Below are 72,089 nucleotides of genomic sequence, written 5' to 3'. Positions count from 1 at the left end.
GGTTTTCACGCCGAGCCGATATACGTCGTCCTCATCTGCAGAGGGGGGGGGGGGGAGAATGGTAGAGCCAAGAGCAGGAACTGAGCTCGCGCTCCCTCTCTGCCTCCTCTCCGCCCCTCTGCACTATTTGCAATGGGGAGAGGCGGGACAGGGGCGGGGCTCATTCTCAGAACTTAGCCCCACCCCCATCCTGCCTCTCCCCATTGTAAATAGTGCAGAGGGCGGAGAGGAGGCAGAGAGGGGGCGGGAGCTCTGTTCCTGTTCCTGCTCCTGGCTCTTCCATCCTCCCCCCCCCTGCAGATGAGGGTGACGTATATCGGCTCGGCGTGAAAACCGAGCCGATATACGTTCATGTGAATGCAGCCTTAGAGAGTGGAACCAAGTTGTCTTCAGCGATGAATGAGTCCCAGGCATTAGACAGATGTTAGTATTGACGTTTCAGTCAAAGGACATTTTTTAACACAATGGCTGCAATATTTAACCCCTTAAGGACCAGGTTGTTTTGTACCTTAAGGACCAGACACTTTCTAGGGATTTTACCCATGTGGCGGTTTTCCTGCTCCATTTTTTTTTTCCTTTAGCTACCAAAATTATTTTTGCTGCGTTTTTTTTCCCGTGACAGAGGACAATTTTTTAAATATCTGTTTCACTGACTTTTTTCCCGTTTTTTAGTTTTATGGGGGGTAAAATGCTAAAAAAAATGATTTTTTTTAACATTTATACTTTTTTTTAAAATTATTTTTATATTTACACTAAAATAAAGTATGGGAATGGGTTCCTCTATTTGTTTCGGACATTTTGATATATAGTATGTATGGTTTTTGTTGGCGTCTGCTTTGTGTTATTCTCTTTCTTATGTATGTATTGTTGTTTTATTCTGGTATTTTGTTTTAATTATGTATGCAATTATGTTTTTTTACTATCTGTGTCCCCCATGATGTCATATAAGACCTCTGGGGGACATTCACTGTTTTTCTTTTTTTAAACTTTATTTGACACTTTCCCATTATAGCTGGGGCGTCCTTAGGAGCCCTAGTTATAAGGGAAAGCAACCCCTGTGGTGACATTAGTCACTTGCAGATCTGCCAGGGTCTAAGTCTGACCCTCCAGCTCTGCATAGCAGGGAATCCCGGGAGGTCACATGACCCCCCTTCCCCCGAGGCTCCTGTAGTGAAAGTACATGTTACTTTCACTTTCCCCATACAGTGGTCAATGAGCACTGTATATCAGGGAAGCAGAAGGCAGGAAGGGTTAAAAACCCCTCCAGCCTTCTGCTCCAGGTTATCAGCTGTCCCTAACAGCTGATAACCCGTTCCTGCCTCTGATTGATTGCAGAGCAGGAGACTTAGAGCACTGCCGTATTTTTACTATCGGCGGTCCTCTAAGACAAGGACCAGCCGCCGTATATATACAGTGGCTGGTCCTAAATGGGTTTGAAAAAAAGTATATATATTCACACATAGCGTTTTACTGGCATGTGGAGCTGTGTATCATCATGTTTGTGACTGTGTATGCCTGTGCATTACAGCGTAACTCTTGCGTATCTGTTTTCTTTTTTAATCTGTCCTTCTATTACCACTTTGCAACATTGCATATGTGTACCATTTTTATGCAATGTAATTGTGTATGTACAGCATTTTCATATGCCCCCCAACCCAGACAACAATAGGGCTCCATGACGCATAATACGTAGTTAAACAGAACATGCTACATTCTTTTTTTTTTTTACGCACGTATTATGCACAATAACTATACCCAAGTGTGAATGGATCAATCAGTGTACATTCATTGACTCCATTCAGCACAGAGTGTTAAGGCAGCAGAAATGCAGTCCTAAGCTCTCACTCCCGACCTGAAGCTTCGTTCAGGTAGCCGACTCAAGGTTGGCTCAGCCTTCCATCCTTCAGAGGTCAGTAAAATAAGTACCAGCTTGCTGGGGGGAGGAAGGGTGGGTAATAAATTACCTGAAAGCGCTATACAAATAGCAAGACATATTATGTGCACAAACATTGCACATGTAATACGCAACTAAATTCCGCTCATGTGAGCCCTGCCTTAGCCTGATGTGGCGCAGTTTGTTATCAAAACAACGGTGCCCATGTGTTTATGGATTATATACCCCTACACTCTATTTCTCGCACTCACTCATTATCACCATATCATCTACAACAAACTTCATGCCTCCCATCATCTACATTCACACAAACATTGTGAAGCCAGCCCTCTCATTCCATGACAATGTTTTCACGATGAGGCAAAACCGTGATTTAAAGAATTTCAAACTTAAAGGGGTTGTCCCGCGGCAGCAAGTGGGTCTATACACTTCTGTATGGCCATATTAATGCACTTTGTAATGTACATTGTGCATTAATTATGAGCCATACAGAAGTTATCAAAAGTTTTATACTTACCTGCTCCGTTGCTGGCGTCCTCGTCTCCATGGTGCCGACTAATTTTCGGCCTCCGATGGCCAAATTAGCCGCGCTTGCGCAGTCCGGGTCTTCTCCTGTCTTCAATGGGGCCGCTCGTGCAGAATGCCGGCTCCGTGTAGCTCCGCCCCGTCACGTGCCGATTCCAGCCAATCAGGAGGCTGGAATCGGCAATGGACCGCACAGAAGAGCTGCGGTCCACGGAGGAAGAGGATCCCGGCGGCCATCTTCACCGGTAAGTATAGAAGTCACCGGAGCGCAGGGGTAAGGTAAGCGCTGAGCTGTTTTTTTTTTAGGTCCCTGCATCGGGGTTGTCTCGCGCCGAACGGGGGGGGGGGGGCTGAAAAAAAAAAAAACGTTTCGGCGCGGGACAACCCCTTTAAGTCCTGCAAAATCCAGCTTGTAGTCAAAAAGACAGATCCAGCACCATATCTCAATACTGGTGTCCTATAGTGAAATAACAATAGTGTACTTGAATAGGAAGGCATGGATGCACTACACAATGGTATGGCACACAGGCCCTGAAATATGGATTTCAATTTTGTGTGGTGGACCCTTTAAGAAATAAAGAGTAAAGGCCCATTTACATGAGCCGATCGCTAAAAAAAAATAAGTGCTAATTGGTGATCGTTTTAACGCCCATCGTGCGCTTTTCGGACACTGCTAGCTGATCGTTAAATTCAGTCTTACCTAAAAATCGTTGTTCACGCTTATCAGCAGTTCTGCATGGGAGGGTATTGTTTCCCCCATAGAGAACAAAGTATCTGAGCACAGATAATAGCCCTAGGGCTAATAACTGCATTCAGTAAAGGCTTCATTTGCATATTTAATTGCTAGTTAAGTAGCTAAGTAGCTACTTAATAGTTTATGCAAAATTATCGCTCAACGCTGTCACTCAGGCTTCTTTCACACGAGCGCATATGGGCCAGACATTTTCACAGCCGGCCGATATACGCTACGTTGTTAGTGAAAGATTTGGTGAACAAGCGCACAAATCAAACGTTTGTGCGCCCGTTCATAGGGCCTGGTGAGGCCGGCGCAAATACGCAGGGTTCACCAGGCCATCGCCCACTTTCTCTCCCTCCTCATTGCAGGTTCACTTCTCTTCCTCGTTCCACGCAATGGGAAAGGGCGGAGCTAAGCACCAGTCTGCCCTGCCTCCTCCTATTGATGGCTATGTACAAGGGACGGGAACATATATCGGCTCGGTTTTGACGCCGAGCCGATATAGGTCGTCCTCATCTGCGGGGGGGGGTTGAAAGAGCCAGGAGCAAGAACTGAGCTCCCGCCCCCTCTCTGCCTCCTCTCCGCCCCTCTGCACTATTTGCAATGGGGAGAGGCAATATGGGGGCGGGGCTAAGTTCAGAGTATTAGCCCCACCCTCGTCCCGCCTCTCCCCATTGCAAATAGTGCAGAAGGGCGGAGAGGGGGCGGGAGCTCAGTTCCTGCTCCTGGCTCTTCCATCCCCCCCCCCCCCCCCCATCCTGCAGATAAGGACGACGTATATCGGCTCGGCGTCAAAACAGAGCCGATAGGCTGCATTCACACGAACGTATAAGTCCCATGGGGCCGCTGCTATGACTGAAGTAAGGAAAGTGTGCTCAGAGTGGCCTCCTTCTGCTATAATAGATCATCCAGTCATCAACCATCATCTGCAGGAGATTCAGGCCCTGATCTGCATTGAGTCTCTGAAATGAACAGAGGAAAAGGCAATATACAGAAAACTACCATATACTTATCAATGTATTATTACAAGAGGGCAGGTAGAAACACCACAAGGTACTGATGAACAACCACTCACTCACATACCTTATACTGAGTGGGGTGGCTGCTTAGTACTATTCTTGCACACACACAAATAATACAGACAGTGTCAGGCCACATAGTACATGTAGAGCACCATGCAGGCTTACAACCTACTCATGACCCCATGCCAAAAATATTGTAGGCACCATGCCGAAAATATATTTCAGTGTGAATAAGGCCTAAGTGTTGTATTGAAGGCGGTATGATAAGAGGGTATAAATGATCATTAATGAAATGGAATTATTTTCCAGTTACTGTTTGTTTTTCTCACAATGTACATAATATTTTAAATATAACCCACTCATAACCGATCCATTATGTGCACAAATGGCGTTTATTCTTCTTCTTCTTGCTAAATCTCCGTAGCTTTAATAAGACAAAGAGGAGAAATGGTAATATTTTGTTATACTGAACACAATAAGGGCTGTGTTGTGGCTTTGGGAAAAATATAGCAAATTAAATATCAGTAGCGGAACTCTCCAGGATCTTTTGATGTGTTTTATCTCAGCATGATGGCAAATCTCTGGTGCCTCCGACAGCTGTGCACAGAACTGGTCCTAGTCCAAAAAGCTGGGATAGGAATTATTACAGGATTAATTACATAGAGCTTCCACACAAGCTGTATTACTACAAAGATATGGTAGAGCATGATAAAAAATTATATACAGAGAGTGATACTTGAAGGAAAATCCTGTGCTGATGTGCTCATGGTTAGATTTTTCCAGAAAATTGAATATTGTTAGACCGGGTATTACAAGTAAAGCCCCATTCACCTCTGTGTTTGGGATTTGTTTCTCTTACTTCAATTTCTCTGTTCCAAAAACAGAACAAATGGAAATAAAAAAAGATCTGTTTTTCTTATTGATTGCAAGGCTTGCTTTTTTTTTTAAACCAAAACCTTTGTTTGCTCCACTTGGTTCGTTAAAAACGGAACAAATAATGCCGTCTTCTGCACTATTTGTTCAGTTTAAAAAAAACAAATGAAGCAAACTGAAAGCTTTCCGTAGCAGCAGACGCATAGAGGACTACTTTAAGTGGTCCTAGATATTCAGGATCTGCAGGCAAACTACACCCACCCTCCAGCCAATTGACAGCTATCCACCTATTACTGTGCATGGTAAGAGAGCTGCTAATCATTAGCTGGAGGACAGGGTGAGTGTGGCTAGGCTGCAGCTCATGAATATGCAGGACTAGTCCTGGGTCTGACTACTACTAATAAAATGCAAGTTTCTCCAAAACTACTGCCCAGATCTTTACAGCAGACATCTCACTGTAACAGGCACTACTTTTGGTGCACTCCGCTATTTTGAATACACATAATCCTCAGATCAAACCAACGTGGAGGTCCTTTTGCTGCATCATTCACTCTGATTGCACAGTTCCTATTATACAAAGTGTAGTCAAAAGCCTTATCCAGCACTAAATCTCAATACGGATGTCCCTTATTAGAATAACAATAGTGTACTTTAATAGGAAGGCATGGATGCGCTACACAGCGCCATAGTGCAAAGGTGCCCTTGAACATTGATTTCAACTTTGTATTGTGGCTCCTGCAAGAGAATGAAACGCAATTGCAAAGTAGAAGAGTAGTAGGTGAGTAGCAGAATTTTTTTTTTCTTTCACGGATGTATACTATGCAAGTGTGAGTTGATCAGTGAAAATCAATGACCAAATATGGGATTGACAAGGCAACTGTTAGGTGGATTCACAGCTGTCTGAGTGATCACACTCAAAGAGTGGTCATAAATGGCTGCACATCCAAGTAGAAGAATGCACCAAGTGGGGTACCACAAGGCTCTGTCCTGGGCCCAGTGTTGTTCAACATTTTTATAAATGATCTGGAGGAGGGAATTGATAGGAAACTGATCAAATTTGCAGACAAAACAAAGATAGGAGAAAGAGTATTCAAAAAGATCTGAAAAAGCTTGAACAGTGGGCAGCAACTAACAAAATGGTATTTAACAAGGAGAAATACAAAGTCCTATATCTGGGAAAGAAAAATAAAAAAGCACATACAGAATAGGAGGAATTGGGCTAAGCAGCACATGTGAAAAAGACTTGGGTATACTAATAGATCATAGACTGAACATGAGTCAGCAATGTGATGCAGCAGTCAAAAAGGGAAAACACAATTCGGGGATGCATTAAGAGAAGCACAGAGTCTACAGCACGTGAGGTAATTATCCCCCTCTACTTTTCCTTAGTCATACCTCATCTGGAATACTGTGTCCAGTCCTGGGCACCCCACTTTAAAAAAATACAAACTGGAGCGAGTTCAGAGAAGAGTTACCAAGATGGTGAGCAGTCTGCAAATCATGTCCTATGAGGAACGGTTAAAGGATCTGGGAATGTTTAGCTTGCAAAGGCGGCGGCTAAGGGGAGACTTCATAGCGGTCTATAAACATCTGAAGGGCTGTCACAGTGCAGAGGGATCAGCCCTATTCTCATTTGTACAAGAAAAGACTAGAAGCAATGGGATGAAACTGAAAGGGAGGAGACACAAATTATTTCTGACAGTGAGGGTGATCAATAAGTGAACAGGTTGCCACGGAAGATGGTGAGTTCTCCTTGAATGTAAGTCTTCAAACAAAAGACAAATATCTGTCTGGGATGATTTAGTGAATCCTACATTGGGCAAGGGGTCAGACCAGATGACCCTGGAGGTCCCTTCCAACTCTACTATTTAGAGATGAGCGAACGTACTCGTCCGAGCTTGATGCTCGGGCGAATATTAGGGTGTTCGGGATGCTCGTTACTCTTAACGAGCACCACGCAGTGTTCAGGTTACTTTCACTTTCCTCTCTGAGACGTTAGCGCGCTTTTCTGGCCAATTGAAAGACAGGGAAGGCATTACAACTTCCCCCTGTGACGTTCAAGCCCTATACCACCCCCCTGCTGTGAGTGGCTGGGGAGATCAGATGTCACCCGAGTATAAAAGTCGGCCCCTCCCGTGGCTCGCCTCAGATGCCTTGTGAGTTAGCTGAGGGAAAGTGCTGTTGTGTTGGAGCTGCTGTAGGGAGAGTGTTAGGAGTGAGTGTAGGCTTCAAGAACCCCAACGGTCCTTCTTAGGGCCACATCTATCCGTGTGCAGTACTGTGGAGGCTGCTGTTAGCAGTGTTGCACAATTTTTTTTTTTTCAAAATCGGCTGTGCAGAGCATTGCGCCCTGCAGTAATACTACAGGGACAGAAGTGGTGGTTAGGCAGGGAGAGTGTTAGGAGTGAGTGTAGGCTTCAAGAACCCCAACGGTCCTTCTTAGGGCCACATTTAACCGTGTGCAGTACTGTGCAGGCTGCTGTTAGCAGTGTTGCATTTTTTATTTTATTTTTTCAAAATCGGCTGTGCAGAGCAATGCGCCCTGCAGTAATACTACAGGGACAGAATTGTGTAGGCAGGGCCAGAAGACATATATTATTGATTGAATATAGTCAGTCATATAAAAAAAAAGGGAAACATTCTATTTGGCCTACCTCTGTCAGTCCTCAGCGTTCTGTGTACGTGTGTGGTGGGTGGAGAACGTAAAGAAATCATACGCAGCCAGCTACGTTTAACAGCAGGCTTGCGCCAATTTATTTCCTGCCTGGGAAAAATCACCGCTCTGCTGCACTTCATATAACACTGCAGTTCTGTGGAACACATTTATTAGCTGATTGAATATAGTCAGTGGGCCTTCCCTTTAAAAAAAAAAGGGAAAAATTCTATTTGGCCTGCAGGCTTGCGCCAATTTATTTCCTGCCTGGGAAATCACTGGTAATACAGCATGCTGAGGGGTAGGGGCAGGCCTAGAGGACGTGGACGTGGCCGAGGACGTGTAGGCCCAAGTGAGGGTGTGGGCACAGGCCGAGCTCCTGATCAAGGTGTATCGCAGCCGACTGCTGCGCGATTAGGAGAGAGGCACGTTTCTGGCGTCCCCACATTCATCGCCCAATTAATGGGTCCACGCGGGAGACCTTTATTAGAAAATGAGCAGTGTTAGCAGGTCCTGTCGTGGATGGCAGAAAGTGCTTCGAGCAAGCTATCATCCACCCACAGTTCTGCGCCGTCCAGTGCTGCAAATCCGAATCCTCTGGCTGCTGCTCCTCCTTCCTCCCAGCCTCCTCACTCCACTACAATGACACATGCTCAGGAGCGGGAAGACTCCCGGGAACTGTTCTCGGGCCCCTGCTCAGATTGGGCAGCAGTGGTTCCTCTCCCACCAGAGGAGTTTATCGTCACTGATGCCCAACCATTGAAAAGTTCCCGGGGTCCGGGGGATGAGGCTGGGGACTTCCGGCAACTGTCTTAAGACCTTTCAGTGGGTGAGAAGGACGATGACGATGAGACACAGTTGTCTTGCAGTGAGGTAGTAGTAAGGGCAGTAAGTGCGAGGGAGGAGCGCACAGAGGATTCGGAGGAAGAGCAGCAGGACGATGAGGTGACTGACTCCACCTGGTGTGCAACGCCTACTCAGGACAGGTCTTCAGAGGGGGAGGCAAGGGCAGCAGCAGGGCAGGTTGCAAGAGGCAGTGCGGTGTCCAGGGGTAGAGGCAGGGCCAGACCGAATAATCCACCAACTGTTTCCCAAAGCGCATCCTCGCGCCATGCCACCCTGCAGAGGCCGAGGTGCTCTAAGGTCTGGCAGTTTTTCACAGAGACGCCTAACGACCGACGAAAAGTGGTGTGCAACCTTTGTCGCGCCAAGATCAGCCGGGGAGCCACCACCAACAGCCTCACCACCACCAGCATGCGCAGACATATGGTGGCCAAGCACCCCACAAGGTGGGACGAAGGCCGTTCACCACCTCCGGTTTGCACCGCTGCCTCTCCCCCTGTGCCCCAACCTGCCACTGAGATCCAACCCCCTTTTGAGGACACAGGCACTACCGTCTCCTGGCCTGCACCCACACCCTCACCTCCGGTGTCCTCGGCCCCATCCAGCAATGTCTCGCACCGCACCGTCCAGCCGTCGCTAGCGCAAGTGTTGGAGCGCAAGCGCAAGTACGCCGCCACGCACCCGCACGCTCAAGCGTTAACCGTCCACATAGCGAAATTTATCAGCCTTGAGATGCTGCCATATAGGGTTGTGGAAACGGAGTCCTTCAAAAGTATGATGGCGGCGGCGGCCCCGCGCTACTCAGTTCCCAGTCGCCACTACTTTTCCCGATGTGCCATCCCAGCCCTGCACGACCACGTCTCCCGCAACATTGTACGCGCCCTCACCAATGCGGTTAGTGGCAAGGTCCACTTAACAACGGACACGTGGACAAGCACAGGCGGGCAGGGCCACTACATCTCCCTGACGGCACATTGGGTGAATTTAGTGGAGGCTGGGACAGAGTCAGAGCCTTGGTCCGCTCACGTCCTACCCACCCCCAGAATTGCGGGCCCCAGCTCGGTGGTGGTATGTTCGGCGGTGTATGCTTCCTCCACTAAAGCACCCTCCTCCTCCTCCTCAACCTCTGTCTCGCAATCTAGATGTGTCAGCAGCAGCAGGACGTCGCCAGCAGTCGGTGTCGCGCGGCGTGGTAGCACAGCGGTGGGCAAGCGTCAGCAGGCCGTGCTGAAACTACTCAGCTTAGGAGAGAAGAGGCACACGGCCCACGAACTGCTGCGGGGTCTAACAGAGCAGACCGACCGTTGGCTTGCGCCGCTGAGCCTCCGACCGGGCATGGTCGTGTGTGACAACGGCCGTAACCTGGTGGCGGCTCTGCAGCTCGGCAGCCTTACGCACGTGCCATGCCTGGCCCACGTCTTTAATTTGGTGGTTCAGCGCTTTCTGAAAAGCTACCCACGCTTGTCAGACCTGCTCGTAAAGGTGCGCCGGCTCTGCGCACATTTCCGCAAGTCCCACACGGACGCTGCCACCCTGCGGACACTGCAACATCGGTTTAATCTGCCAGTGCACCGACTGCTGTGCGACGTGCCCAAACAGTGGAACTCTACGCTCCACATGTTGGCCAGGCTCTATGAGCAGCGTAGAGCTATAGTGGAATACCAACTCCAACATGGGCGGCGCAGTGGGAGTCAGCCTCCTCAATTATTTTCAGAAGAGTGGGCCTGGTTGGCAGACATCTGCCAGGTCCTTGGAAAGTTTTAGGAGTCTACCCAGGTGGTGAGCGGCGATGCTGCAATCATTAGCGTCACCACTCCTCTGCTATGCATCTTGAGAAGTTCCCTGCAAAGCATAAAGGCAAATGCTTTGCGCTCGGAAACGGAGGCGGGGGAAGACAGTATGTCGCTGGATAGTCAGAGCACCCTCCTGTCTATATCTCAGCGCGTTGAGGAGGAGGAGCAGCATGAGGAGGATGAGGAGGAGGGGGAAGAGACAGCTTGGCCTACTGCTGAGGGTACCCATGCTGCTTGCCTGTCATCCTTTCAGCGTGTATGGCCTGAGGAGGAGGAGGAGGAGGAGGATCCTGAAAGTGATCTTCCTAGTGAAGACAGCCATGTGTTGCGTACAGGTACCCTGGCACACATGGCTGACTTCATGTTAGGATGCCTTTCTCGTGACCCTCGTGTTGCACGCATTCTGGCCACTACGGATTACTGGGTGTACACACTGCTCGACCCACGGTATAAGGAGAACCTTTCCACTCTCATTCCCGAAGAGGAAAGGGGTTCGAGAGTGTTGCTATACCACAGGACCCTGGCGGACAAGCTGATGGTAAAATTCCCCTCCGACAGCGCTAGTGGCAGAAGGCGCAGTTCCGAGGGCCAGGTAGCAGGGGAGGTGCGGAGATCGAGCAGCATGTTCAGCACAGGCAGTGCAACACTCTTTAAGGCCCTGGACAGCTTTATGGCTCCCCACCAAGACTGTGTCACCGCTCCTCAGTCAAGGCTGAGTCGGCGGGAGCACTGTAAAAGGATGGTGAGGGAGTACATAGCCGATCGCACGACCGTCCTCCGTGACGCCTCTGCCCCCTACAACTACTGGGTGTCGAAGCTGGACACGTGGCCTGAACTCGCGCTGTATGCCCTGGAGGTGCTTGCTTGTCCTGCGGCTAGCGTCTTGTCAGAGAGGGTGTTTAGTGCGGCTGGGGGAATCACAGATAAGCGTACACGCCTGTCAACCGACAGTGCCGACAGGCTTACACTCATCAAGATGAACAAAGCCTGGATTTCCCCAGACTTCTCTTCTCCACCAGCGGACAGCAGCGATACTTAAGCAATACGTAGGCTGCACCCGCGGATGGAAGCATCGTTCTGTATCACCATCCAAAACGGTGACATTTCTGCTTCAGCAATCTGTGTATAATATTCCTCCTCCTCCTCCTGCTCCTCCTCCTGAAACCTCACGTAATCATGCCGAACGGGCAATTTTTCTTTGGGCCACAAGGCTCACTCATATAATTTTTCCAAACAATTTTTATACGTTTCAATGCTCTTACAAGCGATGAAACTTTAACTTGAACCAATTTTTCGTTAAACTGGGCTGCCTCCAGGCCTAGTTACCACTTAAGCCACATTAACCAAAGCGATTAATGGGTTTCACCTGCCATCTTGGTTGGGCATGGCCAATTTTTTCTGAGGTACATTAGTACTGTTGCTACACCAATTTTTTTGGGCCCTCACCTACAGTGTAATCATTGTAATTTCTATGTTCTTCGCCTGCACTCATGGTACAGAAAGGTGTGTGGGGTTGGCCTACACTTTTGCTACATAAATGTAACTGGGGCCTTGTCTATACTGCAGCTACTGAAATGTGAAAGAGACTGTTATCTCCCTAAACTGCTGCAATGGGAATTGTTACTGGGGCTTGTCTTGAGTGCTACTATTACTGAAATGGAACTAAGACTGCGCTCCTCCTATACTGCTGCTTCGGAATTGTTACTGGGGCCTGTCTTGAGTGCTACTATTACTGAAATGGAACTAAGACTGCGCTCCCCCTATACTGCTGCTAGTGATATGTTAGTGGGGCCTGTCCCTAATACTACCGCTGAAATGTGAATAATTCTGGGCTGTGCCTATACCGCAGCTAATGGTATGTCACTGGGGTGTGGAAACAGAGGCTTCACAAAGACATGATGGCGGCGAGGCCATTTCCCACCAACGCTGTTACTGTTAAGGTGCATATAACCACGGACATGTGGAGAGGACACATAGTGCCTCCAAAACATCCCCCTCCTCCTCCAACAATGAAAACATTCTTGGCAAATACCTTGGCATTGGTCCGTCTGGTGGCAGTCCAAGAATTTCACCTTTAACGACACTACAAGAGAGCACCGCCACCATTCCCCCCGCCACGGCCCACTTAATCATGGCCACATTCCGAAAACCAACTACATAAAACCGCGCTACTAGGTCCGCAGTCACCACCACATCACCACCAACGAGGTTACTGTTAAGGTACATATTACCAGTCTGACTGGGGCATGCAGTGTGGGCCAAAGCCCACCTGTATTGTATCTGACGTTAGCTCTGCTGAGTAGGGCACTGCAATGGGATATATTTATGTACCACCGGTGGGTTCCAGGGAGCCACCCATGCTGTAGGTGCACACGGAGTTTAACCTACATCTGTCCACTTCTAAAGAACCCCAGTCTGACTGGGGCATGCAGTGTGGGCCGAAGCCCACCTGTATGCTATCTGACGTTAGCTCTGCTGAGTAGGGCACTGCAATGGGATATATTTATGTACCACCGGTGGGTTCCAGGGAGCCACCCATGCTGTAGGTGCACACGGAGTTTAACCTACATCTGTCCACTTCTAAAGAACCCCAGTCTGACTGGGGCATGCAGTGTGGGCCGAAGCCCACCTGCATTAAGCACGACATTACTACCTCAGCTGTGTTGGGCAATGCAATGGGATATATTTATGTACCGCCGGTGGCTTCCTGGCACCCACCCATGCTGTGGGTCCACAGGGAGTTGTAAATGCATCTGTTTCCACTTCTAAAGAACCCCAGTCTGACTGGGGCATGCAGTGTGGGCCGAAGCCCACCTGCATTAAGCACGACATTACTACCTCAGCTGTGTTGGGCAATGCAATGGGATATTTTTATGTACCGCCGGTGGGTTCCAGGGAGCCACCCATGCTGTGGGTGCACACGGAATTCCCATTGCGGAGTTGTACCTGCCTGTGACTATTTATAAAAAAACCGCAGTCTGACTGGGGCATGCAGACACCTTGACAGAATGAATAGTGTGTGGCACATAGGTTCCCCATTGCTATGCCCACGTGTGCAGCTCCTGATGGCGGTGGCATAGGATTATATTTCTCATTGCTTCTGTATAGCATTGCGGGCTATCGCCCCGCCCCTTTTAAAGAGGGTCGCTGCCTAGCCGTGCCAACCCTCTGCAGTGTGTGCCTGCTTTTCCTCTGGCAGACGCACTTATAAATAGACATGAGGGTGGCGTGGCATGAGGGCAGCTGAAGGCTGGGCAGGGACAGTTTGGTGTGCGCTGTGGACACTGGGTCGTGTGTGGGGGGGGGGATTTGGCAGCATGTAACCCAGGAGAAGTGGCAGCGGAGTGTCATGCAGGCAGTGATTGTGCTTTGTTGGAGGTAGTGTGGTGCTTAGCTAAGGTATGCCATGCTAATGAGGGCTTTTCAGAAGTAAAAGTTGTTGGGAGGGGGGGGCCCACTCTTGCCGCTATTGTGGCTTAATAGTGGGACCTGTGAGCTTGAGATGCAGCCCAACATGTAGCCCCTCGCCTGCCCTATCAGTTGCTGTGTCGTTCCCATCACTTTCTTGAATTGCCCAGATTTTCACACATGAAAACCTTAGCGAGCATCGGCGAAATACAAAAATGTTCTGGTCGCCCATTGACTTCAATGGGGTTCGTTATTCGAAACGAACCCTCGCTCATCTCTACTACTATTCTATATGATCTGATTCTAGGAATGTATTTGAATTGTGGTGATTTACCACATATTATACATGCCTAATACGCAATTCAAATACACTTGTATGAGCTTGCCCTTACACTATGCAGGAAAGAGGTCATTCATTGGTGTTCTCCTCTACATATGTATATTACATGCAGAGGAGAACTCTGATATCGGACCCCCTTCCTGCATACTGTAATATACATATGCAGTAGAGAGATCAGATGACTGACCTCTCTTCCACAGTGTTAGAAACATGTCAGACCTCGCCCGACATGGGAGATATGCAGGGAAATATCGGTGTCGGACAAGGTCTGACATTGGATTGGAAAGGGTTAAGGCTGAAGTCACACACATGCACTTGAGTCAAAAGTAAGTGAATAAAAATAAATAAATAAAAAAACCTGAACATATCTGTCCTTTGTATATTTGAGCCAAAAAGCCAGAAGGAAAAAATATAAAGACTGATATCTAATTTCATTTGCATCTACTCCTGCATTTCTGAGTCAACAATTGCACATGCAATTTACATAGTGTTGTAACATATTTTGGGTGGCAAAAAACTGTAGTCAGATGTTCCTTTAAAGTCAATAGTCAAATATAAGAAAGCTTACATACATACATACAGGTAATGTCTTAGTTCTTTGGCAGGGCAGTGACATTTTTAGTAAATACACTGCATTCTCTAGGTATTACATTCTGGACTGCGTATTCATAGTATCTGTAAATAGGGACAATACACCGAAAGCTCAGCAATAAGGGTCCCAGTAATGTATTTGTGATAACCATGTAACTCATAATTAATGTACTTGTAAGAAACATACAGAAAACCCATTATCAGTTGGAGTTCACTCGCAGAAGTAATTTTAGAAAAAGTTCCTAGAACTGCTTCCATTGAAAACTGCTGCACAGCCGTAGCAAAATCACAATGGATAAGGCATGCTCTGGGCAAAGAGTCTGCGTGGGAGAATACCTCCATAATAGAGAACACCACTTTTTTTTTTTTTTTTTACAGTCAGGTCATATGATTTCATTTGGGAGGTACAGTATGCACCTCTATGGGTGCCTTATTGCCACTCCCCAAAACAAAATGACAACTCTAGGAAGGAGTTAGGAAAAGCTTGCTTCATTTAACTGTAAAGTAATGCCCTCAGCTAACTAGGTGCAGTGGTTCAGCTAGGTGTAAGTAAGGCCAATACTTACTTTTCCTCCTACACAATAGGTTATTGCTATATATGTGTTGGATGTAATTCTATACTGATAAGCCTGGTTTCTTAATCTCTCCCACGCACTCATAATTGATGGATATTGCCTATTGGCTGTTTAATTAGGTTTGCCATTTTAACTTCGGTTTGATGATTATGCTAGGATTAAGAGACAATATACTGTAGCTCCAAACATGAGCAGATGATCTATATGCAATCTTAAAAATTAATAAACCCATTTCGATGGGCTGATGTAGTGCTGAATGTATAATGTATACACATCCCCGTCTTTATCACCTTGGAATGGTTGCTTTTGATGCTCGCTCGTCTTGTAGAATCTGGAGTAACAATGTGGCTCTAGTGACATTCACCGGCCACAATTACAGTAACAAAGCCAGCACTTCATGTCATTACATACTGAGCAGTGATCTACTAGATTACTTAGTATTACTGTACATTCACCCATGCGCCTCATTAAGAACAGCGCAGTCCGTATCAGAACACACATGGACACATTTTGCTCTGTAATACAGATCAAATATTTTATGGTGTAACGAACACACAGCCAGCGTTGGTCCGCTTCCAAGGCTTCTGAGAAACAGACGATTTTTGTTGGGAGCAGTCTCACCGACCCGGATGGTTATTCTGGTAAATTATTGTTGTCTTGGGACAGCTTAACTCTACAAGAGCTCCACTTATATCCATTTGTCATAACAGGGCAGAAGGATGAGCAGGAGTTATCCTGATAGAACCCCTTTAAACTGCCACCACATTACTGGCTTAACTAAACTTACTGTCAGATGATTAAAGGGGTTTTCCAGGGAAATACAATTGATAACCTATCATCAGGGTAGGTCATCAATAGTTGATCAGCTGGAGTCCGCCGCTCGGGACACTGATCGATCAACTGAATGGGCGCAAGCGGTCAGGGTCGCAATAACACATAGGTCGGAACGAAAGCCTCCACGCCGACCTCAGTGTAGTGGCTGGTGCTTGTAACTGCAGGCACGGCTCTCATTGAAAAATCAATGGGAGCCGTGCCTACAGCTAAAAGCGCCTGCTACAATAAGGAGGTCGGCGCGGAGACTTCCGTGCCGACCTCCCATGTAGTGGCAGACGCTTGTAATTGCAGGCACAGCTCCCATTGAAATTAATACAATGGGAGCAGCCACGACACACAGGTGGGTGTGGAGGCTTCCGCTCTGATCTCTGTGGTATTGCGGCATTGACAGCATGCGCCCGCTCAGCTGATCGGTCGAGGTCCCCAGCAACGGACCTCAGCTGATCAACTATTGATGACCTATCCTGATGAGGTCATCAGTAGGATTTCCCTGGAAAACCCCTTTAAGTGCCTAACATCTATTGCTCCTGTGCTTTCACACAGGAGTGACAGTCATTCAGTGAATGAGGTGGAGCGCAACGGAGAACTCTTCCAGCCACCCACCTCCATTCACAGCAAGCAGGTATTCGTTCAGAGATGAATGACTGCCTGTTTACTCTGAGCAAGAAGTCACTTATTAGCAGCTGTTTCAATGAGCTGAAATGAAGCAACTAGTAACTAATGAGACATTTCTCGCTCAGTACCACGTTGGGACCCGCTTTTACACAGTACGACAATTGGTCAAAAAAAAACAAAAGAAAACCGCTCAATAAGCAATTTTTTGGCTGATAGCCTGTGTAAAAGTACATTATTGTAAAAAAGTTTAGAAAGGGAAAGTGAAGGGTTCATGGTGAGAGTTCCTGACATGTAAAAGATGTTGTCAGTAGGTGTGGGGCAGACAGTGGAACCCCCAGTGGTTGCTCTGAACAACATGCCCCTTCAGATCTCCTACTTATTGGGTTTGATGGGACTAGGGCTAATTTCACATTGGTGAGAAAAATCGCATAATTTTTGCGCAATGTGAGAGTGAGTGAAAATCATTGGTTTCAGAACTCTGCGTTTTAAATGGTTTCATTCTCATTTGCGATGTTTTCCCTCACGCGATGTTGTGTGGAAATAAATAATCGCAGCATGTTCTATCTTTTTGCGATATCGCTCATTGTTCTCAATGGGACCGGCAGCAGCAACACCGCCGGCCCCATTGAAAGCAGTCGGAGAAGTTTGCGATCTTCTGCTGTGGCTGTTACAGCCACGGCAAGGGGAAACCCTCCATCCCCAAGGGGATGCAGGGCAATACCCTTAGTGATGCAAGGCTGTTTGCACATGAAACTGCCTCACACCCACAGGGCTTTCACTTGGTGGAAAGTGAATCAAGGCCCGATAATCGCCCTCGCCTATGTGAAACTAGCCCAACACGCAGGCATCAATACATGAACAGGTGCTTACATAATGCATAAATTACACACTGAATGACCATGATTAGAGACACTTGAGTAGCACGTTAGAACTTCCTTGGCTTTCAGCAATTTGATGGATGGATGCCATGGCAGAGGACCTAGGGTGTGCCAAGAAAACATTCCCCACACCAATATTCCACCTCCCCCAGCCTCAACTGTTGACATTGAACAGAACGGTTTCATTAATTCATTCGGCTTGCACCAAATCCTAACCCCAACAGCATGGTGAAACAAAAATCTCCATTCATCTGACAAGAGGTTTCTCCATACTTCTGTGATTACATTGTGTGTTATTTTGCCCACTGGAGTCTTGCCTGTTTATCTTCGTGATGGAAAATGAACTAGTAATCTGCTGTCATAGCCCATCTGTGCATTTTGATATGTTAGCTGGAGCACCAGCCTTGTATTCAGCTGCAGTTTGCTTGACTATGCAGCACCTGTATCACAGCATCTCTTAACATCCTCCTTGACCCCTTTAGTGGTCTACATCAGCAAGATTGACACTTGCTAAAAATGTTGTTCTTTATTGATCTAGATATTTAAAGATCTAGAATCTTAACCACTGGGAGACATAATTGCCGTCCATGTCTGAGTCTTTTGTGCGTGTATGTGTTGGGTCATTGTTCCCCTCTCTAATACAGTGAGGGTTACAAGACTTTTTGGTGCTCTGTGACTTTAATTATCTATATCAATAAAGAAAATTTTTAGCACGTGTCTACACTGTAAAAAGGGCTTAGACAATACGTAGATTTTCTCTGCTTCAGTGAAATACATTAGCAAGATTGCATTTGTCTGGATGGTTTTTCTCAAATCCCACCATTCTCGGTAAACACTCACAAGAAAAACCCACAAGGTTAGCAGTTTTTGAAACCTTCTCCTCTGCTAGTCTAGCAATGAGGACTATGCCTCATTGCTCAGATCGCTCAATTCATCCCCATCTAATGTGGAGTCACACAAACTGATCCAAAATGTACGCACTCCGAGGTCACATCTCTAATTTCCATACAGGGAAGCCCAAGTTGTGAAAGCGCAGATATCTCTAAAGTGACCAATGTTAGTGTGTATATATATATATTATACATACACACACACACACACACACACACACACACACACACACATAGTGTGTCTATCATGTAAATTGATGACAATTTAGTTAGGCTGAGAGATTTTTTAAGTTTAGAATAAAACTTCTCACCGCCAAATCATAACTGCAACTACAGTCAATTTTACAGAAATCTACGCATACAAACCCCATAACCTTACTAAAGGCTTCTGCTGCAAAGTAAATCTGCTATTGGTGGAGTATGGCACCGTAGGAACTTTAAAATGTGGCTTCTCTCTACTTCATGTCAAATCAGCTTTTACATGAATGATTAAAGCCAATTAAAAAGACCAGTTTTACTACAGATGCAGTAGGTTGACCAAAAAAAGGAGAGCCATGTCAAAAATCAAAAACTATATGCAAGTTTCACCACCATATTCAGCAACCACAAAGAAATCTTATATCTAAAAAAGGTCAAGAAATAAAGCAGCAAAGCCCTGAAATTACCAGAGATCTAAAATGTCTGGTATTAGAAGGCCCTGCTTACTTACAAGTTATTACTAGCTCGGAGCTGCAAATCCCTGTTATATAGATATATGTCAGATATATTGGGAGAAAGATGAACAGTAAACATACAAATAAAACAAATGTGAAGAAAAAGGTTTTAATTTGACATTCAAAAGATACAAAACACAATACAATATCAAAACCGCGGTAAACAGTTATTGCATTATACATTGTATACAAACAGGGTAAATAATGTAAACTAAAGATGTACTCAAACCTAGACAGCTCTGGTCTGAGTCCCTTATCATTGCAGCATATCCGAGGGCAGGTTTAGCACACTGCAGAAAGAATCTGCTTAATTAGGATTGAAAATATAGGACACTATGGGATTTCAGAAATGACCAAGTGTTGATGGTCCACTGGTGATTATTAAAGTAAACTGTACAGCTCATATAGTGACCTTGGCAGTCAAGCAAGAACAGGCAAAATGCACCTTTTACATTTAACAATTATCCTTCATTTTCGCTATTTTGAACAATTTTGTGAATAATAATCATTCCATGTAAAAGGGCCTATAAAAGCAATTTCCTATTTCCCAGCATTGCCTGAATACAAACATGTTCTAGTAACAGTAAACAGAGTGACATTTTATTGCTTGTTTGGCACTTCTGTACAGAATTATGAGGTAGATCATTGATTATTCTTACAAAATACAATACTTGTGCGCAGTAAACAAATTTCTTCATATTTCTAAAAATACAGTAAAATGTAACATGGCACTGATAAAAGTGTGTACAGACTGTGGTCTTATGTGACTCATGATTTTAATGCAATGTATGAAAACCTAAAAACCTAAAAAGTAAAAATTTCATTAAAAATAGACATTTTAAATCCAGGTTTTCCTTTCTTCCAGGTTCCAAACCCCTGAAGTTTGCAAAAATGTAATTACGTAAATGCAGGGGGGTGCTGATCTATCATTAGTTACAAATGACTTCAGCTTCCTAACTGAACAGAACAGTGTATATCATGAAGAGCGACTCCGTGCTTCTCACACTCCGAAGACTTGAAAATAGTCGGACTTGTTTTCCTCTTTAGAATCCAATACCTCTGATCACTCACCTTCCTCAACTTAAAGCAAGCTAGAACCTATCAAAAAGCTCCTCAAGGCTCCTACAACTCTTTAAATTCCCATTTAAAGTACATAATAGTGCAATGACATTAGCAATTGCCAAAGGCGGCACGAAACACCCAGAGCAGCACGAACGGTATTGCTTAAAATGGAATCAAATGCTGATCATTCAAAATAAGAGACTTCTTAACATGCTTTTACATGGAACGACTATTGTTCGGATTCCTGCGATCCAGGGAGAATCTAAACAATTATCGTTCAGTGTACATGCATGCGCCGACTGGACGACGAAGGAGAAGTCGGTCGCTTTTTGTTCATCGTTCAGTTTGTGCATGCAGAAAACTGAGCGATGTATCGTTCCATGTAAACAGGCAGTCCGTCACTTATGAACGACTGCCCGATTACTATAAATGGAAGCAGGCGGGTCGAAACAATCCCCAGCCGCTCCGCCTCCATCCAGTCAGCAATGCGCGTTCCTGTGTAAAAGCACAGGAGCGATCATCGCTGAGATGACCTGTTAAGGCATCTGTGCGCGACAGATCGTCCTGTGTAAAGGCACACTTCGTGAAATGAACAACACGGTTAGGGCAGGACTCGGATAAAGCGAGCAAGTTCATATTAAATCAAGTCATCTCTGATGCAACACTCCCTAATCAGATGGTCTTGTGAATACCTCTCCTGTGTAATGTAGCCATTCACATACCTGGGGAGGTTTAAGGGCCTTCCACACAGGGCGATCATTGCCTGAACATTAGTTCCTGATCATTTCTCCATGTAAACACTTCCTACAATCTAATGAAAAATCATAATTCCTTTGTCTGTCATTCAGTACGTCTTATGTGGACATAAAAATAGTCTGTTGGCAGCACATTCCCTTCAAGTAAACAAGGATGTGCCGCCCACATCATCATAACTGGGGGACCGAACAAGCGTAAAAAAAACAAAAAACATCCCGAAGACCGAATATAAAGGCTAGTCAACCAGTGCTGATCGGTTCGCTTTATCGTCGATCAGAACTGGTTAAGGGCAATTTATCTGCCTACGTAAAAGGATCCTCTACAAACGCGGTCTACATTGGGCCAGCAGGATAGTTGTGCAGGGACCATCATCATTGAAAAATATCCATCTTATATATGTTCCATCCAGTAAGATTCACAGTAAGGTATCAGAAAGCCGGGTGTTCAGGCATTCTCGATTAGGATGGTCCCTACGAAGTAAACATGATCCCTATATTTCTCCCTCTTTACCGCTATAAAAGCAACTATTAACTATATGACTTTCAAAGAAATTTGAGCATAACACTTGACTAGCAATATATCTAGTCATTTTTGTAATGACTCCTATCACCATGTAGAAGGTAAGTTCATGTCAACAATCCCCAATTTGCATAGATTGAAATCTGTGACACACATAAATGGTTATGTATATCCGTACAACCAAACTAAAAGCAGCTTCATAACTCATTTGGCACATTTCATCACACTGTATGATAACCAGCTCTTGGAGGAATCACTATGTGATGCTATTTCAAGACACTTCTGTGGGCCAGAGAAGATAAGTGGCTGGAGTAATGCTCCGGCAGCTGCAAGGAAAGAAAAGAAGGTACAGAATACATGAATATTTAGTCACCGATCATTCACAAACTGTGCAGTCATTTGTTTATTAGCAACCACACAAAATCCTGCAGTTTTGATAAAACTGCTAGACATTTTGTAGATAATTTGTGGACACAATATGATCTTTACAAGGTGCAATACCTACTCAGCTTTTAGGCTTTGGTCACGGATTTTTAGTTTTTGAAGAGTTACTTAGCTTATATTTGGATTTTGTTATTTTTTAAAGTGAGAGAGATCTCTCTTCCCCCCCCCCCCCCTCCCCCGCCGCCCCCTGAGCACACCCGGACCAGTAAGCAGTTACTCGAGAAGAGCGATGCTCGCTCGAGTAACTGCTGTATCCGAGCCTGCTCGCTCATCTCTACACCTCACAACTTATACATGTGTGCGTCTTCAAGCAGTCACCTGAGGCAACACCACTTCATGATCAATTTACATACTGCCATCCCATGACTTTTGACATGTCAGTGAACATCGTTATACTCGCATATTAAATTAGAAGACACTTCATATCTGTTATTTCTACTCAAACTTCTGCTCCTGGTCAGGTAAAGTTTCCTCTTACTGGAAACAAGTGATTGACAAGTTCAGAATGCTCAAATGTGATGTGAACAGAGTCCAACATGTACATAAATGCAATTTTTTTAAAAATGATCATAGCCATTACGTTACTGGAGAAAACAAGCTACGGGAAACATCTACCCCCCATGGCGATAAACATACCGGTGCTCCCAATCTGGTGAGATATCTAATTCTTAAGGCCATTGCACTTAATGGACGAAACCTAAGTTCTGAAGCTTCCCTTTGTAATAGTGCCCGTCGAGCCCTGTAAATTACATAAAGACATGGTGAATACATAAAGTAATAGTATTCCTGCAGTGACATGACAAGTAGGCTAGTCATACAGCATAATTCTGCTTTCAACATAGATGCATAATTTAGATGCACAAAAAGTGGTGAAGAACATTTGAAAATACTTTACAGCTTTGGCCCAGAGTAATTTTTATATTTTCTCAATTTTTATACACTGCTGCGTTTCTCATTGCCCTACCAAACAAGACCGCACTTTCTCTTGCCAGATATGTGACCTGAGCACCTAAAATGTACTCTTCTAAAATAAGAGCAGAATTCTGAATTTAGGCTTATAATTGACACCTCACAAAAAAATTCTCTAACATGGTTACACATTGCATTATACTGTATGAAGTAGGAGAGCTTAAAACTTGCATTATTACTTTGATGTACACAGTGACAAGGGTAAGATCAGGGTCAAAGAAAAAAGTACTGCTGAGAAGTTGGGCGCTGTTCAAACTAGTGTCACACTTATGGATCAAAGCAACAAACATACCAGATGGTAACAGATGTTCTACTGGGAACTATTTCTCTATTGACTTCAAATGGTCAAAATAACAGGGCGTCAGTATTTCCGTTTGACAAAATGTTCAATGGCATAATGGAAGATAAATGAAAGACATCCTACTATTATCAATGGGGTTAATAATGAGATTATTATTTTATTTTTTTTTGGGGGGGGGGGGATAAAAATGAAAACAGAGAAAGTCACTAGTGTGAATAGCGCCTTAGACTACACCCTCCAACTTGTCAGATTGCGTAAAACCTCACAGAATAAGCTCCTCCATCTGCCACGTCCAATTTATTTTGATTTAACAGTGCATTAATTTATTCTTCCTCATCTTATCATGTACCGTCTAGGGTCACAGAGAGGCCCTTTAAAAAGAACACCCAATATCCAGGTATAGCTATTGTTTTTTATGAAAAAAACACAATACAGACAACGGACTTTCAAAAGACTTTTATTTTAACAGTTTAGTCATTTTTTACTAAAAGTGCATTTTCATTATGGAAAATAGTTGCTTATTATTGAAAACTTAACACAAGAAATTAAAAAAAACCCCCAAAAAACATAACTCATCTAAATCTAGCAATCAAGTATAAGTAGGCCTCTGTAATTTAGAACAGTTATATATTCCCTGAGTAACACAAGTGATGACCACCTAGTTTATGTACATCCAACAAACGTAGAGGATACAATCTATAGGATGCAGAACCTTATTGTTTTAGTACCGGCTAAAGAAGTGGTAGTTGGAAAAAAACGCTTCCGCAAAAAAAAAAGAAAAAAAAAAAAAAGGGTAGGACTAAAAATGGCTAAAAACACTAATCCCTACAGTAAAGCATTAAGTAGGAATTCCACAATAATTTCTCAATACCAACAAGTATTTTTTGACCACCCTGGCTGTTAATATAAAACTAATCTATTGGTGACACCATATGAAAAGAGGTTTTCCGGGACCAAGATAGATACTGATGACCTGTCCCAAGGATAGGTCATTAATACTTTAATCCCGGAAAACCCCTTTAATAAATTATTGTATTTTCTACCAAGTACCTCAAAAAGTGGAGGCAATCTTTAAGCCAAGTGCAATCTTAGGCAAATGGGGTGCAATTCCCTTTAAAAAAAAATTCTAGGTAAAAAAAACAAAAAACTACTTAAAACCATTCAGCAAAAAAAAAAATGATTACTTGAGAAGATAAACATTAACTTGTATGGTCAAATGTAATGAGATCTCTCCATGCTTCACTGCATTAGGTTTCATTGGTTGAAAGGTGACAACACACTAAGTTTATCAGGGGTGACTGTTCCAACATCTCAGGATAGCAGTCCTCATTTCCTAGGTTACTGGTACAGTTTGAAGGTTGTCTTTTGAACCTCCACATGTGAAGCAGCTATTTCTATCTAGGACTTAAGTTTAATAGTAACAAGTAACAAAAGGCCAAAAGTTACCAAAGAAGCACTTCCATTCTGGTGATACAAAAGATACGACAAGAGCAGTTTGTTTATATACATATAAATTCTACTGTGCATTTTACAAGTGGCTGTTCCCTACATAAATAATTGTTACCAGAATCACTCTTCATATAGAAGGCTTTACCCTCCGTGTATTACAAGAACCGCTCAAGTCCAAGAGCCACTCATACTAAGTGCCTCTCTGTTCTGGTTCACATAAGAGCCCGCTTATGACGTCTACATGCCCCAAGAGGGCAATGGACAGGGATCATCTTTATAAGGCAACCCCGTTAAAGTGCCAGAAGTGTCAAGGTACCTCGACTACATGACTCACAACCAAAATGTGACACATGAAACATAACAAAAAGTTGACATGTAAACCAAATTATATGAATCTGTAGTATTTATCCAGTGTTAATTCAGAAAAAAACACCATTGTGAAATGAATGCCTAAATAACTGACCCCAAGACTGTATCTGTTTAATTAGCCAAAAATCAGCCACACAAAAGCCAAACCTACTTGACCACAGATAATTGGATGGCCCCCAACACAGCCAGATGTATAACACTGCGCATACTAAACGTCAGATACACGAGATCCATTTCATTGTGTCTTAATGAAGGACAGAGAGTAAAAGTCCGAGAGCTCGCATTAACACAATGTATTTTTGTTAGCCATTAAAAGACATATCTACAAGGTTACTTGGTTTCTCTTGCTGGGAACAATCACATTTTGCCCATGTACACGTAACGATTATCACTCAAAATTTGTTTAAGCAACTGAATTTGAGCGATAATCCTTCAGTGTGGGGGTGGGGGGAAATAAATAAATAAATCGCTCACTTGTCGTTCATGGTCGTTTAAGCTGACTTTTCAGTCTGCTTAAAAAACCCGGTTGGCTTGCTGGCTTCTCTACCTGTGTAAACGCTCCCCGCTCAGCGCTTCCGAGAGGAGGTGAAGTGCTGAGCGAGAAGCCTATAAGTGTGTTCTACTACATGCCACCAAATTGTAAGACATATCAAGTAATCTCATCCATAGGCAATGGAAATCTTTGCAGTATAAATTGACCTACAATGTGGATTTTAAATCCGCAGCGTGAAATAACATACTGCAGATTTACAATTTTCATCACGGATTTCCATCCTGTAAATGAGCAGGATGAATCCGCACAAAAATCCTCATGTATAACACATCCCGATTTTGATGTAGATTTATTGCAGATTTTCCACAGTGGAAATACATCCAGTCTATAGGTTTCTGAAAGTCTCTTTAAAAGGGAGAGAGAGGTCATCAGTACCTGATCAGCAGCGGTCTGCTGCTTGGGACACCCACTATTTGATGTGACCGGCACAGCACCTTACATTGTATAGTGGCTGTGCCTGGTATACCAGCTGAATCCCTTTCACTTGAATAGGAATGAACTGCTCTCAGGCCATGTGACCAATAAAAGTGAGCCTCATTGAACAGCTGATAGGCAAGGGTCCCAATTGGTGGATGCCCACCGATCGGCTATTGGCGACCAGTCCTGAGACTATGACTTAAGTGTAAAAACAATTTACTCTTAAGGTGCAGGAACACACAGGGAGTTGCAACTTAAAAAAAAGACAAGTTCCCAATACAGTGTTACCAGGAGTTCAAATTGTGCAAGCCTGTCCGCAACTTTTTAGAATTCGCTATGGCAGACCCAATAGCCTGGGAATCAGCATTATAAAGCCTTCAGTACCGGAAGTAGTTCCATGTACCTTAGCCATGTACCAGTAGCAAACAGAACTATGCATCCAGACACGAAGTGCTAGAAAGGAGAGAGATAAGAGACTGTATGAAATACAGTGACCCATGTTAAGCGTATTAAACCTAATTAAAACAAAAGAAGAACGATGAGTGAACAAATCAATGTACCAAGTGCCTTTGTTAATGCCACGTAACCGATGAGTGTGTAAACAGTCCACGATGACCATTATGGTCTATAACAAGAATTCCTTCATTAGTACTGACATACTAGGAGGTGGTTAGTTTAGAGAAAGGAATTCTACTCAAGTAATGTTGATCTGACTATCTGTAGCAAGCTCAGAAGACACTAAGGCTCTTCGAGTGGACAGCTTGCTGACCGCTTCCAGCATACAGGAAGATGATACTGTGCTATTCAGATTCATCTCTGCAAAAGATTATTATAAAAGGTTACAAGAAAAGGAGTACAAATGGCAACACTACATTGCAGAACTAATGGCATAGTGTACGGAAATATACCAAACTCTACAGCTAGAGACAATGCTGACAGCATTAAAATGTAGTCCAGACACATACTGTATGTGTCATCCATAGCTACTAAGATTTGACTGGCTGTTATGGGCAACTTTAGGTTGGGGTCAAATCACATTTTTGCCATAACACTGAGGCATGTCTTTTATTGTACCTCCACCCCCCCCCCCCCCCCCCCACAAAAAAAAAGTATTCTGCTAGAACAGAATGCAGCAGGAAGCCTATCCAGTTGGATCTTGTTGCCATTGACTTTTGTTTTCGCATAATGGAAATCAATGGCAACCGGATGCAATTCTATAAACATTCAGTTGGTTCCTGTTTTACCTTTTTTCCTGCTTTTTACATTATACAGTAGCATGCATATGCATGAACTGTATTTCAAGAACAGGATGTGACCCTAGCCTAATGTCGTCCTTACATGAACCCAGCAGTACATTATAGAAGCACAAGTAGTCAGTAAGGCTAGGTGCACCCTACGTTATTGGGGACCATGTGCTGTCCATGTTAAATTCATGAAGAGCACACAGTCCCATTATAGGTTTATAAGACTATGCGCATTGATGTTTTTTTTCCCCCACAGAGATTGATGGGTCACATGAGGGGGAAAAAAAAAAAAAAAAAAGACTCATGACATGTCCTATTCCCATCCATTTCACTGATGAGAAATAGGACACACCAATGCATGTTAATCTGCTGTGTTTGTGTAAATCAATGCGAGTTATGTCCGAGTCTCTCAGACGCAACTCGTACTCATGGCAAGTGTGCTGGAGGCCTAAGTGTCCCTGCTGATATTAGGAAGGGTCCATTTATACAGGCATATATTTTCTGCCCGAAACATATCGAACAATGTTTATTTAGACAGTGCTCATTTAGCTCCATTTACATGTAGTAATCATCATCAATGTATGTAATGACATATGAAGCCATGCAGCTACTAAGGGGACTATAAGTGTATGTTCACACATAGTGGAATTGCAGATTTTGGTGCAGAGCCGCACCAGAATCCGCTATGTATGAACATACCCTAAGATGTAAACAAATGAGGAGTCTGACCAATGGACAACTTTAGAACTGTGTATTCGTAGAAGCTTTTAACCATTTGATAATTAACCAACATAAAAGTCTTAACTGGAGCAATATGTGAAATCATGGGAGGAATTACATTACCAATGTGCAATTAAGGGGGTTTTCCAGTGAAATACTATTGATGACCCATCATCAGGATAGGTCATCAATAGTTGATCGGCCAGGGTACGCTGCATGTTGTCAGTGTCGCAACAATATAGAGGTGGGAGCGGAAGCCTCCGTGCCGACCTCTGTTTAGTGGCCAGTGCATGTAACTGCAGGCAAGGCTCCCATTAATTTCAATGGGAGCCGTGCCTGCAGTTACAAGTGCCAGCCACTATACGGAGGTCAGCGCGGAGGCTTCCACTCCCACTTCTGAGTATTTGGAGCTGAAGTCTCTGTGCCGACCTCCCATCTAGTGGCTGGCGCTTGTAACTGCAGGCACGGCTCTCCTTATAATCAATGAGAGCCGTGCCTGCAGTTACAAGCACCGGCCACTACACGGAGGTCAGCACGCACGCTTCTGTTTCGACCTCTGAGTATTTGGAGCTGAAGTCTCTGCGCCAACCTCCCATCTAGTGGCTGGCACTTGTAACTGCAGGCACGTCCCTCCTTGAAATCAATAAGTCGTGCCTACAGTTACAAGCGGCGGTCACTACAGAGGTCTCCGCTCGGACCTCTGTGTTATTGTGGCGTTGACAACATGCGCCCGCTCAGCTGATCAGTCAGGGTTCCCAAGCAGCAGAAACCGGTCGATCAACTATTGATGACCTATCCTGATGATAAGTCATCAACAGTATTTCAACGGGAAACCCCTTTAAGGGACAATCCCATCTCGGATTAAATGTTTATGACATTACAAGATATGCCATAAAAGTGACAGGTATGAATTCCAGAGATCTCCATCTATCTCAAGGTGTAACCTCCCAAGCCCTACTGAATATGGTAGCATGGGGTGGTTGGGAATACAGAAACAGTTTCAGTAACTATGCATTATTGAAACTTCCATTGTTTCAATAACCCATAGAGAAAAGAATGGGAGTTTTGGAAACACTACAACATAGCCAGCTTGCCATAGCCATACTCCGTATTAGATATTCCCATCTCGTCCACTCGACTGTCCATCCATTTGGAGGGCAGCTGGTTAAGAATAAGGAGGTAGAGAACAGCACTTTGATAAAGCTTTATAAGAATGTATTGTGTGGTCATATTCTCCCTATTTTGTACATCGGTCAGGGGATCTTCTTAACCTCTCCTAACTTGCAACACATGTTAACAAGTAATATGGCTCTTAAACCACTACTGTACTTTCTGATCATGGGGCTTCCACAACTTGCAAAATACTTGTTCAAATCAGACAACCCTTTAAAATGGTTTTGAAGAACAAAAGCAGAGAAACCAAGAAAATACCCGCCGTCACCAAAACAGAAACCGGCAAACATACAAGAGTATTACTGCTATTGCAAAACATACAGATGAGAACTTTAGTAGAAATCACAAGTATGAAAAACACATGAGAGGAAGAAGCAACAAGCAAAGCACAAAAATGCGCAGAATAAGCATTAGTTTCCAAGAGACTGGCAAGGCGTTCTAAGGTTAAGCGATTCATGTCTAGCTCATATGTACAGCAACCCTCCATGACTGCAAAGTGAGGAATACGAATTTATAAAGACCTTCCCTTAAAATCATTAGATTCATACAGAACGTTAAAATATCAATATTGAAAGGGACACGGAAAGTGACACGAAGGGAGAAACTACAAAAAGTTGGACAGAGAAGTGTCTTTGCATACAACTAGGAGGCAACAGTGCCCTCATGTGGCTACAATTTGAACAATTCAGAGATGGAACATTACTACATATCACCTCCCACGAGGTTTTATAAATCACATTTTTCTACCATTGTTACATATAAAATGTATCGATTTTTAGCCAATTCATTATGTATAATTTACCACGATTCTCTTACAATTTCTGTGATAACTTAATATTTCGAGAAAGCTTCATATTATACCCACTATGGTTTACCTCGTAAAACTGTTTTTAAACGCAAATTACTCGGCATAGAAAGGCCAACAAATGACTTGATAAGTACATTGCCTCAAAGGGCTTCTCCAGGAAAATACTGATGGCCCATCGTTACGCACAACAGTCTTGGAGACAACTCATATATAGTCATCTGAATGAGGCCTTGGTCTGACTAAAGTGAATGGAAATGAGCTATACTACCAGGCTCCGCCACTGCAAAACATACAGAGCTGTTCCTGAGGCCCGAAGCCCCTTCAAACAACAAATTCTGTTCCTGGAACGGAACTCGTTTGTAAATAGGGGGCATTCTGTATAATTGTTAACTTTTGGATACTGGTGCAACCTGACAATTCCTAGGGCTTCAGAAAGCTCTGTTTCTATTCAGCTTCATGGCCCTCTATCAGACAAGATACGTAATGACAGCCAGATAAAGATTCTGACTATGGTCTACTGCAAATGTCATTCTATTTTCTGCTAGAAATCTGAGCTCATCCATACGCCCTGCATGGAATTATTAGGTCAGAGACTTCATAAAGACCATTATAACATTATATTGTTGGATTACCATTTTGCCTTTTCAGGAAAAACAAACTGAAAAAAGTTTTACCGGTTTGTAGAATTGTAGTTTTTTTTTCAAACACAAACAATTTTAATAAAAAACAAAAATTTCTGTAATTGAACCGTGGTCCACTATCATGAAATGTTCTAATATAATCATCTCAACTGGTCAGTACTTCCGACCAACTCAGCCTACGATCACATAGCCATGCGACATTACTTGGTCTCCGAGATAATAATCTGACTAATAGTAAGAATATTTAATTCATTTTTAGTTTAATTTTTAATAGCCATCATGTTTTTTGGATATCTTCCCCTTGGTGGGTCTTGACAAAACAACGCCCCTCTCATTTTTATGCATTGTAGAACTTTGCAGTCAATAAAAGATTACGTATTAAATAGATAGAACGTTAATATATCTATATCTACAGGTCTAGATCTACATATATTTTTTTCCTTACAGACTTTTTTTTTCTGAATTCAGTATGTGTCCAATGTGTTTTGCACCATACATATTCATGGTAGGTGTGTGGTCCTTTTTTGTAAGAAGTTTGTAAAATGCTGCATTTCTACGCTGATTTTTTTTTGCATGTAGATGGCAATTTAAAAACCCCACATATGTTGTACTACCTTTTGGTGCAGAAATTGCACTGAAAATATGCAACAAATTTGTGTTGTCTGAACATACCCCAAATGTATTCAACTGCCTGCCATTCAAATCACGGTGTAAGGATTGTTAGTGCAAATTTGGCACTGAAAATCCAAGCTACTTTACAGTTCAAAGCATGGGGAAAAGTGTTTAGACTTACCCTAATAGTAGCAAAGCAGTGGCAGCTACATTAAGAAGCACATAAGCAACAAGGAGCATTAGCAGGCAGTGGACCAATCTTCTAAAGACTACAGCAGCAGTAAGCAGCAATGGCACAATCATGCAACATTAAAGGGTTGTCAAATTACATTATTAAAAAACAGACCTAAAAAGCAACAAAGGCCAAAACCCCAAGAAACAGGTACTGGTCTTCAAGCAATGCTGTGGAGTGGGTCTCACAAAGAATTAAAGGGGTTGTCCCATGAAATTAAATTAACTCCCAACCACAGGATGGGGCAATGTTTCCTAACTCCAGTCCTCAGGGACCCCCTACAGGTCATGTTTTCAGGATATCCTATAGCAGTGGTGGCGAACCTATGTGCGGGGTCACTATTAGCACTGGCGCTGCTCTGGGGTTGTCACCCTTACTGCTGAGGCCGCTCTGGGGGGTCAATATCACTGCTGGGATATGTTTACACGAGGTGGAAATGCTGCAGAATGTCCTCAGCATAAATTTCCGTTGCAAAAATTTCACAGCATTTCCGCATCCAAAAGAAGTCAAAATCTGCACCCAGACTTTTTTGAAACAGCCTTGTCCTTTTAAGAACGATGGAGGTAAAAATCATACGTCGTGATAAGCCCCGCCCCCTGACATGTTGGCACTTTACAATAAATAAGTGGGTTTTGAGTTGCAGTTTGGGCACTCCGTCTCTAAAATGTTCGCCATCACTGTCCTATAGTAAGACCACATGTGGCAATGTCTGAGGCACCGACAATAATTACATCACCTGTGCAATACTGAGGAAATCCAGAAAACCTAACTTCTTGGGATGCCCTGTGGACTGGAGTTGGGAAACGTTGGAATAAAGAATAACTACCTGATTGGTGGGCATCCGACCTCTGCAGTTAGTCGAACACAAGAATGAGGATTCACCGTCTCAACTAGAGATGAGCGAACGTACTCGGTAAAGCACTACTCGTCCGAGTAATGTGCTTTATCCGAGTACCTCCCCGATCGTCCTGAAAGATTCGGGGAGCGCCGCAGAGCGGGGAGCTGCAGGGGAGAGCGGGGAGGAACGGAGGGGAGATCGCTCTCTCCTTCTCTCCCGCCCGCTCTCCCCTGCTCCCCGCCGCAACTCACCTGTCATCAGCGGCGCTCCCCGAATCTTTCAGGACGAGCGGGGAGGTACTCGGATAAAGCACATTACTCGGACGAGTAGTGCCTATCCGAGTACGCTCGCTCATCTCTAGTCTCAACAAATGATTAGAGCGGCAGTCAAGAATGTACGCTGCCATTCCATTCATCTCCACGTTGCTGATGAGGATAACCAAGAGCAGTATTTAGCCATCTCTGGCAATCTGTAATCGGAGTCCCACTGATCATAAAGTTATTCTCCATCTTGTTTATAAGAGAAAATGTAAATTTCATAGAACATCCCCTTTAAAGTTTAAAGATGGGGTATCTAGTTTCAGAAAACAAAGTTTATCCATTGTAAAGTGAAAAGTTATTGCTGTGTATACTAGAAGCCATGAAGCTCCACCTGATTGGTCATTACAAGGAACACCAATAATGTTCAATGGACTCCACTGACTTAGAATGCGGTTCAGATGTTTTGACAGAGGCTCCTGATAAGTCACATATCACTTCCTCACTTTTTTTTTTTGCTCTCGTCTTGCAGTCAGTCATTCAGTATAAACCACTATGGTTTACTTTTAGAGAATGAAAATCAGCCGTGGCGCTGTGATGATCACAGGAATACAGCTGGTTATGGCTACAGTTATTTGGGCTCTGTCCTGTAAGCATCACGTCACCAGGCCAATTCTTAAGCTTCAATGAATGTAGAAGAGGCAATGAAATTCAAGGAATTGATACATAAGTTATGAAATGTTCTGATATGCGTTATTATTAAACAATGGAGGGGGGGGGATTTATTCAGGGTGGCTGTCCAACATTGGGGTCTCCTTAAAATTCTACTGGATAAAACACTTTTGTGAGTACTTACTCCACTTCTGCTTCTTTCTGTTGTTTTTCCCTTTCCCATGAAGTCAAATTAAGGTCTCCCTCTAGGATGAAGATCAGGTTTGAAAAATTAAAATCAGATGGTAATGCAGAAAACACTTGGAGGGGGGACTTTATCATGTGTGTTTTTTCAGTTAGTTTTGTTGGAGGCCACATTGCTGTTATTTCTGACAAACCTATCAAATGTTACATGCTGATAAATTTGTCACTAGATGTCAAGTCACTTTGTACACCACCCAGCTATTGGAGCGAGATAGCAACAAATTGTGCGACATTTTTTTAAAAGTTGCATTTCTTAAATCTCTTAAATTTAGATCTGTCTAAAAATCTCACCCACACCTTTTTTTCCTCTCTTTGACACTTTGAACACCTTTCATTTGTGTTTTGCTCAAAAATTTAGCACATTCTTTCTATTGGAAAAGCCACTACCTGCGCAAACATTTTGGACGACAGAAAACTACCTCACAAGCTTAATAAATTCCCCTTTTGGTAGATATAAAATCATTTTCTCAGATGTACATTGGGGGACACAGCAAAGACCTTGGTAACAGCTCCTGCCACTAGGGGGCAAACACTAAGCAAAGGAAGAGTTGACTCCTCTGACCAGCTATAACCCTCCTCTAGCCACTCTGCTAACTCAGTTTGTACACAAGCACTAGAAGAACGAAAATCTATTGTGTATCCCAAAAAGACGATCTCATACACCAGGAATCTTAGATGTGGGAGAACCACAAGTCTCTGAAAAGAAGGCGAGCAGCAGACGCCATTCCCCTTCTGGATGGCCGGGGTGGGAACTGCCCTTTATGCACAGGACTTTTCTGAGAAGGACTTGTTTGCTTGAGAATAAGGGCGCCAGGAAGGGTGTGGTTTGAAGGATGGGTGCTTTCTGCGGTCCTGTGGGGCTGGAATAATGAAATTCAGGCTTTTTCTTCTGGTCAGTGGACTGACGAGAGGACCTGCATTGTGGAACATGAGAACTTTTTCTGCCTGTCATCTCGGAAATTATTTCATCTAGGCGGCTGCCAAGATGGGTTACTGTAAAGGGGAGTCCTGTAAGAGACTTTGCGGCTAAAGTGTGGTCCGCAGACCTTCCTTCCAAAGTGTGGTGGCTTGCCATGCCAAGTGCAGAGAATCTGGATAGTAGCCAGGCGGCATCGCAGAGGAATTCTCCTGCCTGTGAGAGGTGAAAAGACAGCTCAACTAACTCCTCCTGTGCGACATCTGAGAGCAGTCCTCGGCATAGCTGTTTGCCCATTCGGATGTGACCCTACTGACCCATGATGAGGCGAAGAGCGGATGGAGGGCCAACCTGGTCGCCCCAAAGATGACTAGGCAAAAGATTTCAGCCATCTCTCATGCTGGTCCTTAACCCCTTAAGGGTTTAAGGATCCAACGATTTTTAGCGGATTTTCATCTCCATTTTTCAAAAGCCATAACTTTATTTTTCTGTCGATACCGCCGTGTGAGGGCTTGTTTTTTGCGTCACGAACTGTAGTTTTTATTGGTGCCATTTTTGGGTACATAGACTATATTGTAAAACTTTTATTATTTTTTTTACGATAGCAGGGAGAGAAAATGCATCAATTCTGCCATAGATTTTTGTTTCTTTTTTTTACAGCGTTAATCATGCAGCATAAATGCCAATATATTTCTTCTGCGCCTCGGTACAATTACAACGATACCACAATTCTTATATTTTTCTTAATCTTTTTTTCTAAATTGCTGTATTCAAAGTCCTATAACTTTTATTTTTCCATGGACGGAGCTCTGTGTGGGCTTATTTTTGCGAGACAAGCTGTAGTTTTTATTGGTTCCATTTTGAGGTACATACGGCTTTTTTTGTTTAATTTTATTGCGGTTTTTTTTTGGAGGCAAAATGCTAAAAATTTGCATTTTGTCTCAGTTTTTTTTTAGTGCTTTTTTTCTTTTTTTTTTTTTTACACTTCTTGCCGTGCAGGATAAAAAGACTATTCAACTTATTTTACGCGTCATTACGGACATGACGATACCAAATATGTGAGTTGTTTTTAATGCTAATATGAGAAAAAGCACAAAAAAGGTTTTGTTTTTTTAGGGGGGCAGGGATGTACACCATTTGTATCCCTGTGGGGGACTTACATCATAGCACCAATGATCGCTATGATAAGGCATTGCAGGACTTCTCTTGTGCAAAGCCTTATCGCTTGTTACAACGATCACAAGCAATACATTATCTGGCCCTCTGTTGTCATGGCAACCAGTTGGGCTCTCCGCGATTATATCGCAAAGTCAGATAACGCCACAGAGAAAGCACGCTCCCTCTGTGAACCCTTCCAATGCCACAATATACATAGATCGTGGCAGGGAAGGGGTTAACAGTGGTGGTCGCTGCTCCGATGCACCCCCATTGTTGCTGCGGGATGCCGGCCATTAGGGACAGCCGGCTCCTGCTGCCGGATAGCGCAAGATCTCTTATGATCTCGCGCTATCTACAGGACGCAATGGTACGCCTTGTTGCTGGAAGTACCCTGCTGCCAGGATGTAAACTTATACCCTGAAGTGGGATGGGGTTAAAGGACAAAAGTCTACAAGGGGCAGGGTAGTTAGTTTGGATAGGCGAGACACCAAGGGATCCACCTATGTTGAAGAGATCCACTTTTTAATTGATTCTTCAAGGAATGGATACATAAGGAAATTGCGCCCAGGATGAGAAGCACAGGAAATTATAGGCAGGATCAATCCCTAGCAGCAGAAGTCTTGCCTCCAGAAGAGTGTTGTGACCAATTGTAGGAAGGCCAAATTTGAGAGCCTATGAATCCAAATGCAAAGGGAATGCATCTTTCTCATGACTGAACAAGGACAGGCCGGAAGAGGAGGCACTGGAAGTGGTGAGGCAACCAAAGAGGTGTGGGCAGGCCGTAAGGCAAGGACGACCGACAGAACGTGAGCAAGCTGGATGCCGTGCCACATAAGTTTGACAATTGGTCGTGGTGACTGGAAGCGATCGCTGGGCCAAAGTGATCAGAAGTCCCCCAAACACGGCATAACCCAAGAAAACCACCCTAAAAGAGAATGACCACTCACACCCACGTACGGACCACCCCCTCCCTTGGGACCACAAGGGATCCAGTCACATGGAATAGGAGCACAGGAATAAGGAAGACAGGAATGGGGAACCCCATACTCAACTTCCCTATAGTCTGTAGAGCAAGGTTTGTACCTGCCATGTGCCAGATTCAGTACTTCAGTTATTTTTGTTGTTTGGCTCCTATTACTCAGCCAAACAAAGGTAATGAGACGTTCTGTGTGAATGCAGTCGGTTATTTATCTACAACAGAATATTTTTGTTCAATATGGACTACTTACCTCTAATGTGATTCACAAAATACAACATGACGACAGCTATAATGGACACTGCAAAAAAAAGAAGAAAAAAAAAATTACAAAACCATGAGAAGAGAAACTGTTAGATCAAATCATCAAATCTGCCAAAACATATCAAAGGCAAGTGAGGAAAACTTACCAAAGACTCAACTTTATATAATTGAGAATGGCTAACAAAAGAGAACTTAAAGGAGTTCTGAAAAAAATATATTTTATACTTAACGACTCCTCCCCCGTCAGTCTTCTTGCCACATCTTCTCCTGGCTCCTGCAGTCCCCGGGTCACCTCACCGCAAGCCAACCAATTCTTCTATTTCCTGTAGCATACATTCGCTACATTCTGCTTCCTACAGGTCAGTGTACACTACGTCACCAACGATGTAGCATTCACTGCCCAGCAGGGAATGCGGAATCCTCAGCAGCCTGCTTTAGCACACAAGTGCGGGCTATTGCCATGGCTGTGCGGTGTCTTGCCACAAGTGTTCATATAGCATATGAACACTCAGGGCAAGATACCACGCCTGAGTGCCAAAGCAAGCTGCCGGGGATTAGACATTCCCTGCTAAGAAGTGAACGCTATGACACTATGTACACTGACCAGCAAGAAGTTAACTGTAGCGAATGGACGCTACATCATAGGAAGAGAATCCGAATGGCTAGAGGTAACGTGACCCGAGGACTGAAGGAGCCAGGAGAAGATAGGAGAGTAGAAGATGCAGTAAGAAGACTGCCTGGGGAGGAATTGGCAAGTATGGAATTGTTTGATTTTTTAAATGACAAAACCCCTTTAAAAACTATTTCCAGGAGGCCAAAAAATTGTGTTGTCCAGCATCAAAGCTGAATATTAGTACTTTATTAAAAACGTTAAAAAGCCACCAGAAAGAGAAAAATGTGCACCTTTAGTTTTAGGCTAAAATGATGGACGCACATTGCATCTGAAACACGCAAGCGCAGTTTTCTCATGCAAATTCTGTTTACGGTGGTTTAATGCTATGATTAAAAAAAAAAAAAAAGTATTGATATTATTCAGTTTTCTGCTGCACAACGCATTTTTTTTGTCTCCTGCTTGCACGTGCTCAGCTGAGCCGAATTTGTGCAATTGTTCTGGACTAAATCTGACAACCAGCCAGTTTCTCCTCCTCTTTTAGGGCATGTTCACACAGGGCAGATCTTATGTGGATTTTCCGTGAGGACACTCCGCACCGAAGATCTGCAGCATGTACAGTAGCAGCAAAGTAGATGAGATTTTGAAAAGGTTGTGCACATGCTGTGGAAAACAAAAAATCTGTACAAAACCTGAGCAGAAATTGACATGTGGTGTGAAATTTAAGTGTGAAGCATGTCAATTTTATTGCCATTTACGCTGCAGAATCCATCTCTTCCTAATATGGGGGTGAATTCCTCACCAAATGGTGCAGGTTTTAATGTAGACTTTCAGCTGCAGACATCCCGCAGCAAAAAGCACTCTGTTTGAATATGCCCTTACAATGTATACTATTTCTACCCCATGTTCCTAATGAGTGGCAAAACAGGTGGTCACAGTGCATCTATTTTACAAAGGCAATGGAAGAAATGTATGCAAGGACTTACTCCAATTTTCTAGTATAAAAGTCTCCATTTTTTGTGCAAGTTGTACTTGCACATAAAATTGTGACATTTTGATCTTTTTGCATTGTGTATTACAGACAATCTTCTAGAAATTGGTAAGTCTTTAAAAAAAATCCCATAGGCTGAGATATTCACTAAAATTTACTCCAGACATTGGTGTAAACTGTAGTGGAAATTTATGGCAACTCCTAGCCAGAAGAAATTTCTTATTCTGACACATAAATTGGCCACAGACATTCAAAATTATCAAGTGATGTTCCCCTCTAAATAAATTTGGCGCATGCCATTCTAGGGAACTTTGGACTTACACTTGGGCTTATTGAAACATTGGTGCAAGTACATTTTTTCCAATGTGTTATTCGTAATAGGCAGAACATCAATTTGATCTAATTGCGCAAGTTTGCTGAATGCAGTCTACAGTCAGCATCCTTAAAGCTACAAGGGGTATTCTGAAGACTGGGTAAAACTTTCAAAATTTCAGCAATGTTTCCAATTTCCATCATCATTTCAAACATCCATTTAAGTCATCAAACTGAACTTCAGTACTTTTTTCTTTTGCTGGCCTGCGCCACCGCTCCTTTCCAGCTTCAAATTTCCACATTGTTATTTTCAATGGCAGCTGAGGAGTGCAAAACCTACATCTCCTACAATGTCCCATTGCCCGTCACTGACAAGTGCGCATTCACAACTGTGCAAACTGTCGTCATTACAGAAGTTGAAGACACTGAGCATGCCTGATCAGTAAAACAGTGAAGCAAACAGGTTATAACCATTGGATACCAATGAAGAATACACTTTTAATGTTAATGCCACTCATTACCTTAAGCTTCAGGGCAATTAATCACAACACTGTCCTATTAAATCATACACAAAATGGACCCAAAAGTGAAGAAATTGATCTTTTTTTTCTTGCACTGAAGTGCTACTTCAGCTGTCGCTCTCTGCATGTGATATAGAGAGAAGAATCAGCTGTCAGCCATTGATGGGAGATCCATCATTAAGGACCCCTGACAAACAGCTGATAAGAAGCTGCTGTCAACCAGCTAGCCATAAAGCTCATAACACTGTCTGTTCAGCAGTGGCCATATTTGTTACTGCAGCTTTTTCCCACTGCAGCTTTCAATGTGAGAGCACTTAAATAACAAACCGGCCACTTCTGGACAGCATTATAAGCTTTCTGGCTGGCTGACAGCAGCTCATCAGCTACCCAGCAGGGGTTCCGAGTCCCGGGACCACCACTAATCTGCCGTTGATGACCCATCCTAAGGATAGGTTTTGGATGTGAAAAAGCTGCAAAGTTTTCTGCATCATTTCCCACCAGTGTGAACATACCCCTAAAATTTACATATTTTGAGGGGACTTAGGTATTCGTGTTATTTAACAGATATAACAAAATCCTTACTGCAGATGCATGCACTGAAGAAGACTTCTAAGAAGAGATATCCCCGCGAATCCAATATGACACCAGCAAGAATGGAAATAATGGCAAGACCCAGGTTCTGGATAGACTGCATACTGCAAAGCACATAAATGCATATATATGTAACTTTAGAACATATAAGACATGTTATCGCTTATAAAATTGGACATGATTTTGGGAATAACATTTGAATGTATTACAAGTATCTAGAGGCAGAAGTGGAAGAGTTTCTACTTACAATCCATATGCGGTACCCAGCTGATTCTCAGGAACTACGAAGGCAACCATAGGCCACAAAGCACATGCCAGAAGAGAATAGGAGATGCCTAATAGACTCTGTTGAATGAAGATAAGACCATTACTAAAAGACATACATTAATATCCAGTCAGTAGCCATTTAGAATCAGTTGCCTGTATTCCTGTGTGACAAACTGGGTTATGGCAGCAGGCAAAGTATTAATAATGTGAAAACTTGAAGTGAAAATAAATGCCTTGTGATCTCTCCTCCAAAATTTTGCCTTGAGCTTTTGTATTGCAGACATTACTAAATATATAAAATTGGTCTAAAAGAAAACTGACCTTGTTACTCACCGCAACTAATTAAAGTGCATCTTGTACTTTTTGCAAAGTAGTTTAAGAAATGAATTCTGAGCTCTGACTGGCTGCTATAAGAATGTGCCCAGTTTTCCTGTTAGACAGTTTTGTGAAATAATCCCCAGTGTTTTCTCATTCATGCAGTTTATCATAAAAACAAACAATACATACAGGACTAATGTCACTTAAGAAGTTAGGGAATATTCCAGCATTTAGGGTCAAATGCTATACAAGATGAAGGCAATTCAGACCTGGGCACCATCAGCACACTCGCCCTACACACGAGAACATGCCCAATTAGTGTCCATGCTCTTTTGTCATAAAAGTGCAGAAGGTTCCCAGTTCACTGTTATTTCTGTGTGTATCCTTGTGTTGCAGCCTGCTTTACAAGGATTTGTCTGGATTTCTGCACCAGTATTACAGATGGATGGCCAGGCCCGAATGTTACAATCCCTACAAGCCGAAATGTGCTTGTAATACACACCGGCCTAAACAAAACACACAGCATATTGAAGATTTCCCTAATGACATACAACTAAAACCTGGACATGGTGTTTATTGGAAAGGAGCAATGCAAATGGGAAGATGGAACAATGGACTTTTTAAGCAACCATGTAGTAATAATGACTGGGATTTGCGAGCAGCCTTTGGCTCACAATCCCAGTTATCATTACAACGATGCTTGTTAAAAAGTCTGACATTGACTTGCAGGTTTGTTGCCTTCCAATTGGTGGTGCTATAAAGGTATTGTTCCATCTGCCAATTTGTATATTTCCCAGAGGAGCATGGATGGCCGTATAAGTCGTCTCACACCTTCTAGGTGCTCTCCCTAAGGAGAAACAATTCCAATAGGATCAGTAAGGGTAAGGAAAATGCAGGAAGGAAAAAACAAAAAACACGGCTTCTTTTATTCATGAAAAATGCCTACTGGGAGTTTTACCCACACTTACCATAGCAATCCAGGGATTCCACAAAGTAAAGGCTAACATGAGATGAGCAGCAAGAGTAGTCACCACAGCACACATAACCCAGATAATGTTCTTTCCCAACCGGTCAACCATGAAACCGAATACAGGTGAGAGGGGTGCAGAGATTATATAAACCACGCTAAAAGACAAGAACAAAGAAAGAATGTCAAATATAAAAACTAGTGAAAATCAAACCAGTGCTTGGAGGTTATCATCATCATAATAAATAAAATCTAAAAAAAAAAAAATTAGATTTTCATAATTCGTGTAAAGCCGATTTCTCATTTTGTTCATTGGGGGATGCAGCTTGGACCGTGGGTATACCATGTTTCCCCGAAAATAAGACCCTGTCTTATATTAATTCTTGCTCCAGAAGAGGCACTAGGTCTTATTATACCTACCTAACAGGCTCAGTCACGGCTCCACTAAACTTCTTGCACTACTTGGCCACCCCCACAGAAGATCACTTCCTTTTACAGGATTCATAAATCCCGCCTCCAAGAAGCGATGGCTCTGATTGGTTCTTCAACCGCTGCTCGAGAAGCAATTACAGCCATCAAATTGTGGAGGCGGCATTTATGAATTGGCTGAGCCTTGGCATTGATTGGCGAGTTCATAAATCCGACCTCCACAATTAAATGTCTGTGATTGGTTCTTAGACCACTGCTCAGCCAATCAGTGCAGCACTTGATGAAGCAGTCACAGCCATCACATTGGCTGAGCAGCGCTCAGGAATCAATCAGCCATCACTTCCTGGAGGTGGGATTTATAAATCCCGTAACCAGGAAGTGATCTTCTGTGGGCAGCCTATGACTGCAAGAAGCTCATCGGAGCTCCGTAGAGCAGCGAAAGGGACCTGGACCGAGCATGCAAGGTAATGTATTGCTTTCTTTTTTTAATGTAATGCAGCTAGAGCTTATATTTTAAAGCCTCCATGAAAATCCCGAAAAATCAGGGTAAAGCTTATTTTCAGGGTAGGCCTTATTTTCTGCTAAACAGGGTAGCTACTGCCACTAGGAGGCGGACACCAAGAAGAAAACGTTAGCTCCTCCTTCCAGCTTACGCAGCTAATTAGTTTGTATGCAAGCAATAGGAGCAGCAGAGTAGGACATGAAAAAGGTACATTTAGTGTAACTACTAAAACACTAAGAATTAAAGTGTAACACAGTGGAGAACCATGCCTAGCTCTGGGGAAAACACTCCAACAAGGAGAGGAGAGAGAAATCAAACAGGTCACAAAATAGGAAAAAAAAAAATGGACAGGGGTCGTGTCCCCAATGAATGAGACCAGAAAAATGATGGAGAGGATGCCCATTTCTTTATCGTCTCACCCAGAAAAAGGTAAATAATGTCTGAAAGCTTCAATTCAGTGAAATGTTTTGTCAGGGAGATTTCATTCTCTGGTCAGGATGTTTTGCAATTCCTTGTGTGAAGGAAAGACCTTATGGGGACATCTTGGATGTCTGAAAGAGACTTCCCCTGTGGATGATTCTGGCTCTGGATCCTCCAGCAGCAGGGTATCCTTCACCACAGTTATCATACTATAACCTTAGGATGATAGTTTGGATGATTGTTCACTCGTCTGAATTAGAAGGAGACTCACACACCTCGCCTTCTAAGCAAGGGTCGTCCCTGGGGAAAAGCTCAGGGTGCATCCCAGTTGGGTAGTTGGAGAGGGATTGGGGAGGAATATATTGAGGCTGGCGACTCAGAGGATTGCTGTGGTTCTTCTACAGATGGGGCCACGGGATAAGAAGCCTTCTCTATCAGATGCAGTTCGAAACGAGCAACGTGAAGACTATCCAGCATGTCAATGATAGTTTAGGACATTTTAGTCAGGTCCAGGACAGCACAAGACAGAGTGTCCCCATTCTAAATCAGCAGCCGATGGCACTGTAGCTGGGGAAAATAGGCAGATTGCTGTGAACCTGTCTCAATGGGAGGCAATCAGCGCAGAGGGGTTTAGACCACAAGCATAAAAAGTTGGTATGACAGCAAAAGCATGCTGGATAAATGGGGTAAAGGTAGATTAGCAAGTGTGGTAGGCCTCCCTAAGATAATGTGCTTTCACTGAACACTTAAAATTGTGGGCTTTGGGGATTACCCCGACTGTCTGGGGTAGTGTATTCAAGAGAACAGGAGTGGCTCAGTGAAAATCTTGGTGATGGGGGAGTGGGAGGTTCAGACAATGGAGGCACTTAGACCAAGGTCATTAACAAAATGGAGCGCACTGGTAGAGTGGTAACATAATATGTTAATATCCATTTAGGCCCAACGATTCTCGCTCAAAAATCACTCAAAGCCATCTTTTGAGCGAGAATCGTTGGGTCTAACTGCACAGACATCGTGCAGTTTTCGTTATCAATGTTGAACTTCGTTTGCAGCCGTACATTGTCCTCCTTTGCATTAATTATCTTGTATAATTTTGTATTGTCTGCAAATATTGATATTTTACTGTGCAGCCCCTATATCAGGTCGTTGATAAATATACTAAACAGAATGAGTGACCCAGATTACAATCAAACTACAGTTTCTATTCTGCACACAGCCCCTTTAAGTAACGCATAGGCATACCTGTTTATGGCTCCTGCTTGCAAAGGTGAAAACTGAAATTTCTCCATGAAGAAAACCCTAGAAAACAAAATTACAGCACACTATTAAATGTCAAAATAGACTACTCGAGTCAAAAATGCATTAAGCTCCATCCAATTTGGCCACCCCAGTTTTAGAAACTAAATTTGGTGCATGTTTTCTATACTATTATTATTTGCAGCACTCTGTATGAATTTCTGGTAGATTTACATTAAGGCTTGGTTCACACAGGGCAGATTCCTGTCGGAAATCTCGCGGTTTGGCCACAGCAAAAACCGCGAGATCTCCGCCGGGAGAACCGCCGCGGCGGCTTTGAAGCGGCTCGGCCGCATGCTTTTCCGTTGCGGCCGGCGCTCCCATAGAGGAGAGCGCGGCCGCGACGTAAATAAACAAAAAAAAAAGTTAATAGACATGCTGCATCTTTTGAAGCCGCAGTTTCAGCCGGATTTACCACAGCGGATTGGCCGGCCCGTGTGGACGAGGTTTCTGAGAAATCTCGTCCACATGGCTGCCTAATCCCGAGATTAGCGGCCGCGGACGGATCTGCCGCGGCAAAACCACCCTGTGTGAACCCAGCCTAAAACTCTTGTCCGCAATATATTTAAACTATACTAGGGGAAAAAAACAAAAAATAGAAAAAGGCAGTTTCACATCTGCAACAGCAGCTCCCGCCGGAGGTTCCTTTGCAGATCTGGCTGTAAATAACTGAAGAAAAAGTACTGCATGCTGCGCTTTTTCTTCAGTCCAAAAGCCAGGCAGCTTGGCGGAAAGCAGGCAGACCCCATTATAGTCAATGGGGTGCGTATGGTGCTATTCAATTCTGTCCAGAGATGGAACCGTTCGGCGACAGGAATTCCCCTTGCCTACTCCCCAAACGGAGCAGGAAAGTGGAATCTCCAGTGCAGATGTGAAAGCACCCAAAGACAAGCAAAAAAGAAAGAAAAATCAAACATGGATTCCCAATGATCTGATACAAAGCTTATTAGTAAATCCATACATATGTAATGTAAACTTACTTTCCAAGACCAATGAAAGGGAAGACTGCGACATAATAGCAGACACATATTAAAAATATCAACCACAGGCTGAGAGGAAAGTCCTTGACATCAGTCAGCTTAATAGCTTCACCTATGGAAAGAAACCACAGCTTTACAATGTATTAAAGGATGAGAATGTCTGAATGATACATCATCTGCGCATGCTATCAGGGGTATTCTACAGGGCTGATAGGAATTTTGTACTTACTGTAAAATCATTTGCTTGTCACATTTATTGAGGGACACAGCTGAAGACTGTGGGTGCCACAAGGCGTTGGACACCAAGCACAAATGCGTTAGCTCTTCCTATCAGTTGTAACCCTCCTGCATGCACCAAGCTAGTCAGTTTGTATGCAGGCAGTAGAAGCAGCAAAGTAGGATAGAAAATCTAAAATAGTCAATGTGAACATTAAATGTTAGAGAATTTAGAAACGCAACACAGTGGAGAGGAATGTCCACTCTGGAGAGAAGCTCCAGCAAAAAGATAGATATCATAAAGTCCTTAGAATCAAACGGAGTGGGTGCTGTGTTCCCCAATGAATGTCACGAAAGAGATTTTATGGCAAGTACAAAAATCTTGTTTTCTCGTCCTTATTAGTGGACAAAGCTTAAGATCATGGGGCGTTCCATAGTATCATGTGGTCAGTTTACTGCTGTCTGTAATACATCCTCAACCAAGGGTGCCATCAGCAGATGCAAAGTGTGCACCCAGTAAAACTTCTAAAAAGTGTGTAAGGAGGCCTACGTGGCAGGATTACAAACTTGAATAGTGTAAGCAGCGTTGCATACCACACCCAAGAGGCACCCACTGCGCCCAATTAAAATACGGCTTAACACATAAAGGGAGGCTTCACTGTCCTTGGCATGGTCCTTAAGCCTCCATCATTGCTGACCTGATCCAAAGCAATGTGACAGCCTTGGAAGCCACAAGGACACGTCTTGGACCATCTGGGATCACAAAGAGATTCAGAACGCCTAAAAACGAACGTCAGAGAGATTTGATCTTGTTCGAGCACTGCAGACCTATTTATGGAGAGTGTGTTCCCTCAGACGTGAAGCATAAATACAGAAGGAAACTAAGACAAAGTCTTCAATAATGTGGTACGCCGACAACCTTCGGTAGGAAGGGGGGCATGGGAAATAGGACAACCTTGATCTGATGGAAAACTGAACAGAGGTTTGGCCAACAAGGCTACTAGTTCAGAAGCCCCAAGGATGGAGATGATTCACCACTAGAAAGGCCACTTTCCAAGACAGAAGACCAGCTGGAAGGTCATGCAGGGTCTTGAAGTGTGGACAAACTCAGATGCAAGAGAGATCCCTGTAAGAGAAGATCTTTCCAAAGAGAAAGGCGCTATGGAGTGTCGAGGAGCAGGTCTATGAGATCCACATATCAAGGCTAATCGGGAGCAATGAGAATCATCGGAAGGCCTTCAATTTTGATCTTCTTGAGAAGTTGTGGAATGAGTGGGAAGATGTAGAGAAAAGAAGTCTGGGGTCCATTTTCTACAAAGAGCTTGAAAGACGTCTAGATGAAACTCCCATTCTCCTGGGTCAGCTTTCTCCCTGCTCAGAAAAGTTGGCTATCCAGTTGTCCACCCCTGGAATGTGAACTGCTGACAATACCGGAAGAGGAGCTTGAGCCCATGTTAGGATCTTCGCTACTTCTGCCATGACCACTATGCTTCAGATCCCATCCTAAAGATTCATGTATATGATGGCCGTTGTGTTTTCTGTCTGAACTCAGACTGGTAGACTTGTTAGCTCGGCTGCAAAGTGTTGAAGCGACAGGAGAATGGCCTGACGTTCCAACACGTTTATCGAGATGGCAGACTCCCTTACGGTCCAGGTGCCTTGAGCCATAAATTTCTGTAGTGTCCCTCCCCAGCCTAGGAGACTGCTATCTGTGGTGAGTGCCTGCCAATGTAGAGTCAGAAAGAAGTGCCTCATATGGATCTGTAGAGTCAGCCACCAGAGAAGGGAGCATTGTAGCTGCAGAGGAAGGCAGATTTCAGGGTTGAGAGAGTGCATAGATTTTTTTCCACCAAGATAGAATGGCCCACCGGAGGGGGCAGAGTGTAAAATTGGCAGAAAGGAATCGCATACAGTGACGAATGGTTATGACGAATGGCATGCATCTGTCCCTGGAGAACACAAAGTTTCTGTAGCGTTCGTAGTATACTGGCCCAAGCCATGTCGAGGGAGAGACCCAGAAAATCCAGGCGTTTATAGACAGTGAGAGGGAGGAGTTAGGGAGGCTAAAGATCCACCCGACCTGGGACAGAGTCCAGAGTGATAAGGAGACTGTTCGGGTTGTCATATTGCTTCAGAACCTTCACCAAAATGTCATCCATATAGGGAATGTCTAATATCCCTTTGCAATGAAGAGCCATCACTGAAGAGCCAAAAGAAATGCCATAACATAACTGCTTGACCCATTCAGCAGTGGCTCTACTCATTCAGGAAGAAGTGAAAAACGGTTGAAGAGCCGAACCCACTGTCTCAAAGAAAGTTTTAACTAGTGTTTCTAGTCATGCACGTCCTGAAAGGACAAAGTATTCACCATTGGAAGCTAAGTGTGTTTAGATAAACTGAATACTTGGGGATCTACCACTGGTAACCACTTCTTGACTAACTCCTCCGAAAAGCAATACATAGAACCTTTTGGCTTGGAGAAGCGTTTGCTGGGAAGTTTTTATTCTCTACCTAAAATGTCATTGAACTTCGCATGAGAGGGGAATACCTTGGGAGAAGGTTTGGGGCGTTTGAAGGAAATTGCTTCCGCAGACATGGTAGGCATTTGATCATTTACCTGAAGGGTGTCCTTCACAGCAGCTATTAAGCATAGTGGACATGTTAGATGCCCATTCTTCATCCAGGTCAGAATCCGAGATTTTGCCTTTTGATCAACTATCATCTCCTGAGAAGAGATTGGATTGCATCCTGATGGGAAGACGAGATGACGGCTGTGGGGAACCTGGACAACAGCCTTGAGAGGGAGGTCCTAGTCCACTTCTGGGGTCTACTAAGGGAGAGGTCATGCGTGGAGAACTCGTTTCCGTCAGACACGTTAAGGGATGGTTGACTGGTGGTACGATCTAACTTGTTTAGGATAGTGGCAGACCCTTTAGTGAGGTCCAACATCTCAAGTGACAGGGAGTGACCAACGTGCTGAGGAGTCGTGCGGGTTGGGAAGTTCAACAGCAGACTGCTTTGATAGAAGAGTTATGACTAAAAGGATCAGAGTGTCTGCAAATTTTGCATTGCAGCAAGAGCACACAAAATGTGTGGCACTGGATGGACCCTGCCTGGAGACTTCAGGTCAAAAGTCTGACATGAACCCGCAGACCACAGACAGTATTTTAGGGGGAGAGAAACACAGCTTCCGCCCTGCCAGAAGTGACCCGATTAGGCCTGATGCTAGGGCCTGGAGTAATGCTGCACCCACAAAGCATGGGGGCAACCCGGGGATCACCACCACCCACGGCCAATCTCAAGGTCCACGAGCAGAGCACTGCCAAGCGGCACTCAGGATTTTGATGTCCACAGCTGGAGATTGGAGTTGGGGACAGGTGAAGAGAAGAAAACAGTACTCAGGAGATAAAACTAAGGTGGGAGAGGAGCAAGATAAAGAAAGCAGGGCAGGGCAGTAGGCACAGCTGCCACCACCTCTCCCTGCGTGGGAACGGAGGAAGAAGCCACAGAAGGGGAGAAGGAACAGGTAAAGTGGCAGCCACCCATCTACGCAAGAGCCCAGGGTAGAATAACTACCTGGCCCCCGAAAGTGACAGTAGCTATACCCACGGTCTTCAGCTGTGTCCCCAAATACTGACGAGAAAGTACAGCTATATTTAGCCCCTTGCTTTTGGGTGGATTGCAAACTTTTATGCACAACCAAGAAGTTTAAAAAAGGGATTCTCAAAGTACAGACACACTGTGATTAAACATTTCCAGCACAAAATAGTTGAGCTCCTACCAGTTTTTCCTTGTTCTTTGTTGAGGATTTTTTCTGCTCGCTTATCAAGATAACCAAGTATTAGTGCACATGCCATTGAAAACAAACACGTTACTGCACCTGCAACACAGAAATAAAATGTGCCATTCTTGTGATCGGTGGGAGCTCCAGCAATTCTATATTTATCAGTTATCCTGTGGATAGGCGATAGGTGACAAAATGTGGAAAAACCTCTTTAGTGTGCGTTCACATGTTGCTGATTTGCTGTGAATTTTCGTGCAGATTTGACCATTTCGATTGAATTCAAATTGAAGGGGGAAAATGTGAATTTTGGTGCATATCTGCAGCACAACTCACAACAAAATCAGCTACCTGTGAAAGCACGCTTAAGAGGGACTGTTTAAGCATTTTCTCACACTACTGACACAACCACACAATGGGAGGCAACATTGCAAACAGTCAAATGCCCAGGAAGTATTGTGCAACAGTCCCACTATAACTAAGGAGACCCATGCATGATACTTGTTGGCCATTAAATAACTGCCTCGGCAACTGAATCACTCAACATGCAGTTGCGTCTCTGCATGCTCAATGTTAGACAGGATTATGCCCGGAGAATCCCTTTAAGTCTCATAAACATGAAAATTCTCCGTAAAGGCTGTAGCACATACATTGTTAAAAAAATTAAAAGACTTACCAATCATTAGAGTTACACCAAGTGTTGTGTGACCAGCAGAGCCCATTGCATCCTTTATCCGTTGATATACCAGTCCCATGACATTCATGTTTACAGTACTGCCCTGAAACAACCACCATAGTAACCACTGAAACAGTGTAGTGCAGCGAATTTTATCTAACTTCATGTTAGAGATGTGGAAACAGCATACCTGGCTATGCTAAGCCATTTCCAAAACTCCCATCTACCTTTATGGGCATTATGAAAAAACAGCATGGAAGAGACAAATTGCCTTTTTTCCCCGAATCCCAACCACCCGGTGACCACACTGTATGGTCTGGTATTCTCATCTTAGCCATGATTGGCTGATATAGGAATACCCCTTTAAGGCTTAAAGCACATATAAATACAGCCGACACATGGATCAGTGAGCTAGTGATGAATAGGTGCACTGGGACTTACCACTCTGGCCATACTGAGCTGCAATCCAAACACCAGGTTCAGTTCTTTTCCTTTGAACCAACTTACTGCATATGTATTCTGCGCAACAGCAAGCGATTCCCCACCAATCCTGAAAGAAACATGGATCGTAAAGACTTCTGCTAGTAAGCTGCTTAAACAACCTTCTTATAAGGGAGAGGAACGTGCTTCTGCCTTATTTACTTCCCAGAGGAATCATTATATATAGCTGGAATCTCACATATATTTTTGAGCCAAAGCCAGGAGTGGATCCAAAGAGAAGTGTAAAGGAAAGACTGACATGATACTTCTCTTCTGTATCCACTCCAGTTTCGCCTAAATAAAAAATAACAAACTGTGTCAATAACAGTGTGTGAGCTTCAGATGGATACCAATAACTGTTACATGTAGCTTTAAACAGGAATAAACTAGAACATTCCTGATCCCGTTTAAATAATTCAATAGGGCTCCAACTACAGCCAACGCCTAGAACAAGAGCCACAAGAAGCAGTCTGTAGGTCTTATGATAGGAGGTCATAGAATGCAAAAATCCCCTGTATCCAGAAATCCCCTAAAACAAAAGCCATAACTCAGATACATTCCTCAACATTGAAATTGCAACACAAAGAAGGACAAACTGTAAGGTCATGCAAATTTAAGAAGTTGAAGCTGTCGCTAAGATATGCCAATATTCAAACTTTCATGCACCTAAATTTAACCCCTTAACGCTGCCGGGCGAACAGTTACGTCCTGCACGGACGCCAACCAGCAACAACTCCGATAAGCCATGCGGCAAAAAAAAGCAAACAAAAAACAAAAAAACACCACACTATATAAGTTTGGTATCGTAGTAATCGTACTGACCCATAGAATAAAAGGTATCATGTAATTTTTGTTGCAGTGTGTACATTGTAGAAACAAGATGCACCAAAAGATTAGGGAATTGTGTTTTTTTCCCCCATTTCACTCCAGCTTTTCAGTACGTTATATGGCACATTAAATAGTACCATTAAAAAAAAAAAAATACAACTCATGCCACAAAAAAACAAGCCCTCAGACAGCCATTGTGATGGCTAAATAAAAGAGTTATGATTTTTTAAAAGGAGGGGGGTAAACAAAAATGAAGGAAAAGAAAAAAAAAAAAGGGGGGCCATGTCCTTAAGGAGTTAATCTGATCGAAAGCTAATTTTTTTCAGTCACATGAAACATGAAACCTTAAAAAAAATCAGATAAAGTCTTGTCGTATGAGCATGTGATGCCTCCCGTTTATTGCCAGTTACTACAAACTGAGAGGGACAGAATCCTTGAACTGAGAGATTTTGGTTTATCGCTCCAGCAGATTGCTACATGTGTAGGCTGAGATGTCAGCACTGTACAATGTTGCATGTCCTAGCAGTTGGGGAAACGACAACCAACTGGAATGACAGCAAGAAGAGCACACAGGCGAACCTCTGCACAGTCGGATCATCAGATTAGAGGAATGGTGCGTAGTGATCCATTCTATACTGCAAGTCAACCTGGACGTCACATCCCAAGCCTAGGGCATCAAACAGTGTCTGCACAAGCCAACAGAAGGTGCTTGCACAAATTGGGCTATGAGCCAGACGTCCAGTGACAGATGTGCCATTGACCTCATGCTACTGCTCTCAAAGGCTATCCTGGTGCAGAACAAGACGGCAATGGAGATCTATCCTCTTCTGCAAAGTGTTTCACTTTTGTCTCGGATGCAATGACAGCAGACAAATGGTCTGAAAACCATGTGGGCAATGCCATGAAGAGGCCTTGATGAGGGAATGTCGCAATGGTCCTACTCCCAGGATTATGGTTTGGGGTAGCACAATGTATGGTAGCCGGACTCCACTAGTCTTCATTCCAGGTAGACTAACAGCCAAGCGTTATATTGATTTGGTCGTGGAACCAGTGGTACGGCCATTTCTCGGAAGTGTCCAAAGGAGCAGTTTTTCAATAAAACACCAAGCCACACGTTGCTTGTGCAACTGAGCAGCATGCATGGCCTAAACATGCTACCTTGGATTGCAGAGTCTCCGGACTTGTCCCAGATGTGCTCGATGGGAGAGGTCATTGGTTGGTAATTGCAAAGAGAGCTTCCAGCAATGCATCTTGATGATGTGTGTGCCCAAGTGCATTCAACGTGGCAGAAGATTCCTCAGACAACATCACTGATACCACGACTAGTGGATGCATTTCTGCATGTGGCACTCACAAATCAAGATGTTTTTAATATTTGGTTCCCTTTTCTTATTTACATATCATTAACATGTTTATGTTCAGTTATTTCTGTAATTCCATTATTGCTCCTTCTTGGTGCAGCAATTTCAAATTTGAGGAGTGTTATGCGACAGCATCCATAAGGGTATGAAAATATATATTCATTTATTCCTCCATTATGGGAAAAAAAAAAAAAAAAAAAAAATCACAAAGTTTAAAACCTAAGAAGTATCTTGCATAAGACCCCGACTAGGCTGAAACATTGCACAATTATATTGCAATTATAAAACCAAATTTCCTCTCACCCAAATACCAGTCGGCCAGCTTCCATCAGCCAAAAAGCATTAAACAGGGCACCTGCTGCAAAGATTACCTGAAAAGGAAAATTCACAAACAGTATGAGCACTTAATTATGTAGTAATTAAAGAAACCGTCATGCCTGACAGATTGAATATGATTGGGGAACATCTTCACCATGGAAAATAGAGCTATGATAAAATCACCCCCCCCCCCCCCCATTTTTGGGACAAACTTCTATCCCGGGACTGGAGGGGCCGTATTACTTGCAGTTCTTCTGCTGTTCCTCCAAGGTCCAGTTTTCGGCCATCCATGACAGCTGCTGCAATTTCCTAATGCATAATGTGCACTGCTTTCTGAACACATGAACAGCCCTGACGGGTGAGCAGGTAGAGTGCATTAGTAGTCCAACACTACCAATGCACTGCGGGGATACGGTATTCTGAAGAGTATGCTTGCCATCTTGAACAGGCGAAAACGGGACAGGAACATGTATATCAGTGTTCCCACTGGTGCCGAGCTTCTATCTGTTGCCACTGATTGGCAGAAGAGTATTACAACTCAACAGGATGAACGGGTCAATCATATCATGGATGAATTAGAAAAGTTGAAGCCAGTGTGAACAAAGCTTTAGCTGACATGCAGTTTCTTTTAGTACAGTTCAAATATATTAGCATTACTAATAATATTGCACGGGTACTTACCTGCCCTACACAGACAAACAGGCTAAATATGATCGTTCCCAACCTGGAAATAGAGAAAACTAATTACAGCATTCTTAATAGAAGCCACATTTTCTTATATTACTATCAGTTTGACCATGAAATATTTTCAACACAAAACCAAAGGCTATCAACCCAAGAGGGGCGCTATACTAACATATGTACAGATGTGACAAAACATCTGACCACAGACGGTACAGCTTAGCTGCAAGTGTCTGACACCATGGCAGACGCGAGATTTCATAGCAATCCAAGCCAGAGGAGGCTTGAGGGGCAGGCTTTTCGGCTTTACATGTAGCTAGCAAAGATGGTCCGACCCACCAGACCCCTCTTACATGCCACATGGGACTTCCAAAGTTGATATTCTCAGGTACCATTTTACACAAACGCATAAGAAAAGTATTGTTGTAAACAGACTACATAGCTCTAATGTTGCTTTTAGATCACATTACTAAAAACTGCTGACCACTTCCCTCCAACCCTTTAGGCTAATTTGACACAGACGAGCGCAATATCATGCAGTGAAACTCGGCCTGATACCATGCTCGCCAACATACAATTTCCCCATGTATGCAAGTAGTTTTTGTGTCAAACACCTCGCATCCCTTCAGGGAAGGAGTGATCGTCAAGTGTTTCCCATTGTTTTCACCGTGTATTGTTTTTGCTAGCCGCATTGAAAACAATGGGTAAGGCGATCCGAGGGAGCACCCAAAAAGGGGACAGGTCGTGATTTTTCCTGCATTGCGATTTCCGGGGGGGGAAATCACTCATGTATATAATGTATATAACCTTATTTAAAAGAATGGTGTTCATATTTGTACACAACGCACAAATCTCGCACTATTTTCTTGGCTATGTGAAAGCGGCTCCAGGTGTGTAATACAGATTTTTCATTTTTCTTTCGGGTGTTAACAGAAAGAAAATGATATATTATCAATTCAGTAGTTTATAGAAATATCCCATAAGTGGCCCTAGGGTACTACTTAGCGGCTCATTGAGACGAGCGCTGTTCGCAGCGCGCGGAACACGCTTCTAATAGGAACCAATAGGTTTCTATAGAAGCGTTCATATAAGAACATAGGTGTGCTAAATCAGTGCACCTAACAAAAGATAGGACATGCGAGTGCATGTTGGCTCCAAGGTGCGGGCAAAGATAGGATATGTCCTACCTTTGCTGGGTGCTTCCCATAGGCTCCTATGGGAGCCTTGAAAGAAAGCAGCACGCACCTTGGATCGTGTGAACGGGCTGACTCAAGTAGCCCATTCACGCGATCTTTACAGCACTATAGCCGCAATCTTTTCTCACAGCTATAGTGCGCGAAAACAGCGCTCATCTGAACGAGCCCTAACTGAAACACAGGCCTTGGAAATGAAGGAGCACTTTGTGCCTTTTTATTTTGAATGTTTTTCAGGGACCATATCAGGTTTGCAAAGGCTTTGAGGTGCCAAAACATGTGAAATACCCCTAAAAAAAAACAAAACAAACATTTTGGAAACCAAAGAGGCATTGCCTCGCAAGAATAATGAGCATTTGTATAATTAGTTAGCGTTAGAACATGAAAATGAAAAATTGAGTTTTACAAATTTACCATACATAGATCAAAGCTTAATTTTCACAAAAATATACAATAAAAGGCACCCCACAATTTACTATACAATCCCCCGAGTACAGCAATGATCCATATGTGGTTGCAAACTGCAGTTTAGGTACATAGTGGAACGCCGAAGGGAAGGAATGCCAGATTTTGCCAGAATGGTTTTTGTCACAATTGCAGAGCTTGTAACCTACAAGCAAAGTTAAAACCTCTAATAAGTGGCTCCTTTTTAGAAACTACACCCCTCAAGACATTACTTTACATGTGGCTGGGCAACAGCAGAGCTCAGAAGGGAAGGAGCACCATTTAAAGCACAGATTTTGCTACAATGGTTTTAAGGTGCCATGTCAGATTTGCAGAACCTCTGAAGTACCAATGCAGTAAGAGGTCCCTTGAGAAGTGACCCCATTTTAGAAATTACATCCTTCAATGTAATCATGTACAAAGGTAGTGAGCATTTTACCCCCACAGGTGTTTTTTAGTATTTAGATGTGAAAACGGCACATTTTGGGTTTGTGTTAACCACCCTCCCACTACGCCACATATACAGCGCGAAGCATGAAGAGGTTAAACATGTGCCCTTCTCATGCCAATTATCGGAGTGTCTTTTAATACTGAGTTAAGTGTACACTTTAGAGATAATTAAAAGGAAGGTATAATTAAAGAGAAGCAAAAGATTGAGGGAACAAGGAAAATCTCTAGCCGCTTGAAGATGAGCGGCACCATAAATATTCTGCAGAGCTCCAACATACTAAATATATATTAGAGCAAATTCCCATTTAAGAAGCTTAAACTATACTTACCTCTTGAACTACAACAGGAAAGACCAAAATAATAAAAATAGGAGCTTCAATTAGTAAAAACAACATACCGAATTCCAAACACCCGGTCAATGAGAAATCCTCCAAAGAAGCAAAGGACGACGTTGGGCCAGGAATAAAAGGCATAAAGTTGCATAAAATCAGCTGTGTTCACCTTCATGTCCTACAGGAACAAAACATGCATTATAGATAGCTGTATCAGTTTCCAGCAAAGCGTAAAATAAAAAAACCTCCCAACCACCTCTGTCTTTCTTAGGTCCCATTTAAAAATCAAATTTAGGATCGGAGTCACACAATTCCAAACACAGCACCCCTGGAGTTATGGATACAGGTACTTTGGAATGGAGTCTATAAAAACTTGACTAGACACAACGCACCAATACGTCACGAGTACAAAACATTCTTGGTGTGAAATGGCCTGCATCCACACAGTTCTGTCCGCAAGTCTGTCCTTAACTGCCAAAAATAGGATTGAACCCCAGCTAGGATGAGGAGGGGAACAATCCCATAAGGACTTTTTTGGAATGGTTTCCCTTTTCCCCTGAAGCTGGGTTGTGATGTCATGGTTGTCAACTGAAAACACACAGGAGGACAGATCTCCAAGCACAAACAAGCGTGTATCCAAAGTCCAAACGTCACGAAGAAGACGACAGACAAGAATAAGAGTGAAGTGATTGGAAGTCAACATGTAATTCCATTGTTTGGTGGAACGAGACTTGGCGGTATTGTAAACTAAACTCTTACCAGTTGAACCTGAGCCTGCAAAGCTGATGGATTGTCATAGCAAAAATAACTTCCTAAGGAGGGAAGAAAAAAAACAGGAAAAACTGTTAAACACAGAACAGGATTAGGAATCATGATATACAGACAATCAATGCAGAACAGTGCTAGCAGAATACAAATACAAGAGAAGGCACGCTACCAATCAACAATTAACCCCTTCAGTGGAAGGTTTATTATTACCATGTCAGAGCAGCAAGCCCCGGAGATTTTCCTGAGGTAATTCGAAATGACAAACATGTACAGTGGAATAATAACTGTGCGTCCTGGCCAGCATTTCAGCACCAGAGCTGTCCACGAAAATCTTTCGGGGTTTAACTGCATGGTCAGTGCAGCAAGCCCCAGGAGATTTTCCGGGCATGCCACTAAAGGAGTTAAGGGTGAATGCACACAGACAAATTTGAATTTGTAGAATTTAGAATGGAACTCGAAAGACAAATCAGAGCTTGAGCTGGTTCAAAAACAGTCAATTAAAATAGTCAATTACATGGATGGACTACACTACCCAGAGAGGTTATCAGTATTGGGGTTATTTAGTTTAAAACAAAACAAACAAAACATAAAAAGTCACTGAGGGGCGACCTAATCGCTATGTATAAATATATTAGGGGACAATACAAAGATCTCTCCCATCCTCTATTTATACCCAGGACTGTAACAAGGGTGCACCCTCTACATCTAGAGGAAAGAAGGTTTCTACACCAACATAGAAGGGGGTTCTTTACTGTAAGAGCAGTGAGACCATGGAACATTCTGCCTAAGGATGTGGTGATTGGGAATCCACTAGAAGGGTACAAGAGGAGCCTGGACACCTTTGACTGTAAAGTCCCTTTTACATGGGAAGACAGTCATCTAAACAACTACAGTCACCACTAAGGTAGTCAGTGCAGAATATTTAGACATGCAGAGAACACCGCTGGATCGCGGGCTCCTTGCTCCATGTGAAGCGTTGAGCGTTTACGCAGGACGAGAAGGAAGGGGAGGGGGTTAAAAGGCTGAACTGGATGGACGTATGTCTTATTCAGCCTTACATACTAGGTTACTATCTTAAGAATGATTCACCACTTAGGGTCTAATGTACATCTATTCTTGTTTAAATCTTAAGTAAGTCATGTGAAAGTGTGGGATTAGTGGAAATCCTTAACTAATGGATGGGCTGTGTTGTGTGTTAACCCCTAACTGACTTCACAGCTGTCACACAACGTGTACAGAGAATCACAGAAATGTTCATTTGGCACTTAAGTGGCTATACCAATAGTAGAGCTTCAGCACATCCCTTACCAGGGAACCATAGAGATGTGGTGGGCCCGCCAAGGAAGGTAACATTACTATATGGATTTAACACACAGAAAACAAATGTATGCGGGACGGTGTGCTCATGTGTACCTCTGCATTATTTTAACTCAAGGAGCTGGAACAAAGACTTTGTCCTCTGCAAAACATCAGAGGTAGGGAGTAGTCTCAGGAAAAAGAAACCCTCCCAACTATTCACCGCTGGCCCTGCCAAGATCCTGATAACACCGTTCCTTGTACTCGCTAACAATGAAGTGTTATATTGCCGTGAGATACCAAGAATACATAGCCTAGTGTCAGAGTAGAAGGTTCTAAGCTGGACAGAGAAAGGACTGATAATGACCTTTACATCTGGAGACCTTAAGGCCAATTTACACGTAACGATTATCGCTCAAAATTAGTTCAAACAAAATGCTTTTAGCGATAATCGTTTAGTGTGAATGCGAAAAAGAATAAATAAATAACTCGCTCACTTGTCGTTCGCAGATTGTTAAGCTGGCTTTTCAGTCAGCTAAAAGAAAGAAGAAGGAAAAAAAAAACCTTGTTACCTACCGCCTTTCATAGTCTTACTAGGCCTAACCCTGGCCTTATATTTCCCTCAAAAAGGAGAGAAAGAACTACTAAGGGTTAATGCCTACGGACGGATTGCTGCCGCATACCCTGCGGCGGAAATCCACAGCGCAATAACGTAGCTATTAGGTTGTATTGAACCTAATAGCTTTTCTGCCTGTCAGTGCTCACATGTGTGATTCTGCCGCGAGAAAAAAAACGTGCCATGTTCTATTTCACTGCGTTTTTCAGGAGTGGAGGTCTCCATTAATATATTAATGGTGACCACGGGAAAACACACTTTTTTTGCGATCACCAGCGGGGACTTTTTGTTTACCACTGCAGTACTCCCGCGGCGTAAATCCGCTGACATGAGCCCTAAAAATACCTATTAGATTTCCTGTAAACGGAACCCTGTGTGGACGTTCATTGGTTGTTTTGTTTCTACTGTGAAATTTCTTTATTGCACCCCCTGCGAGGGGAATTTTCTAGCTGATCTGAATGTAACAATTTGCCCATTTATTTCTCAGTAAAATCAGTTCAATTTTAAAAAAATAAATAAAATGCCTCGTTGGCTTACTGCCTTCTCATTCTGTGTAAACGTCCCCACTCAGTACTTTGCAAGCGGCAAGTTTTTTTAATGTAAATGCTCTACATGAGTGCCGACGACCTTTAGGCCTCCTTCACACGGGCGACAGCGATATAGCTGTTACTATAGGACTTTCTAATGTTGAAAATCGCAAGTTCGTGCTATGCGATAAACAACGGGGCTCCATAGGGAACACGGGCTACAAAACATCACAAATTGCAGCAATATTAATAATACATTCTAACTATGGGCTTCGCATACATGCGTTTTGTAGCGCTGTCACATCTCTACAAAAATTATGCGATTTTGTAGCCCGTGTGAAAGCATCCTTAGGCATGTGATGAAAATTGACTGCACCATACACAGAAGGCGCCGATTCAATGTGATTGCTAGCCATTTTTAAATAAGCTTTGCATCTGATAGGTACAATACTCGCAGAAATTGGCAAAAAAGTATTTTTGTCTGCACATTCAAACAATGAAAAGGTGCATGTTACTTCAAGGAAGAATTAGAAGGGACTTACAGTATGGCTGCACTACTGGTTATGCGGAAAAATGGAATGGAACAATAAAACCTAAAAATACTGGGAAATCACTTGGAAATCTCCTGAAAAGTCATCTCCTTCCTGACCTCCATTTTATATATGCAGAAGTTGTTGCAGGGATTTATACAGAACAGCCAGCTCAGGGCTCCTTCACACTGGCAATCGCAGTTTTGCCACAAGAAAATCGCGATGCGATAAAAAGAAGGCTCCATAGGAAAACATAGGGGGGGAAGAAAAGTAAAACGCAGAAAGATAGGGCATAATGCGATTTTTTTCACTCAACATCGCATGAGTGAAAACATCAGAGATGGGAATAAAACCACTGAAAATCATGGGTTTCCTAACTCTGCGTTTTTGCTCACTTTCGCATCACTCGATTTTCTCGCAAGTGTGAAGCAGCCCTCAGGAGCCGATTGTGCTCCTTAAGCAGCGGGTGTCTGCTGTATTATACAATTGATACCCACATGTAATGGCCAAGATTGGAGATAACTGCATTCCCGGCCATTTAGCCCCACACATCCTACTGTCATTAGCAACCACAGCATCTAAGTGGCTACCCGGAACCCACAGGTCTGCCATCTTAGGCTACAGTAACACCTCACTTCGGCATCTATCCACACTACCCGTCCGAGGGTTCCATATAACATGCCAGAAATAGCATTCAGTAGTAACCTTGGGCAACTTGAAAGGACACGGACACAAAAAGGCCCTTTACAGTTGTGTAAAAAAAAATTGAAATTGTGACTCTTGGTCGATGGAATTAGGCCTAGTTCACACTAGAGATTTTGCTATTCCATCAAGATGCTAAAGAAGAGTTTCCATTTTGCAGCCAATAGAGATGAATTTAAACCTTGCCTTGTAGTGCTTGGGGCGTAGGTTCAAAGCTCATTGAGGGTAACAAACTTTGAAAAACTTTTTGGTCAGATTTGAATCTAGAACTCCAACATTGCAAGGCACCCGTTCTAACAGCTGAGCCACCACACTTGTTCCTTCATCAACAGAGAGAGAAGAGCAAGAAGGATAAACACAAAGAACATAAAAAGCCAATGTAAATGGTAGCCTTGGTTAGATTTGAAACTACGGTAGTAGTTCAGCACTGAAAAGCAGCAATGCTAAAAACTGAGCTACAACACATTCTTCTTTCTTCTTCCTCTGGAGGAAAAAAAAAAAGTTGCCCGTAGTCAGATATGAACCTAGAACCCCAGTGCTAGAAGACAATAGTGCTAGCCACTGAGCCATCAAGCGTCTTCTTCCTTCTTTTAAAGGAGAAGGGAAGCAGAAAGATGAAGAAAGAAGGAAATAAGAATGGTAGCTTAGTTATTAGAAATGTTGCCTTGTGCTGGGGTCCTAATTTCAAATTTGGCAAAGGACAACAGCTGCATGGACTTTGTATGTTGTCTTCCTTCTTCTCCTGAGGAGGAAAAGAACAAGAAACACGAAGAACAAGCACTCAATCCTTAGCATTGTTACCTTGCAGTGCTTGAGTTCTAGTTTCAAATCTGACCAAGGGCGAAGTTTGTACTGGGTGTTTATTCTCTGTGTTTATTCTTGTGGTGGCTCCGTTGTTAGCATTGGTGCCTTGCAATGCTGGAGTTCAAATTTGACCAAGGTGACATCTATATGAAGTTTTTCAACATTGATGTTGCCCTTAGAGACACAGAGCCACATTCATTAAGAAGGCACCACCACCAAGATTTGTTTTAAATGCTCAAAAATGAATGCAAGCGGAGAGCATATAACCTGCTTTCCATTTCACTTGTTTTCTGAATTATGCTTTTAGTAAAACTGGATCTGTCAAAAAACTCACTAGTGTGAACAAACCCTTAAAAACAGAAAAAGTTAGCAACAAAACTGTCGGGAAGGGGTTAAAGGGGTCATCTCACCAAATAACTTATCTAAAAGATAGGTGACAAGTGTCTGATCACTGGAGGTCCAACTGTTGGGTCTTCCACCAATCACAAGAAGGGAGTCCCGAGTGTCTCCATATGAATGAATCTGTAAACACACAGGTACACCGCCACTCCACAGATCTCTAGCCGAGAACAAGCACTTGGCTGTCTCTGGCAGTCCCATAATGACGAGTAGGGTGGCAGTTTACACATGTGGCCAGCACTCAGATAGGGATACTCAGTACTCCTAGTCTAGTGACTGGTGGAGAGTTGGGCAGTCAGAACCCCAATCACACGATTACCACCTATCCTGTAAGTAGGTAATAAGCAGGTTTGATGGGACAACTCCTTTAAGATTGCAAGTACTTGGAGGAAAGTGGTCTTAACCCTTTCCAATCCACTGTCTGACGTCTGAAGACATTATGATTTAAGGCTGTACAGCTCCGATGTTGGAAGACATCCGTCGGGGTCCTCTTACTGTTTATTGCCAGCCTCTCTGCTGTTGGAGCCTATCCAACGTGTTACCTCACGCAGTACTGGCTTTAGCCAGCAGATGGCGCCGTTGTATAACGGCAGAAAAAGAGTAAGCCCCCAAGGAAAACCAGGATATAAATTGGATTGGAAAGGGTTAATACTAAATCTGTGTGTAGCACTGGCCTAGAAGTACGAAGGGGTCATGTGTACATCTACATAAGAAGTCGCATAGCTAATGCCATGTTAGCAGCATTAGTCTCCCAGCTGCCTGCGTCCTGCTAATCCAGTGTTTACCTGCGATGTCCTTGAGAACATATGGGCATTCCCCACAACGCAGCTTAACCCATTCCTGTCAGTGTTTACCTGCGATGTCCTTGAGAACACATAGGCCTTTTCCACAACACAGGTTAACCCCTTCCTGTCAGTGTTTACCTGCGATGTCCTTGAGAACACATAGGCATTCTCCACAACACAGGTTAACCCCTTCCTGTCCTACATTCAGCTATATACATGTAAAGTGCAGTGCACATACCACATGCAGGTAGGAAGTCTATAGCCTTTCACAGCATATGCTATGTATGGAATGGGCTTGGGAGCTGAACCCGCTCCATACAAGGTGGGTATTACCTGTCTGACTGCCGATATTTGCTGGCAACAGCGGCGATCAGACATAAATTTAAGAACTGACAGCAGCATTTAGACAGTATCATTTAAGTGTCCCAACCGATCGGGATTTAAATAACGCCAAGGGCCCCCTATGATCCATGGCAGCCCGTCGCTTTCTGAATGCTCCTAGGACTGCTATGATACATTGCCCATTAGGGATGTGCCAGTGGCATGCCTTTAATAGGCAGTCTGTTAAAAAATAGCATAATGCAGAAATATAGTTTTGTATTGAACTTGCAATTGTTTGACAGTATAAGTCTCTATGAAGACTAACAAAAACTAAAATAAAGATTTTCTTTTTCAAATGATAAAAATAAAAAATACACTGTCAAAAAAAAAAAAAAAAAAAAAAAAAAAAAAAAAAAAAAAAAAAATCGCCTAGAAGAGTTACGTCTCAGGCAGATATACAAACCATTACAGTTGTAGTGATTAGATGAACGGTTTGGCCATCTGAGGTCCCAAAAGTGGTCCCACTCTTGGCCTATAAAAAGGCTCTCAGAGGCTAATTATGTGTAGTGGACCTCTTATTTTGATTTTGTAGAGCCTGTTGACCTCTAGACATGCTTCTATGACACAATCAAAAAGATTTTGCCCAGTTAAAGCTGCCTGTCCACTGGCGAGTTTTCATTGCGAGATCCGTGGCGATAAATCGCCCGTGGACCCGGCATGACAAGCTTTCCATAGGGAAGTGCAGCCCGACACCCACTGTTCAAGCTTTTCTAGATCTTTTTGAATCCTCTCCCTCTCTTCCCTAGTGTTAGCTATCCCTCCTAGCTTTGGGTCGTCGGCAAATTTGATCAGTTTCCCCATCAATTCCCTCCTCCAGATCATTTATAAAAATGTTTAACACTGGGCCCAGGACAAAGCCTTGTGGTACCCCGCTTGATACATTCATCCACTTGGATGTGCAGCCATTTATGACCACTCTGTGAGTACGATCACTCACAGTTGTGAATCCACCTAACAGTTGTCTTGTCAATCTCATATTTGGTCATTTTTTCAATAAGTATAATATGAGATACTTTGTGAAATGTTTTACTAAGGTCAATATATACTATATCCACCGCATTTCCCTGATCAACCCAGTCAGAGGGTTCGTTCTTTCACAGTAGGAAAATAGATTAGTCTGGCATGACAGTACGACCGACTGGGTTGATCAGGGAAATGCGGTGTATATAGTATATCTTGACCTTAGTGAAGTATTTGACAAGGTATCTCATACAATACTAATTGAAAAAATGACCCCTACTAGACCTTCAAGGGGTCAGTTTTCCCCAATAAATTAACTTTTTGCTCTGATATTGTTATCACTTATATCAACATTACAATCAAACATAGAAAGAGTCATTCCATTCCGACAACTCCTTCCAGAGTAGGGATTTTTTTTGGACAATGAATGCATTAATCCCCTAGTGACCACCATACATGTTTTCGTGTCCTGGGTGTTTGGGCTTTATTTTATGGGGCTGTAAAAAACACGTTGGCCCTGTAGAATAAAGCTGCTGCGGGGGGGGGGGGGGGGGGGGGGGGATGGGGGGAGGAGTGTGACAGCTTCCTGGTATCGGAGGTGCAGTCCCCAGCCAGATGATCGCTGTTATTTAACAGGCTGATCACGAAAAAGTGGGGAAAAAAAAAAAAGTAAAAACAAAGTTTCATCTAAATCAGATCCAATAGATGAGGGCAGATGTAACTTCTTACCAGAGGCCTCTGGATTTATTGACAGACGTGACCATCCTCTACAGACATTCACCGGTTTCTGCGCATGCACAGAAGCGGGGAGGGCTGGAGAAATTTAAAATCTCCTTGCTCCCGGCTACCAAAGGTAGCCGAGAGCCCGGTGCAGTGACTTGAGGCCCCAGACAGCGATCCCCGGTCACTGTTATCCAATGGTAAAAAAAGGCAGCGATTTAGCTTATTCATATTGCTATATATAATAATTTACAAGTCATCCCCGGGAACAATCCCCTTCCTGCATCTCCAGAAGCAGCTTGTTGAGCACTTTTTGTGTGAGACCACCGCACCTCAGCAAATTTACGAGGAAGTGCGAAGCCTCACAGAATGCCACTTTCTAAGCCCCATCCCTGCCACTGAGGTCAAGAAATACCCCCGAAAAAAGTGTCAGGTTTGCAGCAAGCATGAGAAGAGGAGGGATACCCTGTTTTTTAGCCCCATGTGCCCATCCCAACCAGGCCTCTGTAATTACCCCTGTTTTGAGACATACCACAAAGTTTACATTATTTTTTTTTTTTTAAGATTTGATAAATATTTGTGAAAGAAATTAAAATTTTAGGTGAAAAGTAAATAAAACTGTGGGGGTCAGAATACTCAGTACACATCTAGGTAAATAGGCTAAGGGGTTTAGATTTCAAAATGAGTCATTTCTGGTGGGCGTTCTATCATTTCGGCACCTTGATGACTCTACAAGTGAGCAATAGTGCCTGGAATATATTCAGTTGTGCCCTGAAAGCCAATGGGTGTTCTCTCTATTACAGGCCTAGCCATGTGTCTTATAAGTAGATTGGGGCACAATGGGTATGTTTCTGAACACAGGACAAATAGGGGTATCCATTTTGGGGTGCACAACGTAAATCCTATGTGTGCTGTACAAAAAAAAAACCCTACTGTTTAGAAAATGATAAATTGTCAAAAAAAATTTGAAATCTTATTGTTTCCCCTTCTGCTTTACTTAGATTCATTCAAAAACTGTGGGGTCAAAATATGCAGCACACCCCTAGATAAAGGAGTCTAGATTTCAAAACGGGGTAATTTGTGGGGGGGGGGGGGGGGGTCATCATTTTGGCAGCTTGAAGGCTCTACTAGTGTGTTCTGTTCTGAAAGCCACCGGCTGCTCCTTTCGCTTTGGGCCCCGTTGTGCATACAGACATAAGATTGGGGTCACAATGGGTATGTTTCTGAACACAGAACAAACAGCGGTCTTTCGGGGGGAAAATCCTCATTTTCATGTGCACTACAGAAAAATACCGGTCTTTAAAATGACATATATGCAAACATATGAAATTTTATTTTTCCTTCTCTATTGCATCATGGCCATTCTCACACAGGTTTGAAACACCCATTAAAAACGCTGTACTGAGCCTCCAGTGATGATAGGAAATGGCCAAAGAGGTCGGCTTGACGTGTAAACAAACATGCTTTTATTTATGGATGGTGCCACGTGTCAGGAACAGGACGTGTTTCAACCTAATGCAGGTCTTGGTCACATCTGTGTTTATGGGAACAGGTTGAAACGAGTCCTGTTCCTGACACGTGGCACCATCCATAAATAAAAGCATGTTTGTTTACACGTCAAGCCAACCTCTTTGGCCATTTCCTTGTTTGTAATACCGCTAGGACTAGGCGGCGTGGTCTGAGCTCCGTGTCTACGTGCCATCACAAACCACAAAGCACAGATTTTTTTTGTATCCATTGGTTTTAATTGGGCTTCTCAGACTAGCGCTAATTGAACGCTGTCTGTTCTATTTTAGTGTGTTTCAGCGATTTTAACGCGCTACATCCCCTATTGCAATGATGGTGCATGTTAAAAACACTGTTCCAAAATGTTGTAAAATGATGCATTTTAAAAACGCTGTGTTTTTTTCCCCAAACGCGTGTGTGAGAGACTGGTCTAACTCCTGGGAAAAAACAAACTATGGCGTCAAAATACTCCCGACACCCCTCAGTGAATATATTAAGGGGTGTATTTTTTAAAAAAATGGGGTCATTTGTGGGGGTATCTATCATTCTGACACCTATGAGCCTTTGCAATCTTTGCTTGGTGCAGGAAAACAAAATGTTAATAAAAGAGATGGGCGAACTTACCCGTTTAGGGCGTTTTTGCACTCGAGCACCACATTTTCCGAGTAACTGACTACTCGGACAAAAAGATTGGGGGGGGGGGGGCGTGGTGGAGCAACCCCCCGCTCACCCCCGGCGCCACCCGAATCTTTTCGCCTGAGTAGTCGGTTAAAAAGCGGCGCTCGAGTGCAAAAACGCACTAAACGAGTACGTTCGCTCATCTCTAGTTAATAATCAATGTTAAATTTGTACGTCTCCTAAATGGTTAAAAAAAAAACTGCACCGTTTCAAATGTGCGTCCAGAATAAAGTGAACAGATGGAAATATATATCTCATCAAAAATTTGTTCAGTATGTTTGCACATATTTAACATGCAGTTGAAATGTGAGGAAAAAAGCGCCAATTTTTTTCAAAATTTTCCCAATTTATAAGTTTTTCCCAAGTTAATTTAAAAGTACACGAATTTTACCATCTAAATGAAGTACAATATGTGGTGAAAAAACTATGTCAGATCACTTGGATATGCAAAACCTTTACAGAGTTATTCTATGTTAAAGTGACACATGTCAGATTCCCAAAATGTGGCTCCATCACTAAGGCACAAACAGGCTTGGTCATGAAAAATTAGACGTGTAATACATCAATATAAGAAAACATGCCATGGCAGCCATAACCCCCAGGCATAAACTATTTTTACGTTTTACACCAATACGTAATCATATGTATTAGTGTAATACTCTGCACAAATACACCCATGTGAACGAGCCCTTACTATACAATTACAATGGGCTCTTTGAAAGCAACCCTATTGCCATCTGCAGACGGCCGGGTCGGATCCCGCTGCGAGAATTTTCTCGCAGCGGGACCCGACCCGAGCCCCTGCAGAGACCAGCGCGGCACTCACCTCTCCCACGGCTCCAGATCTTCCATGTACCGGCTGCCGAGCAGCCGTCGCATGCGCAGACCGGAGCCGGCGGCCGGAGAGTGACATTTCTGTGCGGGGCTTGCTCAGAACATGCCGTGATTTGTTTTCTGTGCGTGTTTTTACGCAGACAAATCGCGGCCGTCTGCATAGGACTGCATATTGTAATGCAATCCTATGCAGGCGTGTACGGGTGGAAATTCTGCGGGGAATCCCGCCGCGGAATTTCCGCCGATGTGCAGGAGCCCTAAGGCTGATGTGGCCCTCGGTGAGTATGTGTTCTACACCCCTGATCTTGGTCACATGTTGTGCAAGAAACTGAAGCGTCTCTGCAGTGAAAACCCAGAAGCACCTTTGCATTCAGTAAGGCCGGCTATCCATGGGCATAGCGTTTTCCCGCAACGGATTTCCACTGCGGGAGAGCGCTAAAGTCACAATGATTTTTCACGTGGAACCCATCATCAATGATAAGTTCATCTATATGAATATAAAAAATAAGAGTATGCTCCATCCAGGTTTTTTTATTATTTTTTTTTTTACTTAATACAAACTGCTGATTTAGCATCCATGTTACACATGATATACGCTATGTAAAACAAGAGTGATGTTAAATATCTTCGTACTTATTTTTCTTGAAAAATATGCAAAAATCAACAAATAGAGAAGCTTGAAAAAAAAAAAAAAAGATAGGTTCATCGAGGAAAATCACAGTGATTCTCCGCTGGTGTACATTAGGCTGCGCTTTCCATAGTTATCCTATGGAAAGCATTCATTGCGTTACCTGCGTGCGGATGATCATCGCAGATAACGCAATGGAATATCACCCGTAGACAGGAGCCCTTAAGCCCCATTTACACACAATTGTCATTTAAACAATTTTTTTTGCTTTCAAATGCTGAACGTTTAGGGCTCCTATGCACGGACGATCTTGCATTGCGTTACTAGTGGTAATAATCCAGCCAGGAGTAACGCAGAGCGGAGCCGGCGGTCGGTGAGTGACAGTTCTGTGCAGGGCTCGAAATAGAGCATGCCGCAATTTGTTTGCCACGCGAGATTTTGCGTGGCCGTCTGCCTAGGATTGCGTTTATTAACGCAATCCTATGGCAGCTTCCAGGGGCGAAAATTTCGCTGGAAATTTCGCCCCTGGAAGCTGCCATAGGATTGCGTCTGCAGGGGGCCTTAGTTATATAAACACTGTATATGTTGTTTGCTCAGGTGGGCGTGTGATTATGCAAGGAATCTCTGGCCAGGAGGTTTTTAATTAGTGTGAAGATAAGCCATTGTCTTCTGCTGCATGAGTCAACAAGTAGTTAATGTGTTTGGATGGGCAAACAATCACCCCTCCCCTCTAGTCCTTTGAAAGGTTGAATGACTGAAGGAATACCATTGAACCAAACGAAAAGCAAACGAACTAATGACTATTTTTATGAAGGCTGAAACTCAGCGACTAATGACAAGTGAACAAATAGTGCACGATGGCCGCACGTTTAGACGTAACGATTATCACTCATTTGCACAAATTTTGAGCGACACTCGTTGCGTGTAAATGGGCCTCAACACAGAAGCCAGACCCCACTGTTCAAACTATTAGGACATAGCCCATTGTAATATAGGATGAAAACACCAGTTTAAAAAGGTTGCCCAGTGAATTAAGCTTTCGTTTAACAAATGAGCCTATTGTCACCCACTTACAGTCCAAACATCCCCCCAGTCTCTAATTTCCTCTGGGCAATCAATCATTGGCCTTAGCATACCTCAACAATGAAACGACTCCACATATCCTGGCCCACATACAATGAACATAAAGCAGAAAGTGAGGGCACTCCGCGGGGACAGGGACACCTACATGGTACATCCATAACTCAATAGTAGGACCAGAACCTTCAAGGAGTTGTGCCAAGATGCACAGCACACACCCCCTGAACGTGGGGCCTGGTGCCAAGAGCTGATCATCCCGAGTCCCACACTCGGCACCACCAGCAATGAGCGGATTTACTGGGGGAAGCTGCAGCAGTCCAAGCACATCCTCTGCCATGGTGGGGAATATGTAATATTACAGCACGGTCACGCACATGAACGGTTGTCTTGAGATAAAAGGGCGGCACAAGCATTGCCAGTATGAAACCTACTCTTATAGTCCATTTACACGCAACGATTACTGCTCAAAATTCATGTTACGTGTAAACATGAAGCCATTGTGCACTATTCATCCACTTGTCGTTGGACACAGAGTTGCAGCCTGCATAAAAATAGTCGTTCGTTTGTTCACTTGTCGTTAGGTTTAAAGGGCAATCATTAGGACAACTCGAGGGGAGGGGCGATTTTTTGCCCAGCTAAACAAAATGACTCATTCAAAAGCCAAGCCACATGCTGACAGCTTTTTCTTTGCACTAATTAAAAACCGCCCACCTAGAGATTCTTTCTAAAGCCATTCTTGCACAATATAAATGTTTTTTTCTTTGCATAGACACCCACCTGAGCAAACACTTATCTTCAGGCCTTTGCTGCAGAATCCATGGCGAGCATCCGCACTGCGGATCCGCAGCAACATCCGCCCATAGCACGCTGTGGGAAATCGATTCTTCCTGCACACTTGCAGTAATCCATCATGGTTTCCGCAAGCGGAGGAAAAAAATGCAGCATGCTCCATTTTTGACGCAGATGACGTACTGTGTATTTTGACGGATTTGACGCAGATGACTTCCATTGAAGACAATGGAAGCCATCCAATCTGAGGCCCTCCCGCAATTGAATTTGCAGAAAGGTTGCGGATTCTGTGTTATCGCTCAACGATGACACGGGAAAAGCAAGTGTTTAAATTAAAAATAAAAAAATAAAAAAATGTACTGCGCTTGTCTGTGCGCACCATCCGCAGTACAGCTGAAAACTAAAGTAAGCAGGCACATGTGGACGCCGCTGCTCCCAGGGCCGGATTCTGCCAGGTGCAGGGGGGGGGCCGAACGAGGGGAAATGGCGAGAATCAGGGTAAAGCAAAAAAAAAAAAAAAAAATTTTTAAAATTAAAAAAAGGTCATTCATTCAAACGACAATCGTTGCGTGTAAACAGGCCATCAGGGCGCTCTCACATGGGGAAGGTTTGTGCTTCAGTTTACTGACAGATTTTACAAAACTGAATGACAAAAGATAATTTGCGCACTTAGACCGCTCTCTCTCACACAGGTGCTTTTTTCAGCACGTAACACTGCAAAACACCTGCACTGATTTCAAATGGGGCTTCTCAGACGAGCGTTTAAACAAATCTTTCAAGTGCTCTCTGTTATCGGGTGTTTCAGCATTTTTAAACGAGATGCGCCGCCCGTTGTAATGAATGGGGGAGCGGTTTCAGAGCTTTAAAAATGCATGCGTCTCTACAGTCCGCTGTGGGAGAGGGGCCCTGACCGCACCCCATGATGTCCATACGCACGGCAGAGGCCATCTTGGCACAAGCCCTGTCAGCAGCATTTAGAGAGCCTGTCGCCTACATCTGATCATATTTATACTGCGGTCGGACACCTGCAGGGGAGGCAGCTGGTTCACACAGCAGTATGGGGCTAAAAATAAAAATACTTATTTAGTAAAACTTTTAATGAGGAAGATCGAAAACAAATATGGCAGCGAGTGGAAGAGATTAAAAAAATAAGAATAAAAAAAATTGGAGCGGTGGCCTAAATTACCAAAGTCAGCAGTCCTGACCTGGGAGATCCGGCAGCCGCCGTGCCTGCAGGGATAATGCGCCGGCCTCCTGCAGGTGACCATGCTGGAGGGACAGGCGGCACATCTCCCAGGTGTCACTTATTGAGCTATTATAGTTTTCCTAAGTTTTGCGCACATGCAGGGATAGCCAGGTGTCGTGGAACTACAATCCCCAGCAGGCACTAGGAGCCTGAGCTATGGGGGGCGGCTCCTGCACCCATAACAACACGTGCACCACTCACCAAAGCCCAGGAAACACATGAGCGCCAGCACCACGGCCCGGTGGGCGAACCTGCTGGGGTCACAGATGGCGGGCAACCGGCCCTGGACTGCCCTGCCCGACGGGCCATCTTCGCTCCCAGGGAGCAGCACTTCCTGCTCGTCTTCCAGCGACATGTTTCTCCTACTGCAGTCACGTGAGGGTTGGGATAGTGCGGTCACATGACGATAACACACGTGACTAGACGTAGCGTGCGTGAGGACGGTACTGACGCTGCACGTCCTGCTTTACGGCGTGTGTATCCTGGATACGAGCTGCCAATAACAACATTGAGCTTAGATTCATTTCCAATAAATGTCTTCTGTGTCTATCGGTGTAGAAGAGTGCAGGGAACATGCTGAGCAGCCTGACCAGACATACACAGCACATAGAGCCCATTTATTTCAATGGGTTCACTCACTGCTGCGTATCTTTTACGTGACTTTTGATCGCAAGGAAAAAAACGTAGCATGTCTTATCTTGCTGCATGGCGCACAGCGGAATAACCCACTGAGATGAATGGGTGTGTGTAAATATATATAACGGGGTTCTGTGCGGGTTATGTTTACACGTGTAAATACGCTGCGTAATCACATAAAAAACTGCCAATAGGTAGAAACATGCAGAGAATATGCTGCAGATTCACAAGGCGAAATATGTGAAAGAGCCATAAAAGGCGTTTAACATGCACGTATTCGCAGCTACGCTCGCCGCTGTGAAGTATAGTAGCACATGAACAGGGTTCTTAAAAAAATTCTTGAGCCATTCAAACTCTGCACCGTAGCGCAGGAGCTTGAAAAAAAAAAAACAGCGTGAAGATAGGTGTTGCCCGATCTTTCCCGCATTAGTATTAACGGGCGAGAATACGGCTAGTGGAAATGA

General features: G+C 43.6%; 1 protein-coding gene across 2 annotated transcripts; it reads right to left on the bottom strand.

The window, feature by feature from the left end:
- Positions 1-19,380: 19,380 nt before the first annotated feature.
- On the bottom strand, positions 19,381-71,362 carry MFSD1 (major facilitator superfamily domain containing 1). Of its 2 annotated transcripts, XM_066600426.1 has the most exons (17): positions 71,191-71,362; positions 56,500-56,552; positions 55,806-55,918; positions 53,322-53,364; positions 52,626-52,693; positions 50,095-50,203; positions 49,654-49,756; positions 48,978-49,076; positions 44,981-45,092; positions 43,947-44,003; positions 41,355-41,511; positions 40,049-40,146; positions 39,793-39,905; positions 36,766-36,813; positions 33,404-33,464; positions 22,601-22,703; positions 19,381-21,846 (listed from the first exon to the last, which is right to left on the bottom strand). In XM_066600426.1, the coding sequence occupies exons 1-17, from the start codon at positions 71,342-71,344 to the stop codon at positions 21,787-21,789; spliced, it is 1,551 nt and encodes a 516-aa protein (XP_066456523.1). In that variant the 5' UTR covers positions 71,345-71,362; the 3' UTR covers positions 19,381-21,786. The 2 variants fall into 2 exon arrangements, with proteins under 2 accessions (XP_066456523.1, XP_066456533.1); XM_066600436.1 differs by lacking the exons at positions 19,381-21,846; positions 22,601-22,703 and adding an exon at positions 23,676-26,838.
- Positions 71,363-72,089: the final 727 nt, after the last annotated feature.

Source organism: Eleutherodactylus coqui, chromosome 1 (assembly GCF_035609145.1).
Source record: "Eleutherodactylus coqui strain aEleCoq1 chromosome 1, aEleCoq1.hap1, whole genome shotgun sequence".
Taxonomy (NCBI): Eukaryota; Metazoa; Chordata; class Amphibia; order Anura; family Eleutherodactylidae; genus Eleutherodactylus; species Eleutherodactylus coqui.
The sequence above is the reverse complement of the archived record's forward strand: the minus strand, read 5'-3'. Positions and strand labels throughout refer to the sequence as shown.

Excerpts from the sequence above, each read along its gene's own strand:
- MFSD1 (XM_066600426.1), bottom strand. The coding sequence starts at position 71,344 with ATGTCGCTGGAAGACGAGCAGGAAGTGCTGCTCCCTGGGAGCGAAGAT. Across the intron at positions 50,204-52,625 it reads GCTGGCCGACTGGTATTTGG|GATTGGTGGGGAATCGCTTG; the intron begins GTGAGAGGAAAT and ends TGTTTCTTTCAG. Across the intron at positions 39,906-40,048 it reads CTGGGTACCGCATATGGATT|TATGCAGTCTATCCAGAACC; the intron begins GTAAGTAGAAAC and ends TGTGCTTTGCAG.